Here is a 72,089-nt window from a genome sequence, read left to right as displayed (position 1 = left end):
TCTTCTTCCTTCCTTCCTTCCCCACTAAGAGAGATCACTAACTTGAGCGTTGGAGGGCCTAGCAAGGGATTCCCACCCCGGTCTTAGGTCACTGACAATAGTGTTGGTTGATCTCTTGTGTGCAGGAAGTCTTGGAAGTTCCAGATCTCGGTGTTCTTCATTGGATCCTTCCTTTCATCCTGGGATTTTTACATAAGGAGGGTGTTCAGTGATTGTATTCTTCCGGATCCGCTTTGGTTTTCTCAGATCGGGAGTTCACCGGTATTCTTCTTCATTAGCAGTAAGTTCTCTCCCCAGCTTTCCATTTTGTAAAGCTTCTCAGACAGGATCAATCTGAGATGAGCTTGTGGGGAATTCCGTATCGACATAAGATGTTTTGTCAAAAGAACTTGATGACTATCCGCTCAGTTATCTTCACTAGAACTTTAGGTTTCACCCATTTGGAGAAATAATCCATGGCCACCATTAGGAATCTCTTCTGAGCTGGCTCTTTTAGGAAGGATCCTACAATATTCATTCCCCACTGGCCAAAGGGACATGAGACTATTGAGGTTTTCAAAAGCTCTGTGGGGTGGTGCAGAATGCTTTAGTGCTTTTGACATGATAAAAAAGTAGCTACCAACTTGGCTGAGTGTGCTGGTACAATTTACATAACTATTTAACTCAAGGTTTTGATGAATGATAAGTGAGTTAAGTTAGGTGTTGTCATGGTCTAACCTTATTATCGAGTGTGCAGGGTTGACTAACCCCAGTCGGGATGTTCGATTTCTGATTGGTTGAAGACCGAATGTGTAATTCTGATAAGTCGGAATGTTTGATTCCATGAAAATAGGAAGCATGATAGGATTAAAGAAAAGTATGTATGTAGCTAATCATGCCCAAATTATCGTACATAAGGGTAGGAAGGTAGATAATAAATTAGTCACTAACTCTAAGGATTTTAAATATATGCCTAAGAAAAAGAAAACTCAAAGTTTTAATAAAAAATTAAAATTTGAAGATTTAAGAACTGAAAATCAAGTCTTGAGATCAAAACTTAAGAAATTAAAAAAGACTTTAAGAAATTGACGATTGAAGTCAAAGGATCAAAGGTACAAAACCTAAGTTTAGGAATAGATAGACAAGAGTCATCCAATGACCATAGAGGTTTGGGATCACTACAAGAAAAACCCTCATAGACATCGGTTTTCGACCGCTGTCTATTACAAAATCGACCGATGTCTATGAAGGCGATGTAAAAGGTTTGCCATTTTAGACATCGGGTTATAACCGATGTAGTATCACTTAACGACACCGGTTTTCGAATCGGTTATGAACCGATGTAATGACACCGGTTTTGACAGCGGTGGAAAACCGATGTAATATCAGTATTGTTTAACGACACCGATTCGATTTCCGAAACAGTGAAAAACCGATATTATACAACATTTTAATAGTACAAAATTTAGTTAATATTATTCTTTTTATATCCATAAAATACACAAATATTCTTTTTACAACATCAAAAGGTAATTGATATTGTACACATCAAGGTAGTATCCATAATTTACATTCTATGCAAATGCATGCATCATCCAAAGTTTTCAAAAATCAAATACTTTTCTTACTCAAATGTAATTAGCATGCATTCAGCCCACTCGAATCGCACTTTATCAATTTCAACTCTGGAGTACTTGAGATTTGTAAACTGTAAAAACACATAAATAATATATTAGTAAATCAAGATAAAAAATCATAGTTAAAAAAGTAATAAGAACACCAGGTAACAAGATGACTAATTGAAATACTTAAAAAGAGAAACGTTCATCAATTATCTCAACCACATCATATAGTGATAGATTTATCATTCCTTATCCACTTCATGAAAAGGCAGTGGAACTGTCTTAACAACCCTAAATTTTCCAGCATTGTTCAGGTGCTCATTCTCCAACCTGAAACATCGATCAGTAGAGATTAACATTTAACAAAGAAAACAACAATAGAAAAGAAAAGTTTTTTTTCTCCTAAAAAATCTACCTATAAAAATTCCAATGCCCTCGCCGAATCACCTCGAGGGCTACTAAGAAGAATGAAGTCACTCTGTAATCCATACTCGCAAAGTTGTAGTGCAGAACTGTTTGCAACCAAGCGAGCCGTAGAACAAAGTTCAAAGTCTGCAAATTTATTGTGGAACATCTTCGTTGATCTAATGAGTAAAATTATGGTGTGGTAGTTTTGTGTCTGAGATAAACAAACCGATATCTTACTTAAGACTTCATTAGATGTGATTAGTGTATATGATCTCATGACATACCATCGATAAGTAGTAAACAAACTTGCACCGGAGGATCAATTCATTCCGGAAGCCATCGGTTCTTGGAGTTGAGTTGGAGCAATCCCCAATCCTTAACAAAATCCCAGTACAGTTAGTACACAGTGGCAGCACTTGAGATTACTACAAGAAGTGCAAGCCAGCCTGCACTCTTCTCCTTTTCATAAGCTACTTTGGCACCAGCAGCGAGCATGGCTGAAACATACTTTCCCAGGTTGATCAAGTGGCTTGTTTCTCCTTCATCAAACCATCTTCTAGCACACTGTACGCCCAGATCATATCAGAATCCAGATGCATAGAAAGGAGGAGAGTGTGCGAAACTAATTAAACCTGCATGGCTCGCCAGTAGTAAGGAAGAAAGGAGACAGCATACGCTAAGTCCCTGTAATGCTTGGATCTCATGCAAAGCCCGTAGTCTTGTGTTCTATAACTCCCAGTTATGTAGTAGCATGCCACATACTTCATGTTTCTGAGCATTGGGACCTAATTTTCCGCAAATGATATGGTTAATGGATAGAAATTTGATAATGTCATTTTTTAATGATTGATTAATATACTATTATACCTGGCTGCAAAGTTGATCAGCCATGAAGAAATCCACCATGAGCACCTGAAATTTGCAAGTGAAAACTGGGTTAGACAGAGAAATGAATACTTGGAAGGGAACTATTGTTTAATAATTAAGTAGAGATATATACCTTGGCATGAGGTTGACATGGTGTTACTGAGGGTATTAACTGAGTCAACAATGAGCTAGTAAAATATCCCATTAACTTGAGAAATTTTATTTTGTCAAGACTCTTCCATAACACACCAATAAGCTTTCTTTAAATCCTTCCCGTTTCAACTATCTAATTAATTAAAATTAACACAACAGTTCAAGATAACTAACTAACCAACTAGAATATTTCATCTCATAAGGAAAAGTTAAATGTCATCATTTCATCTTGTTGATGGGTATAGCACCCTTTCTGCATCTAATTAAATGAACTAAATCTGCCGGATTTTCTTTGTTCATGTGATTTTGGTGGAAGTGTCATTTTCACAGGTAGCCTCGTAGCCGCACCTTGAGCTGCATCACAACAACAACAACCACAAAAACTACTATTGGCATATGAAATTGTGTTAGGGGCAAACTAGAATTGATACCACAAGTGACAGTAACTAGCATTTATCACTCAAGAGAATCATGCAAACAAAAATGATAAAATCAACTCAGGATAGTGTTTGAGGAAATTCATCAAACACATTGCATGCATCAATCAATTAATACTTGCAATCAAGAGATCAAGAAGATGAAACTGTCGAAGATGAGGAAGGACTTCAGTACCCTGTGATCATTTACCAAGAGCTAAATCACTTTAGTTTAATTGTTTAATTTTTTTTCTACTTAAATTTGCATAGGCATCACAAACACTAAGGCACGTTCTATGTTTGCTACTATTCCTTGAAAACACTTGTCACTCTGACAAAAGGAGCATGAAAATAGAGTGAGCACTGCAGAAGAACACATAATTTCAAACAATAAGAAAGCTATAACTTTGCTGAGAAATTGGAAGATCATTTTCTACTTACAGAATGCCAAGTCTTCTAGAGTCGGCAATGAAGAGATGGCCATGAAACAGATCATATCAGCTAAGGTTAACATTCAAACCCACAGAAGGTCCCCTCTCAGCAATAAGTTCGAACAAAAATGCAAAATATGCATTTAACTCCTGATCAAGCTCAAATTGGTCAAGTATGGAAGCATTGGTACTTTCATTTCGGATGAAAGAAAAAAATACTTGACATTTGTTACCCAGTTCACAAATCGATAACCATAAGGAGTACTTGGGGAATACTTGACATTTGGTGCTCGGCATCGCAGAGCACAGAGAGCTCAAAGGCCTTCTGCAGAAGGCCTCTCCGGTGCTTGGAAAAGGTCACCTGCCGACTGGCCAAGTTCTCTATCCTCCTCATCTGCGTCTTCCCCCTCAGCATGTCAACCGATAAGTTGATAACACACTCGGAGGCAGCGCCGAATCCTACCGCAAGCAGCAAAATCAGCGAGCAAGGAGCTTCGATCAGTCTTGGCCATGCAAGGATCAACAAGGAGAGATCAGGTCGGAAGGAGATGAGGAATCAAGGTTACCAGATAAGTAATTACCCTTTTGAGAATCCAAACTCTCCTAACTCGGGCATAATCATGGATCGAGTTAATATATCCTCTGGTCTTGGACCAACGACGCCCATCAGCAATTATCCTTTTTAGGGTTCAATCTCTCCCAAGTAAAACATAGTCGTGAATCGAGCTCATATATCCCTTGGTCTCAAACCAGTGGCGTCCACCAACAATTGTCTTTTTCATGATCTAATCTTTCTCGACTCGGACATAGTCATGGATCGAACTCATATATTCCCATGATCTTGGATCAGGGGTGTTCATCAGCAATTATCATTTTCAGGATCCAATCTCTCCCGAATCGGACATAGTCGCAGATTGAGCTCATATATCCCTTTAGTTTCGAACTAGCGACGCCCATCAGCAATTATCCTTTTCAGGATCCAATTTTTACCGACTCGTCCATAGTTATGGATTGAGCTCATATATCCTCTGGTCACAAAGCAGTGGTACACATTAGCAATTGTCTTTTTTAAATTCTATCTAACCCGACTCGGATATAGTCGTAGATTAAGCTCATATATCCCCTGATCTTGGACCAGTGACACCTATCAGCAATTATCCTTTTTATGGTTCAATCTCTCCCGACTTGGACATATTCTTGAATTGAACTCATATATCCCCTCGTCCCGAACGACCTACACCCATTAGCAATTACTCTTTTTAGGGTTTAATTTTTTCCAACTAGGACATAGTTGTGGATCGAGCTCATATTATATCCATTGGTCTCGGATCAACAACATCCATCAGCAATTGTCCTTTTCAAGATCCAATCTCTCCCAATTCGGACATATTCGCGAATCGAGCTATTCTCTCTCTGACTCTATGGGTATTCAGGATTGTAAGATTGAGTCTACTATTCTCTTCCGACTCGGACATAATTGAGGATCAAACATTTGTTCCCCCTATTCAGATGGTCATTGGCATTTCATCTCCTCTGTCCCAAGCAGAGTCACCATGCTCAGGTCTAATATGTCCATTTCATTTCTAACAAAGTCATACTTTCATTAATAGTGGAAGACTTCCCCGATCTTCAACACTAATAGTCTAGTCAGTCGGATTCCCGCCTTCTTCGTCTAGGCTTGAGGAGATGCTTGTGATGCTGAGGTAAATAAGGGTTCACGTGGCAGATCCTTAACTTGGTCAATATAGATTCCAAAGGACGTGTCGACTACCGAGCCAACTCAACCGACCAAGTTGTTGACCTCTCTTAAGGAGTCTTCCCAACAAAGGCCAACTCCTCCAAGAGTCTTCCCGACAAAGGTCAACCCTCCCGAGGAGTGTTCCCAACGAATGTCAGTTCCTTCAACTCAATCACTCAGTTCAACCAAGTGAGATTTTAGGATGGTGAACAAAACTTAAGATGTTTATTTAGTGCATCTTTTTGAGTTTTAATTTCATCAAAACACATAGTTATGTGTTATCCAATCACGTGGAAAGAAAATGTACAAGTCATGTGCATTTATCCCAAAGATCATGGTTGAAAATTTGGTTTTGAAAATGATTTCAAATATACTTTAGAAAACCTTGATGAAGGCTATCTTTTGATAGGAATCACCATTGTATAGTTAGACACAAACTTGGAAGAAACATTGAAGTTTTCAAGAGTTTCTAACTTTATGTTAATCCTTGAAAATAAGATGTATTTTCTTATAAAATATTTTTTCATGATAGTATATGCCTTAAATAATGTCTACAAGAATTTTCATGATTTTTAGAATTTTATAGAAATTTTGGGATATTTCTGAAATTCGACTAAAATCAATTTCAGAAATCAGAAATGGTAATCAACTAGGCCAGTCGATTACCACATCCTAATCAATCAGGTCAATCGATTAGACAAATTCCCGTGAGTACAGTGGCTCACGAAATCGATTATAGCATTCGATTAAGATGTTTAATCGACTATGTCAATCGATTAACACTCGGGAATTGATTAAAACTCAACTTTAATCGATTACAATTGATCTTAAGCGACTAAGGGCTTGTTTAAGTGCTTAAGATCCTATTTTCAACTTAAATAAGTTTATTTAAGTTGAATAAGCCATGTTTAGTCATGTTAACCGTCCTTAACCCTAAGAAATTCATTTGTGAATATTTAAGTTAGGGGGAGAATGCAGGATTTAAGTTAGGAAACCTTCATTACCCAAAGGGGGGAAATGAAGGAAACCCTCATTCATACTTTAGCACGAAGAAGAAGTTGAGGCTATGTGATTAGCATAACTTAAATGTATTATCAAATATAAAAAAGGTGGAGATTCTTAGTGCAATTTCCTAGATCAAGGTTGACTAATTTGACTAAACTTGAGTTTTGATGTTTGACAATATATAGAGATTGTTGGTGCAATTGTTCATTATGGGGAGACTGGTCAAGGTTTGATCAGTTTGATGTGAAGAAGAGTTAAGTAGGTCAAGGTTGACTAGATACTTGATAGGGAAGTCCTAACTAGAAGTTAGGCAAAGGCAAGTCCAACAGAAAGATTGGCAGAAGAAGAAAATCCAAGTGGTTCAGTGCTGACCGGACACCTAGTGTGGAAAGTTCAGGTGAGTGAAGCTAGGTGAAAAGCCCTAGTGAGTGAAGCTAGGCAGATGAGAAATCCTGGTGAGTGAAGCTAGACAGTAAGAAAATCTTGGTGAGTGAAGTCAGGTGAAAAGACCTAGTGAGTAAAACTAAGAAGAAGGAAAATTTTGGCAAGTGAAGCCAGGTGAAAGTCCTAGTGAGTGAATTTAGGAAGTGAGAAACTCCTGGTGAGTCAAACTAGACATGTGAAAATCTAAGTGGGTTAAAGGATTGATTGGACACTTAGTGAAGAAGTCCCAGCAGGTCAAGGTTGACCTGACACTAGGTAAAGCGGATTTCCAACATGTCAAGGTTGACCTGATGTTGGGTAAAGGAACCTTAGACTTCAGTTGGGAAGTTAGGGGTTAGTAATTGACTAGGTTAGTCGATTACCATAGCTTAAGTGACTAAGGTAATCACTTAAGCTTGAAATCATGAGAAAGGCCTCCTAATCGATTGGTGTAATTGTAACGACCCGCCTTCTACTAACTAAGCTGTAAGGCCGATCGCCACATTATGCTGTACTAACTTTTCCATGACCATCATTAAATCTAGGTGCGGAAGCTGTACTAATTAAAACTTTGCTAATCTATTACCTTTTCTTGATTCTATAGGTGCTAAGGGGTGTAATCTAACCATTCCTAACATATATTACATCCCCCAATGGTCAAGGAACTTAACTAAGAGTTTCCCAGCTATTATCAGACCTCCCAATCGATCCACGGATCGATTGGAGTGGCTTGATCGATCCAGGTGGCTACTGTACTCGGGTAAAACTCTGGATCGATCGACTGATCGATCCAAGCTAATCAATCGATCCAAGGATCGATTCGGGAGCTCTCTGTACGCGAGGCCAATTCCCGATCGATCCAGCGATCGACTCAGCATGCTACTGTGCACGAAGGTCCCGTCTGGATCGATCGGCTGATCGATCCAACTGGTGGATCAATCCAGTGATCGATTCCAGGGCTTTCTGTTCGCGACAGAATGCATCCGGATTGATCGGCTGATCGATCCAGGAGCTTACTGTTCGCGGTACGAACGTCTCAATCGATCGTCTGATCGATTGAGAAGCCTCCAATCGATCGACCGATCGATTGGGGTTTCTGATTTCGTACACAGGTATGATTTCAGCACTGTTTCATGCCAAAATTGCTTATATCAATTCTAAATTAAACCAAATGCCTCCTAACATCAATTATCTAGCATTCTAAACATGGCATGGAGCATAATCCACTAATTCATAACATTTAAGCAAACTGAACTGCAAAACTACAAATGACAAAGTTCTAATTGTTAAACTTGCTAAAATCCCTAGGATCTTTATTCCAAACTCCAGCTCACACACATCTCCTTCGTTGCATTGACCTCCAGCCTCCACTAGTCCATTTTTCCTTTACCTTTATCTGCAGTATAAGGAAAAAGTATCTGTAAGCTTGAGAGCTTAGTAAGAAACCATCTACTTCACTAAAACATGCATACGATGCGATTCATGATTTGAAAACATGCTATTTGAAACATATGAATACTGAACATGTAAGAGCATGGCATGATATACAAACAAACTAGTCATGGCAACAAGTGCTAATATAAGCTATCATAATGTATCAATAGAAAACTGAACTGATACAAACACTGGACTGAGCTAATTCTAAACTAATGCTAAGGCTGTACTGAATTTGCATAACTATTTTGTGAAGTTTGAAAACTATATTCATAATAGGTGAAAATAATAATCAAGCTGCTGTTTAGGCCCGGCAACAGTACTTGCTATGCGCGCATCCCTACTAGACCCGGGTTTGCAAGTCCCGAATCTAGTAGAGTTACTAGGTTATCTAAACCTAGGGACAACTGTGGGAGTCCAACCCAATGGATATCTAATCCAGTACAGTGCCACTGGAAATTAAAATACTGAACATAGCTAATTATTGCTTGTCTTGCTCTTTCTAGGTTATCTGAACCTAGAGGTAGGTTGTCTGAACCTAGAGGCGACTGTGGGAGCCCACCCATTGGACATCTAGTCCTGTAAGAGCTGAAGCAAGACTAAATAGGTTGTGTAAATGCTTCTAGTGCATTTATCCAAGCTAATAAGATGCCTAATTTGCATTTGACTGTGCTAAACATTCTATCGAGCACTTGGTGTACGCTAGTGCACACCTTATGTGACAACATTTGCATACGACTAAACTAATGCATAAAAATCACACGAATAGCTACTTATACTGTAGGTGAGGGGTTTCTTACCTCCTGTTCAGATTTTCTTACGATTCTAATCGCTAGATTTCCGGTGGAGACGATCTTCTCGACGATTCTCTCGCGTCTACGTGTTCTTCTCGCGGAGGGGAACGTTCTCGTGCTGGAGTCATCGCCGAAAGGTGTCCTTGAAGCCCTAGGAAGGAACCCTAGGTTGGTTCTTGTGGTTGGCGCCGAGAGAAGGAGAGGGAAAGGGGCGGCGTGGCTAGGGTGAGGAGGAGAAAAGTCACGATAAAAAATAATAACTCTTCACTTAATTCCTCCCTATTTATATTATGTGGTAATCTCGACCCAACTTGAATATAAATTTAATTGCTTCCCTTTCCTTTCAGCACGGCCCTGCTGGGTTCACCTGGTTACTAAAACTATCTATAAGTCACAGGACCCAACAGGTCTCGGGTTAAATCCCCGCTTAGGCCATTTCGTTTTCTATTTATTTTTGCTACTTCCGCTACTCTAAAAAATTCCATAAAAATATTCTAAAATTCTAGAAAAATCATAGAATACTTCTAAAATAGTTTTGAGAATTTTTGGGCATTACAATCTCCCATACCTTATAAAAAGTTCATCCTCGAACTTAGAATAACTCTGGGTACTTCTGTCTCATACTAGCTTCTGTCTCCCAAGTTGCCTCTTCTGCTGTGTGATTTTGCCAAATGACCTTTACTAATGATACTTCCTTATGCCACAATTTCTTAACTGCTCAATCTACTATCTGAGTAGGTCGACTGTCATAGCTGAGGTCTTCGCGGACTTGTACCTACTGGGGCTCAATCACCTGGGTGGCATCTGGGATATGCTTCTTCAGCATAGAGACATGAAATACATTGTGGACAGCTGACATTTCCTGAGGTAACTCTAGCTCATATGCTACCTTGCCTACTCTTCTGTTGATAAGATATGGTCCCATGTATCTGGGACTTAGCTTGCCCTTCTTCCCAAAACGCATTACTCCCCTCATGGGAGCCACTCTGAGGAACACTGAATCCCCAACTGAAAACTCTAAAGGTCTGCGCCGTGTATCAGCATAGCTTTTCTGGCGGCTCTGAGCTGTCTCTATCCTCTGGCGGATCTGCTGTATAGCTGCTATGGTATCTGCCACTAGATCTGTCTGAAGTTCTAATTCTTTCTGTTCACCACTCTCATACCAGCAGATTGGAGATCTACACCTCCACCTATAAAGAGCCTCATAAGGTGCCATACCGATAGTGGCTTGAAAGCTATTGTTGTATGCAAACTCTGCTAGACTCAGATATTTGCACCAACTTCCTTTGAAATCTAGGGCACATGCTCGGAGCATATCTTCGAGTACCTGATTTACTCGCTCCGTCTAACCATCCGTCTGAGGATGGAAGGCTGTGCTGAACTTTAACTTCGTGCCCAAAGCTGACTGTACACACTCCCAGAAGTGTGATGTGAACCTACCATCTCTGTCTGAAATAATGGTTCGGGGAACTCCATGTAATCTAACGATCTCCTTGAGATACAACTGAGCTAGCTGTTCCATGGAGTAAGATATCCTGATGGCTAAGAAGTGGGCTGATTTAGTCAATCTGTCGACTATCACCCAGATGGTATCAAAACCATTCGTGGTTCTGGGTAATTCCACTATGAAATCCATAGAAATGTCTTCCCACTTCCATTCTGGAATCTGAATGGGCTGCAGAACTCCTCCTGGTCTCTGATGTTCTGCCTTAACCCTCTGACAGGTTAGGCAGGTGCTGACATATCGAGCGATGTCTCTCTTCATCCCAGGCCACCAAAAATGCTTCTTCAAGTCCTGGTACATTTTGGTGGAGCCAGGATGCATCGCATAAGGAGTTCTGTGAGCCTTATCTAAAATCTTCCTCTTTAGCTCCTCCTGATCTGGAATACATAATTTGTCACCAAAGTATAATACCCCGCTATCTGATATTCTGAACTCTCCACCTTCTGATTCTGCTATCCCTTGCTTGATTTTCTGAATTTCAGGATCCTGTCCCTGAGCTGTCTGAATGTCACCAAGGAAGGTAGACTCTAATGTCATAGTAGAGAGCTATCCAACTATGAGTTCGAGACCGAAATCTGTGATCTCTTTCCGTAGGGGCGGTGACATGGTGGCTAAAGATAATAGGGTAGCACTGGACTTTCTGCTAAGTGCGTCTGCTACCCTATTGGCTTTTCCTGGGTGGTAGAGGATGTCTATGTCGTAGTCTTTGACCAGCTCTAGCCATCTGCGCTGTCGCATATTCAGATCCTTCTCAGTGAAGAAGTACTTCAGACTCTGATGATCTGTATACACTCTGCACTGAGCTCCATACAAGTAATGTCTCCAAATTTTGAGAGCGAACACCACTGCTGCAAGCTCAAGGTAATGAGTAGGATAGTTCTTCTCATAATCCTTGAGTTGTCTGGAGGCGTAGGCGATTACCTTGCCGTCTTGCATCAGCACTGCTCCTAGTCCCAACTTAGAGGCATCACTATAAATGTCAAAGTTGTCTGCGCTCTCTGGTAGAGTCAGAATAGGTGCACTGGTCAATCTCCTTTTCAGCTCGTTGAAACTGTTCTCACAGTCCTCTGTCCACTGAAATTTTTTGTTCTTCCTGGTGAGAGCTGTCAGTGGGGAGGCTATCCTGGAGAAGTCCTCTACGAATTTTCTGTAATAGCCTGCTAATCCCAGAAAGCTTCTGATCTCACTAGCGTTCTTGGGTCTTTTCCAATTACTCACCGCTTCTATCTTACTGGGGTCTACCATGATACCATCCTTTGAGATGATGTGACGCAGGAAGGACACCTGATCTAACCAAAATTCACATTTTGTGAACTTGGCGTACAGCTGATTCTGCTGAAGGGTCTGCAACACTATTTCCAGGTGCTCTGCGTGTTCTTCCTGAGTTCGTGAATAGATAAGAATGTCATCGATGAACACGATAACGAACTTATCTAAGTATTCTCTGAACACCCTGTTCATGAGGTCCATGAAAGTAGCTGGAGCATTTGTCACGTCAAAGGGCATGACTACGAACTCGTAATGTCCGTATCTAGTCCTGAATGCTGTCTTGGGTATATCCCCTTCCTTGACTTTCACCTGATGATAACCTGATCTGAGGTCTATCTTAGAGAACACTGCTGCTCCCTTTAGCTGGTCGAATAGGTCATCTATTCTGGGAAGAGGATACCTGTTCTTGATCGTGACTTGGTTCAGTGTCCGGTAATCTATACACAGGCGCATGCTCCCGTCCTTCTTCTTCATGAACAATACAGGCACTCCCTATGGTGAGTGACTAGGGCGTATGAAACCTTTGTCAAGCAGCTCCTGTAATTGCTCATGAAGTTCTTTCAGTTCTGCTGGGGCCATGCGGTAAGGCGCTTTGGAAATAGGATTTGTACCGGGAATGAGCTCTATCTCAAATTCTATCTCCCTGTCTGGTGCTAAGCCTGGTAACTCTTCAGGGAAGACTACTGGGTAGTCACATACGACTCGGACCTCTGCTAGCTATCGGTCCTTGTCCTGACTGGTACTGACTACGTGTGCTAAAAATCCCGTACATCCTGAATCCATTAATCTCTGTGCCTTCATAGCCGAGAGAAACTTTTTGGCCTTTCTCTTGGGTTCACCGATGAACTCGAACTGTGCTTCTGCTTCAGGTTGGAATACGACTTTCTGTTTACGGCACTCGATGGAAGCACCGTATCTGATCAAGAAGTCCATTCCGAAGATGACATCGTAGTCAGTCATATTTAGCACTATCAGATCACAAAAGAGTTCTCTGTCTGCTATAATGACTGGCACTGTTCTGAGCCAGTGTGAGGATGCCATAATTTCTCCTGAAGGTAGCGTTGTCAGAAACTGACTACTGAGTACCTCTGGAGGTATTGCTAACTTCTCAGTAAATGCCCTGGATACATATGAATGGGTTGCCCCAGTATCGAATAAGACAGTTGTACTTTGTTGTAAAATACTAATCTGACCTGAAACAACTGTCGAGGCATTCGCTACGTCCTCTCTGGTTAGTGAGTAGATCCGTGCATTTGTCGTAGCTGGAGGGGCTTCTAATCTGCCCTGACTGATGTGGGGACCATCTAAAGCGGCCTGCATCTGATGCAACTGTGCTGGCTTGGCTTCGTACTGGATCGACTGTGGTGGAGGGAAGCTGGCCTTATTCGGACACTGCTTGGCCATATGCCCTTCCTGTCCGCATTCGAAGCATCCTCGTGTGCCCTTACGACAAACTCCAGGATGGAATTTCCCCAAAGTAGCACACTTTGGGTAACTGGGCTGTTTGCTGGTTGGTCCTCCTTTCGGGTAACTCCCTGGTTTGCGCTTGTTGCCGGAGTTCCCTTTCCAGTTAGAGCTGTGGCCCTGTTGTTTCTGAGTACCTGAGCCTCCTTGACCTTTAGATTCTGAGAGAACTTGCTTCTGCTGCTTGATGCTATTCTGGTAATGCTCAGTGGTCAGGGCGTTGCTAACTAGTTCTTCAGTGGTTTGCGGCCTATGAATGCCGCCAGCCACGTTCATCGCCATTTCCGGCCTCAGCATCTTGAGCATCAACCGAACTCGTTCTTTTTCTGTGCTGACTAGTTCAGGGCATAGACGAGCCAACCTGTTGAATTTCTTCACGGCTTCCTCAACTGATAGGTTGCCCTGACGAAACTCAGTGAACTCGTCGTAGTGGCAGTTTGTGACCCGCATGTGAAAGAATTCCTCAAAGAACTCCTTCTCAAAGTCTGCCCATGTCATCTGGTTTACTGGGCGCTTCGCTCTAATTCTCTCCCACCACATGCGTGCATCTCCTGTCAGACAGAAGGAGGCGCACTTCACCTTCTCATGTTCTGGCCAGTCCAGAAGCTCCATCGTACAACCAGGCTTGAGCATCCCATGGTTCACTGGTGCCTGAGAAGTTCTCGGGCTTGACTCTCTGCCACTGGATCAGATAGGCTTCTCTCTTTGCCTCTGCTGCTGGGGCTACTGGTGGTGTAGGTTGGACTGGGGGAACTTCTAAGACTACTGGCGTTGCTAAATTTGGTTCCGGGGTGACTGTGGGAGTGTTATGCTGATTAGCCTTTAAGGTGGCTATCTCCTGTTGTTGTTCAGCTAGCTGCTGCTATAACTGAGCCACTAATGCTGTAAGGTCTGGGGGAGGCACTGAACTGCCTGCCTCATGCTGGGGCTCAGTAGCTGGTGCCCTTCTAGCTGGGCGTCCTCGTGCCATTCTAGAGACATAGAGGACATACATAACTAATACAATCATAATTGCATATCTATGGTTATCAGGTTAGGTACTATCATAAATAAACATGCTTCATTTACTTCTAACATGAAAACAGGAAACATAGATAAGGTGAGAGATGCTCTTACTTGGAAGTTGCAGGTTCAATGCTGATGTGTGTGTAGGAAGTATGGAAACTGCTCTGATATCACTCTGTAACGACCCGCCTTCTACTAACTAAGCTGTAAGGCCGATCGTCACATTATGCTGTGCTAACTTTTCCATGACCATCATTAAATCTAGGTGCGGAAGTTGTACTAATTAAAACTTTGCTAATCTATTACCTTTTCTTGATTCTATAGGTGCTAAGGGGTGTAATCTAACCATTCCTAACATATATTACATCCCCCAATGGTCAAGGAACTTAACTAAGAGTTTCCCAGCTATTATCAGGCCTCCCAATCGATCCACGGATCGATTGGAGTGGCTTGATCGATCCAGGTGGCTACTGTACTCGGGTAAAACTCTGGATCGATCGACTGATCGATCCAAGCTAATCAATCGATCCAAGGATCGATTCGGGAGCTCTCTGTTCGCGAGGCCAATTCCCGATCGATCCAGCGATCGACTCAGCACGCTACTGTGCACGAAGGTCCCGTCTGGATCGATCGGCTGATCGATCCAAACTGGTGGATCGATCTAGTGATCGATTCCAGGGCTTTCTGTTCGCGACAGAATGCATCCGGATTGATCGGCTGATCGATCCAGGAGCTTACTGTTCACGGTACGAACGTCTCAATCGATCGTCTGATCGATTGAGAAGCCTCCAATCGATCGACCGATCGATTGGGGTTTCTAATTTCGTACACAGGTCTGATTTCAGCACTGTTTCATGCCAAAATTGCTTATATCAATTCTAAATTAAACCAAATGCCTCCTAGCATCAATTATCTAGCATTCTAAACATGGCATGGAGCATAATCCACTAATTCATAACATTTAAGCAAACTGAACTGCAAAACTACAAATGACAAAGTTCTAATTGTTAAACTTGCTAAAATCCCTAGGATCTTTATTCCAAACTCCAGCTCACACACATCTCCTTCGTTGCATTGACCTCCAGCCTCCACTAGTCAATTTTTCCTTTACCTTTATCTGCAGTATAAGGAAAAAGTATCTGTAAGCTTGAGAGCTTAGTAAGAAACCATCTACCTCACTAAAACATGCATACGATGCGATTCATGATTTGAAAACATGCTATTTGAAACATATGAATACTGAACATGTAAGAGCATGGCATGGTATACAAACAAACTAGTCATGACAACAAGTGCTAACATAAGCTATCATAATGTATCAATAGAAAACTGAACTGATACAAACACTGGACTGAGCTAATTCTAAACTAATGCTAAGGCTGTACTGAATTTGCATAACTATTTTGTGAAGTTTGAAAACTATATTCATAATAGGTGAAAATAATAATCAAGCTGCTGTTTGGGCCCGGCAACAGTACTTGCTATGCGCGCATCCCTACTAGACCCGGGTTTACAAGTCCCGAATCTAGTAGAGTTACTAGGTTATCTAAACCTAGGGATGACTGTGGGAGTCCAACCCAATGGATATCTAATCCAGTACAGTGCCACTGGAAAGTAAAATACTGAACATATCTAATTATTGCTTGTCTTGCTCTTTCTAGGTTATCTAAACCTAGAGCTAGGTTGTCTGAACCTAGAGGCGACTGTGGGAGCCCACCCATTGGACATCTAGTCCTGTAAGAGCTGAAGCAAGACTAAATAGGCTGTGTAAATGCTTCTAGTGCATTTATCCAAGCTAATAAGATGCCTAATTTGCATTTGACTGTGCTAAATATTCTATCGAGCACTTGGTGTACGCTAGTGCACACCTTATGTGACAACATTTGCATACGACTAAACTAATGCATAAAAATCACACGAATAGCTACTTATACTGCAGGTGAGGGGTTTCTTTCCTCCTGTTCAGATTTTCTTATGATTCTAATCGCTAGATTTCCGGTGGAGACGATCTTCTCGACGATCCTCTCGCGTCTACGTGTTCTTCTCGCGGAGGGGAACGTTCTCGTGCTGGAGTCGTCGCCGAAAGGTGTCCTTGAAGCCCTAGGAAAGGAACCCTAGGTTGGTTCTTGTGGTTGGCGCCGAGAGAAGGAGAGGGAAAGGGGCGGCGTGGCTAGGGTGAGGAGGAGAAAAGTCACGATAAAAAATAATAACTCTTCACTTAATTCCTCCCTATTTATATTAAGTGGTAATCTCGGCCCAACTTGAATATAAATTTAATTGCTTCCCTTTCCTTTCAGCATGACCCTGCTGGGTTCACCTGGTTACTAAAACTATCTATAAGTCGCAGGACCCAACAGGTCTCGGGTTCAATCCCCGCTTAGGCCATTTCGTTTTCTATTTATTTTTGCTACTTCCGCTACTCTAAAAAATTTCATAAAAATATTCTAAAATTCCAGAAAAATCATAGAATACTTCTAGAATAGTTTTGAGAATTTTCGGGCATTACAGTAATCGATTAGGATACCGTAAGCGATTAGGGTAATTGCTTACGATGCCTTCTATTGGAGCAATCCCAATGGTCCGTACGACCATGTGTTTTAGTGTTTGGGCAAAGAGTTTAAGTTAGGTTCACCCTTATATTTGATATATGTATTTGAGTTGTGCAGGTTTGCAGGATACACATTTAACGCAGGTTGATGGCTTCGGGTCCAGTGAAGGATGGAGCATCCGAGGGATCGTGGACAAGGCAGTGAGGACAAGGGCCGAGGGAAGAGACTTCGAGGCATACGCGAAGGATGGCATTGGGGATGAGCCGCGGGATTGAATGCATCCGAGGGATGAGAGCCAAAGGAAGTAGGCTCGAAGGCAAGAGGTCTAGGATGCAAAGAAGCGTCAAATGAGTCGTAAGGGTGAGGGTTCGAGTGCTGAGAGAGTGTACTCGGGTACCAGTCGACTGATGGTTTCATCAGTCGACCGGTATAGTTAACTAGGCAGTCGACTGGGAGCGAATAGAATACTTTTGTTTGCTCGGTCAGTGTGGAGCAGCCGACTGGTACTTTTACCAGTCGACTGGTACTTTTACCAGTCGACTGGTATCTAGCCGTTGGGATGTAACGATCGAATCTCCACAAGAGGGCAGTCGACTGATGGTTTTGGTAGTCAACTGGTAGGAGGGGTTTCCAAACCGTGACCTATATAACCAAGGCTTGGAAGCTTGGTTAAGGCCGACGAAATTAGTGGTGGTAAATCCTAATTAGTAGTCTACTAGTTCTCAAGTGCTTGTGAGTGTTGTAGTGAGGTTTCTCCACCCATACGGAGCAACTTGAGATAACCGGATTTTGTCAGGGGCTAATCCACCGACGGATCAGGATCATCCACCTTACGTATAGCCGTGGAGTAGGAGCAAGCTATCTCCGAACCACGTTACATTGACATGTTAACGGTTTTCTTATTCTTTCTTAGTGTTTGTATTTCCTTTAGTGTTTAGCTTGTTTGTTTTGTATTATTCCACTGCGCAAGCTAACATACATAGGAAGCAATAAAAAAGGGGGCGCGGTCTATCCAACCCCCCTTCTAGGCGGCCGTAAGATCCCCAACACCTTCTACATAAAACAAAAGGATCTGCTCAAAGTTTAAGTGATCAGGGTGATCACTTAAGCTGGATTTCAGGAAAGGCACAAAGAGTTTGGTAAGCGATTAAGTAGGAAGGTTTATACCTCGATCCCGGGCCGGGTCTGGCCCAGACCCGTAACTGGGTCAATGGCCTGGTTGCCCATTGACCCGGTTTGGCGGGTCAAACTGGAATTGACCCGACAACTTGCCGGGCCGATTTTGGTTCTTTTGGTGTAAAATCGGCGGACTGCCGGTTAATCGCTGGTTCGGCCCGCCTGTTCAACCTTTTTTTTTAAACGGCTTGAATCGTCGGTTAACTGGCGGTTCTTAGACGTTGGGGGAGGGTGGGGGGATTTTGTGGGTATTTTTTTTCAACGGTTAGGATCATTTGACCATTTTTTGATCAATGACTATGATTTAGTGTCTGTTACTATCAAAACTCTATAAATAGAGAGCTCATTTCATTATTTTCACACGCATCTTCTCTACTCTTAATCTCAGTTTCGTATTCTCTACACGCTTTTATTTTCAATTTTCAATTACAATGGAAGGAGACCGTGGAGGTGCATCATCTCGAGTTCGGAAGGGAAAGAAAATAATGAATCTGCGGGAGGAGGACCCCCAACATTCAATCCATCGATGATGAGATCGAGCATCTTCTGAATCCGACACCCAAAACACAAGGAAGTACCGATGCAATTACTTCTGAGGTTCGGGAACTTCCTCCTCTAAAGTCTTCTATTTTCACTAAACATTTTGAGAAGGTCACTCTTCCATTGGGAGAAATACGTGCAAAATGTAAGCGTTGCAATGTTTCCTACAAATTCTAAGCCGGCGACGGCTATGGGTCGTTGAAATGATATGTAGAAATGAAGTACCCAACGGAATATGAACTCGACCGTTCTTCAACACAATTATCAAGATTTTCTTCAACTAGCGGTAGTACCAATTCCAGTTTATTTTTATATTCAGATAATAAATTAAGAGAATTATTAGCTAAATTTGTTTCCATAGAACATCTTTCTTTTAGTTTTGGATCTAAATGCACATTTGAAGATTTTTGTAAAGAATATCTTAATCCATGTGCTAAACGTGTTCCTAGAACTACACTTACTCGTACAATTAAAAAATTAGTAAAACAAGGAAAAAAGAATTTAATTGATGAATTTAGTAAATTAGATAATAAAGTTTTTTTATATTTCGATATTTGGAGTGATCATTGGCAAATACATTCGTATATGGGTGTGACTTGTTATTGGATCGATAACTCTTGGAACTTCCAAAAAACATTGTTAGCTTATAGAGTTTTTGATGAATCATATAATGCTCATAACATCACACAATTATTATGTTTAATTTTAGAAGAATATGGTTTAACTTATAAAATATTTTCAATATCATTAGATAATGCTAGTTCCAATACCACTTGTATAGATGATCTAAAATTTGTTTGCCAACCTATTATTGATGGTTTATTTTTTCATATTCATTGTGTATGCCATATTTTAAATTTATGTATTCAAGTTGGATTAAAATTTTTAGAAATTTATATTAAACCAATTAGAATTGCAATTTCTTTTTTATGGTCAATCCATCTATAATGAAACAATGGAGTATGCTTTGTAAAACTAATGGAATGAGACCTAAAAACTTTCCACGTGATGTACCAACACATTGGAATTCAACATAACAATTATTACAAGAATTATTTGAATATAAAGAATTATTATGTTCATTTTTTACACAAAATACTAATACTAATATATATTTATTTTCACAACAATGAAATATTTGTAGTAGTATTTGTGAAATTTTAAAAGTATTTAATGATGCAACCGAACAACTCTTCGATGTTTATTATTCCACTGCTCAATTAGTTTTAAATTTTTTTCCAATATAGTATTAGTTTTAAACGAACATATTAATAATGAATCTTTATCTCCTTGCATCTTAGCTATGAAAACTAAATGGGAAAAATATTTTTATTTTATTCCTGAAATTTATTTAATTGCATTTGCTTTAGATCTTCGATTGAAATTAGAAGTTTTACAAGAAATGTTAACTTTATATTATGACACTTTAATTTCAATTAAAGATTCTTCTTCTCCTGATCCAGTTAATATTATATATAATGTTAGAATTTATTTATATGATATTTATAATCAATATTATGCAAAATATGGAATATAAATTAATATTTCTAAAATACAACAAACTACTAGTTGTAATTTAAAATTTACAAAAGTACAACTTTTATTAAAAGAACGAATAAAACGTCCACGAGTATCTTTAAGTTCCACACAGGAACTTGAGAATTATTTTACGACTTCTTTTGATTTTAATGAAGCAGATAGCGAAAATTTTGATATCTTAAAGTGATGGTCACAAAAGGCTCAAAGCTTTCCCATTCTCTCCGTGATCGCCAAAGAAATTTTAGCTTGTCCGATGTCAACTGTTGCTGTGGAGTAGACGTTTAGTGCCAGCGACAACATATTAGATGAATGACGATCAACTTTGTCTCCCGACTCATTATAAGACCAAGCATTACTGGATGATTGGACTAGAGCGGAGAAAAAAATCCAAGGAATGCAACTTTCAGATGACGAAGTTGAAGATTTTGATACTGAAGGAACAAATATGACAGGAACGGGAAATGGAAGTAAGGACAATGTAAAAAAATAAAAATGTAAAAGAACTACGTGGGATTTGATTCCTCTAAGGGGATACGTAGGTAGCTTAAATAAGTGCAAACCTTTTTTCAATAAATTTTAATTTGTAATTTGTAATTTATAATTTATAATTTATAATTTATAATTTATAATTTATAATTTATAATTTATAATTTATAATTTATAATTTTTAATGTTTAATTTTTAATTTGTAATTTTAATTTTTTTAATATAATAATTTTGAACCGTGGCGAATCGTGAAACGATGGTTCCAAACCGTGAACCTGTAACGACCACCCTTCTTACTACTACTAAGGATGACCGTTACTTAACTACTAACTCTACTTAACCGGTATGATTGAAACCACGAAAAGTCTCTACCGAAAAAATTTCGGTAGAATCTCCCTTGTACCGGTGACCATAAACCGAGATACAAACATAGTATATATCAGCCACAGGCGGCTGGAACATTTATCAAACACCCACGCAGTTAAATAAGTATCAAACACACAAATATCTACTTACTAAACCGAACTCATCCTACATACAACCTAGAACAAGAATAAACTCGAATGACACGGAGTGTAAAGTACAGTCTCAAATGTTTACAATAACTAAAATGCGGAAACTAAAAAAAATAAGGAAAGAAGACTAAAGGAACTCCTTTCTAGTCCCAAGACTTCCATAGTCCTGACATCACACATCATCTGCGCCACCTTGTCGCCTTTCTTTTTCTGCAGTAAGAGGAAATGCAATCTATAAGCAAAATGCTTAGTAAGCGCTATCTAACTCACAAAAACTCGATATGCATGTGAATATACTGAAAACTAAAACTCAATGCTCAAAAGGAAAACTACTCATGCTCATCTACTAGTAAATAAACAAACATACTGAAGTGCTAAACATGTAAAGCTACTCATGCTCTTCTAATAGCAAAGAACAGTAAGCTAATCTAAATAACATGCTAGCATAAAAGGAAACTAAACTTGCTGATTTTAAAACAAAGTGAAACTTAATTCATTTGTTCTAAACTTATTCTTTCATACTTTTATATTTATGTGAAACTTATTTTGTTTGTTCAAAAACTTATACTTATAATACTTCAAAATAATAATCAACTTTCTTCTTGGGCCCAGCAACTGTACTTGCTATGCGCGCATCCCTAACTAGACCCGAGATAGCTGGTCCCGAATCTAGTAGGGTTTACTATGTTATCTAAACCTAGGGACGACTATGGGAGCCTAGCCCAAGGACAACTGAGAGTCCTGCATACTAGGTTATCTAAACCTAGGGACGACTATGGGAGCCCAACCCAAGGACAACTGAGAGTCCAGTACAGTGCCACTGATAAAAGTAAAATACTTATTATCTCTTAATACTTCTAATATATAATGCCTCGGCATTTTAATAAGCACATTGTGTGCCAAAATCCCTAAAGTCTTGACTTTGGGATTTACTTAAGGCGTTGGCCTTTTTCTTTCTTTTCTTTATCTTTCTTATACTTGTTAATACCTCTAAAACAATGTATCATACAAATTCTAACTTTGAAATGCTTAGATAAACTGAAATTTACACTTGAACATACTAAGAGTGAATACTTAAACAAATAATTTTGCATACTATAACTAACAAAAATCTGCATGCTACATAACAAAAATCTGCTCTACTACCCATTGAAAAATCTGCACTACTACAAACTAATTTCTGCTATATGATTTAAACTTAGCTTAAGCACAACTAATCATGCATAGTTCTTCTCTTAAATCCTTTACGTGATCTATTCGGACTCACTAACAGTGCATGCACAATTTAATCATCCTAAGGAGACAATGGAAAATAAAGATTTTCTTAAATAATCCAGATTCTAACTCTCACAATTCTTCTCAAGTTGATGTCAAATGAACGGTAAGCACAGTGCCATTGACACCCAGAAATCCTAGCAACATTTCACTAATCCAACTCCGGAACAAATACAAAGCCATCAAAACTTAAGCTAGCACACATCGAAAGCTTCAACTACAGATCATAGAATCAAATCCGGGTTTGCTACAAGCTCCAAGAGGGGCTGTTCTAAGCTTCAACGAGGCTGTTCCTATCTCATACATAGCACAAAACCAGCCAAATTAAGCTTGCTAAAAACTTAAAACAAAAACCTATATGAACTAATTCATTGCTTCAGCAGAATTGCAAGGAAGATAAAAAACAGAAGCTTGGATCTATTCTAACAATCAAGAAAATTGCTACTGTAAACTTAAAATCTTAATAGTTTCTCATGCTCATTGCCTAGAATTAGCTATAACCTTGTAGTTGATCCATTCACAGCACATCACAAACATTCACAAACAAAAACCGAACATCACTTGGAGTTAACACATCAAAACAGAATACAAGAAATTCGTCTCTGCTTCAATGGAAACTCGAATCTATCCCTAGCTTATGAACCATCTCAACAGGAACTCGGAACTTTGCTTACCCATTACTATCCGGAAGCCAAACCATTCGAAAACCAATCGAAGGAACTACTCTTACTGCAGGTGAGAGCACTTACCTTGCTGTTCTTGAACTCACAGCCGAAAAAATCGCTTCTAGGGTTCGGAGGAGCCCACGATCTCGGCGTTCTCCTCGTGTCCGCGCGCCCTCCTTGACAAGACGATCACGACGGTGTGAAAGACCCTCGGATTTGGTCCTTGACCGTCCGCCGGAGATGAAACCTAGCTTTGGTTTCGTTTCCGCCCGAGAGAAATCGCCAACACCGTGCACGCGTGAGGGAGAAGAGAGGAATTAGGGGTTCTCGGGCAAAAAGGGAAAACCTAAGTTCCTTTCATATAACTAGGGTATTCTGTTATTGCTTAAGAATATTTTGCACCTTATCTTTCCACAAAATATTCGCGGAATAGTTGGTTGGCTGCGTTGTGCTTAAGGCGCGGCTCGTGGGTTCGAATCTTGGCTGCAACCATTTTTCTTCCTATTTATTTCCTATTCATTAACTACTGCTTAAATAGAATATTTCTCCTTCTTTAATAAGAAACGCCCGCTGGAACAGTTGGTCAGCCGAATTTGCTTAAGGCTTGGTTCGGCCGGAGGTCACGGGTTCGAAACTCGGCTTGGACATTTTTTTGTCAAAACTTCTTTCGTTTAGTAAAAATACCAAACGACCTCCAAAAATTGCATAAAAATACTCTAAAAATTTCTAAAAATCTCTAGAATTTTTCTAAAGTATTTCTAAATATTTTTAAGAACTTTTAGAACTCCTAATGAGGAAAATTGGGTCGTTACAGAACCGTAATCGTCTTGGGTGCTTATGGTTAAGGGTCGACCTGTCTGAAACCGTCGAACCGTAGATTCCGAACCGTGGTCAGTCTAGAAAGGTTTATCGCTTACGGGGTTTCTCACGATTGAACAGAGGGTTGCTGAATCGATTTGGCTAATTGATTCAGCAATGCCTAATCGACTAGGGTAGTGAATTAAGGTTGAAAATATAGCCATTTATGTAGGTTGCTAACGTGATAATCAATTAAGGGGATTCTTAATAGATTAAGGTGCCAACGGTAACCTTATAAAAGGATTTTTTCGAGCATTGTTCTCGGGAGCGCATATACAATTCTTCTCCACACATTTCACTGGATCTTGAGCTTTGGAAGACAAGTGTTGTAGCACTTTCCAACTGGTCTAGAGGCATTCACAAATAACAAGAGATCAAGCAAGAAGAGGTTTTGAGTTGTATTTTTACATTTACTTCTTGTTTAGAGTTGTATTCTTGTTCTTGTGTTGTATGATGCTTCTCCGCCTCCAGTTGTTCCAAGAAGGAGTTGTTTTCATAGTGGAGAGTGCGTAGTGTGTGGATCCTTGGATTAGTCACCTCTTCTTGAGGTGGAAACCAAGTAAATCCTATTGTTAGCATTGGAGGAGTTTTGCGTCGAGTTTATCCGCTGCACATCATCATCGACAAAGCGCGAGAAGCTATTCAACCCCCCTCCTAGCTCCGAAGTGTCCCAACACCACTTAGTATCAATTATAGATTTATTTGTGGGTTTAGACACTAGTTCCCAAACTTGGTTTCTTTTAAATTGAGTTAGTTCCTCTTGCATCGCAATTATCTAATCTGGGTTAGGTAGGACTTCTTCTATAGTTTTAGGTTCAATTTTAGAAATAAGAGCTATTTGATTTAGGTTTCTATAAAATGATCGAGTTTGGACTCCTAGGATTGGATCATCCAAAATTTGGTCAGATGGGTGATTAGATCTTATCCTTGATAGTCTTATGTTAGGGTAAACAATTGGTTCTTTGGGATTCACTTGATTTTTGTCTAATCTTATTATCTTCATCATCTTCTTTATTTCTTATAATTTGATTATTATTTTCATTGAATAATTAGGTAGGTTATTTTCTTCATAAAAAATTATGTTGGTTGTTTCTTCAACTTTTAAGGTATTCTTATTATAGACTCTATAGGTTCTACTAGTTGTTGAATACTCAGAAAGATGCCAGTTGAAGATTTTGAAGTAAATTTACCTAAATAATCCTTAGTGTTTAATATATGTACTTTACATCTAAAAACTTATAGATAATTTAAATTAAATATTTTATTATAATATATTTCACAGGGAGTTTTATTGTAAAATTTATTAATTAATATTCTATTTTTAATATAGCATGATGTATTTATTGCTTCAACCCAAAATTAGTTACTTAGGTTATATTCGTTTAACATGGTTCTAGCGGCTTCTTGTAATGTTCTATTTTTTCGTTCTACTAGACCATTTTGTTAGGGAGTTCTAGGGCATGAAAATCCATGATTATATCCATTAGTTTGACAAAATTTGGTAAACTTATGATTTTCAAATTCCCACCATGATCACTTCTAATTCTTTTAATTTTAGTATCTTTTTTATTTTTTTATTAATTTGTAAAAATTATTAAAGATTTCAAAAGTTTCATCTTTGATTTTTAGAAATTTTACCTAAGTGAATCTTGAGTAATCATCAATTATGACTAAACAGTGTTGGTCCCCGTGGGTATTTTGATGTGATCAACCAAGTTGGTTAGGTCCTGCTTTGTGTTTGATCCCTGTGTCTGAGTGTGCAGGAGCTTAGGAGCGCAGGAAGTCGAGTGGAAGACGCAGCTAGCGAGAAGGATAGTACGGGAAGGGAGCCGACGGGCTCGGTGCGTCCGAAGGACGAGAGAGCTGCGGAAGAGTACTCCGGTGGGCGAGAAGAACGTGCACGGTGTTCGAGGGACGAGAAGCCAGACGGAAGCCTGCTCGAGGAGAATACCGGAAATTGGGTTCGGGTGAGCCCTATTTCGGTTGGCCGGAATCACCCAAAAGAATAGAACTTCGGAAGACGAAGCAAAGAAGCAAGCAAGCTGGAAAAAGCTACTAGCCAGCTTGAAGGCGCCTCCATCAGGCTTAGAGGTGCCTCCAGCTTGAAGGCGCCTTTAATGCATGTTGGAGGCGCCTTGGGCCTAGTAGAAGTGACCGTTTGTGCTGCGGATAAAGTTTTATCCGCAGACCGAGCTGGAGGCGCCTTGAACCTTGTTGGAGGCGCCTTGGACCCTTGGGATAGACTTTCCAGGAGCTATATAAAGACCCCTGGAGCTAGGAAATATTCAACAACTCAAGCAATCAACTGTGTAGTCTTTCCTAGCAATAGTTCTAAGCTTCCAAAGTGTAAAAGGCTTCTCCGCCTTCAGAGAAGGAGATTTTTCTAGTGCGCGCTTTTCATCACCCTGAATTAACAACCTTCTTGGTTGTAACCAGGTTAACTCCCGAGTCTCTAGTGTTATTATTTTAGTTCTTTTATTATTATTGCTATTGCTTTTCTTTTGAGTTGAAAAGAACCGAGGAGGGTAGTTTTTAATTTGTGCAGGCAATTCACCCCCCCTCTTGCCGGCCTCTACTGCACCTACAATTGGTATAAGAGCCAGACCACCTCAGAAGGACTAACCGCTGATTGAAGCACAACGATCAAGATGATGGCCGGAGCGAATATTCATCCCCCGAAATTTGACGGAGACTTCGCGACGTGGAAACGCTGGATGGAGGTATTTTTTAAAACCGACTTCGATATTTTACAAACTATGAAATATGGTTTTGAAGTTCCGAAAGATAAAGAAGAGCATCAGTGGAACAAGAAGGAGCAAGCTGAGTTTGTCGCCAACGGAAAGGCAGAATTCCACCTGCTTAGCGTGCTGCCACCACAAGAAGTAAGTCGAATCGGAAGCTATGACTCCGCGAAAGACCTCTGGGAAAAATTTTTGGAGCTTCATGAAGGTACATCGGAAGCTAAGCTAGCGAGGCGCGACATCCTCCGGACCCAGTTAACGAACCTTCGGATGAACCAAGGTGAGAAGATAGCGCAACTCCAAGCAAGGATCAAAGAGCTGATCACACAACTAACCAATCTTGGAGAAGAAGTAACGAACAGAGACTCTATCCGGTACACGCTCAACACCTTCCCCAGAACTCCAGAGTGAGCCTCCTTAGTAGATGCGTACTACATCTCTAAGGACTTCGATGTAAGTACTTTAGAAAATTTGTTTTCTACATTTGAACTTCACGAATCTCGGATTGCAGAGCCCATTAAAGTGGAGAAAGCAAGTCAGAACATTGCCTTGAAGGCAAGAACAAACGATTCTGATTCCGAAGCCTCGATCGACGAATCCAAAGCTGCAATAATGGTAAGACGATTTAATAAGTTTTTTAAATCTAACAAATTTAGATCGCAGAAGCATGAGCGAAAAAGGAGAACGGTTCGTTGCTACAACTGCAACGAAGAAGGGAACATCAAGGATGACTGCCCGAAATTAAAGAGCAAGCAGAAAGAAAAGGAAAGGGTCAAGTACAAGAAGCCAGAATCCTCCAAGTACAAGAACCCTGAAGGCCACTTGGTCAGACTTGTCGTCTTCTGAATCAGACATCGAAGCCTTCTTGGGGTTAGCGCTAATGGCTAACCATCAGATGGAAGAAGAGTCAAGCTCAAATATGAGCATAGATGAAGGGGGAGGAACATCAGAAGAGGAAAGCTGCAGTGAAGGGGGAGCCTTACCAAGTCAGGTAAGTAAGGTATGTAATCTAACCCCGACTCAGTCTTTTCACTTTATTAAGTCTCTTTCTAAAGACTTATTCAAATTAGAAAAAGAAAATGCTGAATTAAAATTGAACCTAGCAAAAGCATGTCCACTAGAAATGTATAATAATCTAAAATTAGAAAATGAAAAATTAAAAATTGAAATTGAGAAATTGAAAGGTAATGATGCATGCTTAAATAAATTTCCAAAATCAAAATTAAGAATTTATGGAAAATTGAACTGGTATATAAGAAAACATCAGGGTCAACTTAGAAGAATACCTAAAGGGTATGTACCCCCTAAGTTTTTGACCAACCCTGTAGGAAGGAACCTTTATTGGGTTCCAAAATCTTTGATAGTTTAAATTTCTCTTTAAAAGCTTACAGTGAGAAAATTAAACATTGAGTTCCTTTATGGAAGCTTTGTCTAAGGAAGTGGTTGTTGCTTCAATAACCAAGAAGGCCTAGTGCCTCGCCACGACCTAGAAGCCGAAATATCGAAATAAAAATGTTTAATTAACTTTCCAATAAAAGCATTAAAATTAGAATTAAATAATGCTTTGAAAAGTTTTTAAACATTTCCTTAAAAATTCATTTTTTTAATTATCTAGAAAAATGTCTCTTGAAAGTTTTACTTAGAATTTTTTTTTAAAAAAAAGAAATTCTAAAAATAAATTTTTTGACTTAGAAATTATTTTAAAAAATCCAAACAAATCATTTTAGTTAGAATTCTTTTGTCACTTAGAAATTTTACTTAGTATTTTTTTTTTTAAATTCCAAAAACAAAAAAAAAATCATTTTACTTAGAATTTTTTTTAGAAATTTTTATTTTTGAAAATTCTATAAATTCAGTTTACTTAGACATTTTTTTCATCTTAAATTAGAAATTTTTCTAACTTAAAAATTTGTTAATTTTTTTTTTCTGTTACCCCGTTTTTGTTGTGATCAAAGGGGGAGAGAAAGGTATCATTTGGGGGAGTTTAGGGGGAGATAATTTTTTTTAAAATATTTTTTAAAATTCTTATTGCATATTTATGCTTAACGTACTAGTTTAGTAATTTCCTTTAAAATTACTTTTTGTGTCTATTTTTATCCTAACTTGAACTTGGGCTGATGCACATCAAAAAGGGGGAGATTGTTGGTCCTCGTGGGTGTTTTGATGTGATCATCCAAGTTGGTTAGGTCCTGCTTTGTGTTTGATCCCTGTGTCTGAGTCTGCAGGAGCTTAGGAGCACAGGAAGTCGAGCGGAAGACGCAGCTAGCGAGAAGGACGGCACGGGAAGGGAGCCGACGGGCTCGGTGCGTCCGAAGGACGAGAGAGCTGTGGAAGAGTACTCCGGTAGACGAGAAGAACGTGCACGGTGTTTGAGGGAGGAGAAGTCGGACGGAAGCCTGCTCGAGGAGAAGGCCAGAAATAGGGTTTGGGTGAGCCCTATTTCAGTTGGCCCGAATCACCCAAAAGAACGGAACTTCGGAAAATGAAGCAAAGAAGCAAGCAAGCTGGAAAAAGCTGCCAGCCAGCTTGGAGGCGCCTCCATCAGGCTTGGAGGCGCCTCTAGCTAGTGGCAAGGCGCCTTCAATGTCTATTGGAGGTGCCTCTAGCTAGAGGCAAGGCGCCTTCAATGTCTATTGGAGGCGCCTCTATCTAGAGGCAAGGCGCCTTCAATGTCTATTGGAGGCGCCTCGGACCTGGCAGAAGTGACCGTTTGTGCTGCGAATAAAGTTTTATCCACAGACCGAGCTGGAGGTGCCTTGGACTCTCGGGATAGACTTTCTAGGAGCTATATAAAGGCCCCTGGAGCTAGGAAATATTCAACAACTCAAGCAATCAACTGTGCAGTCTTTCCTAGCAATGGTTCTAAGCTTCCAAAGTATAAAAGGCTTCTCCGCCTTCAGAGAAGGAGATTTTTCTAGTGCGCACTTTTCATCGTCCTGAATTAACAACCTTCTTGGTTGTAAACAGGTTAATTCCCGAGTCTCTAGCTTTATTATTTTAGTTCTTTTATTATTATTGCTATTGCTTTTATTTTGAGTTGAAAAGAACCAAGGAGGGTAGTTTTTAATTTGTACAGGCAATTCACCCCCCCCTCTTGCCAGCCTCCGCTGCACCTACAAACAGTATTGGTTTTTTATTTAGTGACTTGGCTCCGTGTGAATCAAATAAGTCTAAGTGTAGTAGCTCAAGTATTTGATTGGTTCGATTTAGGTTTGTTAATTTGTGAGTTGACTTAGTTTGTTTACCTTGTTGAAAAGTATTACAGATTATATTTTCTAAATTTTTTAATTTAGATAAACCTCTAACTAAGCCATTTTGACTCATTTTTGAAATGAGTTTGTTTGAGTGTGACCCAGTCTTCTGTGCACAATTTAGTTTCCTCTTGTTGTAACAAAACACCCTTTAGTGAGGAGGTTGGTAGGTCAATTGTGTAAATATTATTTTTCCTAATTCACTTAAGTGTAATATCAAGGTTTTCAATATTCTTAATCAAATGTTCAGAGTTAGAAAAAGTAACTAAGTATCCATAGTCACACAATTGACTTATGCTAAGTAAGTTAAAATTGAATTTATCGACTAATAATACTTTTTGAATAATGAAATCGGAACTCAGTTCGATATTACCTGTTCTGATTACTCTAAGTTTTTCGTCACTACCAAATGCAACTGATCCTAAGTTCTTGACTTTTAGCTTGGTGAACTTCAATCGGTCTCCAGTCATGTGTCTAGAGTATTCACTATCTAACATCCATTGGTCCAAATCATTATGTTCCTACACATAAAGTATTTGATTTGGATCTAATTTTAACGAATTATAAGATAGATTTATTGAATTCAAACTCTTAATTTTTCATCTCACCCGGTCTAGGTTATCAATCATGTTATGCCTATGAGTGATTGTGAGATGATTAATTAAGTTTAACTTAAGTTTGGTTAGATTAGATTTAAGTTATTATTTGATTTTGATTAATTGAGTTTAATTTTATTTAAATTTAAGTTAAATTTGATTTAAGTTTTATTAAAGTTAGATTTAAGTTAAATTTGATTTTAAGTTAAGTTGAATTTGATTTAAGTTAGATTTAAGTTTTATTAAAGTTAGATTTAAGTTAAATTTGATTTTAAGTTTAGTTAACTTTGATTTAAGTTTTATTAAAGTTAGATTTAAGTTAAGTTCAATTTGATTTAAGTTAGATTTAATTTAAATTTTATTTAAGTTATATTTAAGTTAAATTTTATTTAAGTTAGGTTAATTTTGATTTACTAATCTTTATTTTAATCTAAATCTATTTTACCTTTTTTTATATTATCAATTAGGAAACTTTATGTGTTTTGTGAGATGGTAAATTTTAATCTTTAATTTAGATTAATATCTAAGGATTGATTTATATTTGAGTTAGATTAAAGTTTAACAGTTAGTTAATTAAATATTCATTTTAATAATTGGCTTCCAGGGTGTGGTGAGGAACTAGACCTTCTTAGATATTGGAACAACAATCACTTCTAGACAAAGCCTTTAAAGATATTAAATATTTAATTTTTTTCTGAAAATCCTTGGTCTAACTAAACAAGTGTAGATCAAGCCTAAGTCCTTATCTATCCTAATCTAAGCATGTATAAGGAAAGCTGCAAATCAAATATCAAACAAATTTATTTAATAATAAAGATAGTTTTTCTATTGATTTTCCCTAGATCATAGCCTTGATAAGGTCTATCAAGGCAGTGGATTTGATCCTTGGAGATCCAATATTGATTAAGTCTAACTTGATTAACTAAGTTAGACTTGGGGACCCATGCTTGGACCACTTTTCTATTTGTTCGAATAACAAGAGACAGATAAGGTTTGAATTTATGTTTAGCCTTATACCCAAGTCTAGATCGGTTGTAGACGACCCTTTATTTTCCAAGAATTAGGTCAAGGTTTTTGGAACCCAATGTAAACTATTCCAGCGAATCCCTAAGTTCCTTGACTTAACTTTTCAAGTTAGAATTTTCTTTCTTAAGTTGTTAGACTTGAGTTGAAGTTTCAGCTTGAACAGATTCAATCAAGGAGGTTAGGTTAGTCACTTCCTTAAGGGCTTTGACCTCTTCTTGGAGTGACCTAATCCAGAGGTTGGATTTGGCTGGTTTTCTATACAAATATTAAGTTAAATTATGTGATCTAATCAGATAGATTCTTATAGTGGGTTGGGAACCTTCTGAGCCAGATATAGATTCGTGGCTCTTCTCGGACTCAACTTCTGATTCTATCTCGAACTTGGATTCGATGACTTGTTCTCGGACCGGAAGTATGAGGAAGCTTTGGTTGGAGATCTTTTATCATAATCTTCTAATGAAGATTCATCCCATGTTGCTTGCAACACCTTCTTCTTCCATTGCTTTTTCGTTTCCTTTTGGTTAGATAGTTCTCTTTGATGTGTCCCTTCTTATTGCAGTCATAGCAGATAACTTCAGACTTGGCCTTAACATTTGGACTTGGTTGTGTTGTTTTTTTACTAGAGCACCTTTTTGATCTCATGTCTTGTGAAGCCCTTCCTTTTCTTGCACAGTTTTCATACGAGGTTAATGAGCTCGACAGTGATTTCATCGTCGTCTTTTGAGTTCGATTCATCTTCAGACTCGGGTTTAATCTGGAGCTTATTCCTAATTAAACTCCTTGATCTTGCTTGTACTTGCAACCAAAGTATAACCTTTGTCAACCAGATGTGCATTAATCTGTTTGTGAAGTTCAAATTCTAAAAATAGCTCATCTAGTTTAATTAAAGAAAGGTCCTTAGTTGCCTTGTAAGCATCTACCATTGATGCCCATAAGGTATTTCTCGAAAAAGCATAAAGAGCATACCTGATGACGTTGTGATTTTCTACTTTTTGTCCGATCTCATGGAGCCTGTTAAGCAAGTCTTGGATCCGAACGTGGAGTTGACTTGCTGACTCACCATCCTGCATTTTAATATATTACTTATTCAATATTAGGTCTCATTTGCTTACCTTAGTGTCGGAGGTGCCCGCATGTAGCTCGATCAATTTTTTCCATAATTCCTTGGCGTTGTTGAAGGGTTTGACTCGGTTAAATTTCTCTTTGGTTAAGCCACATTGAAGAGTTTGGATTGCTTTTGCTTTTGCTTTTGCTTCGATCTTCTTCATAATGCGTTGGTCTCAATTTTCGTAGGATACTAGTTTTCTAGTGTCATCGAGTGGACGTACGAAGCCAGTTTGGATGATGATCCACATCTCAACTTATGTTTTGAGGTGATACTCCATTCAGCTTTTTCAGTAGCCAAAATCTTCCCAATAGAAAAGTGGTGGGCGTGCGGTGCTATAGCCTTCTTGGTAAGCTATTTATGAAACAAATCTTGCACACAATAAAATAAGGAAATTTGTCCCAAGACTTAGTCTTGATTTAGTAGTGCGTTATAAAGAATTTATGAAAAATAAAAGAACTCGAGTGGTGTTGCACCAACTTCGAGAAACAAAGAAAATCGATTGTGAGAAAAATGATCGGAAGGGGTAATTATACCGATTCTGATCGACTTTGGTAAATTTGAAAACTAAACCACAAAGAAATTGCTTGAATGGTGGTTTCATTGATACAAAGCAACCCGACTCTAATACCAATTGTAGAATCGTTGTGCTAGAGGGGGTGAATAGCGCTCGTGGCTTTCATGTTCATTTAAAAACTTTCGAGAGATAAGCAGCGGAATAAAGAGAGGAAGATAGACAAGCAATCGCTAACACATTGATTTACTTGGTTCGGAGCCTGTGACAACTTCTACTCTAAGGCCGGCACGTGAGAGTGCTTGATGGGCAATCCACTAGTAGTTCAAAAAAGATTACAAATATTATGTATAAGAACTACAATTATAAAACTTTAAACAAAACTATACCGACAATTTGTAAAGATATTAAGTCGAGAGCCTTCGATTGTCAGAGTAGAGTTTGGGCATCGTGGAAGTGTTTTCTAAGCAACGCATAAGAGTGGAAGATGCTTGGAAGCGTTTTCTAATCCTCCTTTTATAGCACACTCCAGGCACCTAGAACCTCCCTCGGGCGTCCCTACAGGGCTGACATGGCGTGCTCTCATCGAAACTTGATCTGCAAAAATTATCCATCTCCGGACACTCGGACCACCCTCGGGTACTCGAACTATGATGTAGGTTCGCCAACCATCGCAGTCCAACTCACTGTGAAGATCAATTTTTGGTTGTCTGGGCGCTCGGACCACTAGGGCGCTTGACCAGGCCCCTTGTTCCGAGCGAAGGCATCTCAGGCGCTCGGACCACCATTTTTTGCCAACTTCTTTTTCTGCAAAACAAGGTTAATTTAGGCAAATAATATTTAAAAAACGACAAGGTTTGACAGCCTTCAGACTGTCCAGTTCTGATTTTGAGTTTCACTGAAACTCTAGGTCGGACCGACGCCTACTATTCCCTCTTCAGGAAACACATCTTCACCTACTCCTATCAGGAGAAATTACCTTTTGCCAGATCAGTCCTCCAGACCATCTGGACTTTTGCTCAGTATCCGAGGCTTCAGGACTTTTCCGTTGGACGTCCGATCCCCGAGTCGTCCAGTCTTCCGCCTGGAGTCTGCGACCCCCAGGACTTCCACCTAGAATCCGTGACCATAGGATTTCGCTTGATGTCCTCGACCTTCTAAGGCTTTGCCCAGTCTCCTGGACCAGAACTTCATTGCCTAACCGCACCTAGGACTTTCCTTTGCTTAAGATCACTTAGGACTTTTCTGCACACTTAGTTCAACTTGTTAGATCACAAGACAACTTAACTTTAACCCTTTTCCATAATCAAAATTTAGGTTCGATCCTCTGGTGTTTTGTGCACCAACAAGCTTGTGTCTCAAAGAGAGACAAGAAAAAAAACGTCAGTAGGCTAGCTAGGGAAGGGCCCCGGTACAGGTACTTCGACTCTCAAGTTAAATGAGTGGTGAGGAAGAAGATGGAGAGTACTGAGCAACAATGATGAATAGTAAAATATGGTTTGCTAAGCGTAGCTGCGCTTTCAGGAGGAGACTCCATATATATAGTGCAACTTTCTGTCTATGCACAATTATCAATGCATTGCCAAAATGAGACCAAACATTCTGATATTCTGTCACCTTTCTTAAATTGGACCCACAACGTTTGTATTTTGTAAGGTGAAATCTTCTGTCATACGACCCGCTCAAGGAATATTCCTTTGATTTTCTGGCAGCGCACGGTTATACAAAACCCCAAAAAGAAATATCAAGCCCTTCGGTTATTGATCTTAATGCTCCAACGATGGGCAGATTGAGTCTAGTCTGCTAATCGATCGAACATTGCTCTTGAACAGGTATGCTCGTCTATCGAAAGTTAGGTATCTCGATGACTCGACATCCGGTAGGACAAAGAGCCTGTTCTAGTAGTTTGTCTATAAGATCCTCTCGGTCCAAAAGGACTCAGATTCCAACCGAACCAAGGGGACTCAAGTTCAAAATTCACTCGGGCCAACAGGACTTGGGATCCGATTGCAAAGGAGGTCCGATCGGCTGGAGTGCTATGAGCCAATCAAACAAAAGGTCCGATCGACTGGAACACTTGGTCGAGCTTGGTGGCAGTGACCCGATTATTAACCCTTTCTTGACTCTAACTGCCACATCAGCTAACATTTTTTAACTTCGACCCCAGCCTTTTTTAACTTCGACCCCAACCTTGAAGGTCTTATCTTATTCGCCGTATTATTTTTCATAATTTATTTAAATCTTTGTCATTTCATATGGTAAAGTGATACCCTTCACTTAATTTGGTTATCTCGAGCAAAAATAGTCGAATGCCATCGTTACTCTCGCATATTTCTGATAAGACCACAAGATATGTGATCGTCCTTTATTCTACATCGATAGATCATCGATTCATCTATAACATATTTGGAACTATCATAAGATAGATTCGATAATGATCAACAACTAGGATCACATATTTTTGGACACTTTGCCTGGCACTGTTCCCAGGTGTAGTAGCATGGGGTACCCGGTAAATTCCTGCAACAGTAACATTTATCGCCATCGCAATGTTGGTTGTCGCAGAAAATGAGTACTAGCTTGCTACTGTTCTTGCCCTCCACATCCAGTAGATTCTCGCTGCCGCCCATCATTTGAATTTGCCGAGCTACAGAATTAACATTAGTCATAATTAAGCTGTCAGCTCTAACTATTTAGATTGCCGGAACTAGTCGATACCTGAATAGTGATATTTTTTGATATATTTTAACGAAGAAAACAAGCCTAGATATAATATTGATTCATCAAGTAGGATTCACTTACATTGAATTAGTGTGAAAATGCTGAGGAGGACCAGGAGGGTGATTATGGAACGCATGGTGGCCATCTCTTGACTTGGATATGTTTGAATTGATAGATATGATCGAGGCCCATTTATAGTGTTTTCTTTTTTGTTTTTCAGTTTGAAATCCTCATAAAATTATGCATTGTATTGAAATATTTTCTTAGCATTTTTGAGATTTTTGCCAAAAATGCAATGTGTTAATACTTTCTTGACTTAATTTGTAGATATAGATGACCTTTCCTTCTTTAGAAAGATTATTGAATACAAATGATCAGCATTTTTCAAATTTATTTCTTAAAATATTTGAAAGATTTGCTAGGGTGAGAGAAGGAAGATTTTTCTTAATGATTTATTTATTATTAGCATTAAAGGCAGGTGGGCGGCTAGCTTTAATTTATTTAAAATGAATAATGCATTATTAACGAACCAATTAATCATGTTTGATGTTTAATTCTCTTAAAATTTATCTGGAAAAACAATGTTTCTCAAAAAGATTTTCTATATGAAAAATTTTAACATATGGAGGGGAAAATTTTAACATAAGTTGGACTAGCTGAATTTAGAAGAAATGTTTGGTTGAATAAATTTAAGTTTGTAGTCATTGTATTATAGCTAGTTTGCGTGTAACACCCCATCCTCCTCCCTACTAGTCTGTGAGGGTGGAGCGCTACTGGACTACTAACTTATCTTAACTAATGTTGCTCACATGAAAATATCTATGCTTAAAACTCTCAAAAATGAGAAGCATACAATATGTAACAGCGGAAAACATAAATAACTCATCTATACATACTACTCAGGCTTATATTCACAACTAATACTATACATCAATCTGAACATACTAAAACAAAATATATATTAATCTAATCATGCATGCAACAATAATACAACTCAAATAATGGAATTAATGTTCATAGCAATTAAAAAGAAGAGTTCTAATACATAAAATATTCAATACAAAATCTTAATGAACTTTAAGCTAATTCCCAAGGCTTCCATAGTCCAAACATCACACATCCATCCGCACTTCTTTGTCGCCTTCCTTCGCTATAGCTTTTCCTTTCCTTTATCTGTAGTAAGAGGAAATGCGATTATAAGCAAAATTACTTAGTAAGCGCTATCTAACTCACAAAACTCGAATATGCATGTGAATAAGAATAAATCTAAAATTGAATGCTTTAAAGGAAATACTACACATGCTCATATGATAATAGAGGGATCAAAACGTACTGAAATGCTAAACATGTATAACTGCTCATCTAATAATAGATAACAGTAAGCAAAACTAAACATCATGCTAGCATAAAAGAAACTAAACTTGCTGAATTTTAAACTTATGTGAAGCTTATTTCACTTGTTTAAAATCTTATACTTTTATACTTCAAAATAATAATCTTTTGGGCACAGGCATAGTACCATTGCGCGCTCCCTAATAGAAACTGAGGTAGCGAGCCACCAGTCCTACGAGGGTAAAGACCTTGGTCTTACCAGGGCCGAGACCTCAGAAATGGTTACCTGGATTTATTTAACGACAACCTCGGAAGTCGGGTACTAGCCTCTTCAAGTAAAATACTTATTCTTGTTAATACTTCTAATAAAAGAATGTTTCTTACAAAACTGAAATGTTTAAACAACTTCTAACATTGTAATGCTTAAACAAAAATCTGCATACTAGCTCAACAAAAATCTGCATATTATGCTAATCAAAATTTTGCACACTATGCTAATCAAAATTTTGCACACTATGCTAATCAAAATTCTGGATACTATGCTAACAAAATTCTGCATATTATGATAACAAAATTCTGCATACTATGCTAATTAAAATTCTACATACTAGGATAATAAAATTCTGCACTGAAACACTGAATCTAAAACTGCATGTATAACAAGATTTACTACACGACTGAATTGTTAAACCACATACCAATCTAAAACTGCATGTATAAAAACTAATAATAAAAGATCTAATAACAAAAAGGGGTCAAACAACATGTTAATCAACTGATATCAAAATGATTTAATGCAGCCACGGAAATCCAACAGAAACACCCAAACTAAGGTTATTCATACTCAATGCATGGCACAAACCAAATCTGTACAGCAAGCTTCAAAGGAATTGTACATGCCCTTTTTTCCTAGCACAAATCCGAATACACAGCAAACTTCAAAGGGATGTTCATATTCAATGGATACACAAGCCGAAAACAAGCAGTAAGGCTGTTCGTGTCTCTCTCATAGCACAATTCAACTTGTTGAAATTTTACAAAACAAATCTATGTAACTTATTCAAAGCTTATACCTTCACAGAACCACAGGAATCTTTAGGCATATTACAACCGAAATGCAAGGGAAAATCAAAATCTCAGATCTACTCTAAATCCCCTAGCAACCAGAACTCTACAACAAAATCCGAAAGCCAAAGCAGACCAAATCAAAGCATGAAACTACCCTTACTGTAGGTGAGTAGCACTTACTTTTGGTTCTTGGACTCACAACCGAATTCGACCTCTAGGGTTTCGGATAGCTCGAATCTCCGGTGACTCCTCACGCCTACGCGTTCTCCTTGCAGAGAGGATTGTGAAGGTGTGAAGAAACCTTCGGATGAGTCCTTGGCGGGCCACCGGAGACGAAGCCCTAGCCCCCGACTTCGTTTCCGCCCGAGCAGAGACGACGCCGCGCGCGAGAGGGAGAAGAGAAAGGGTTTTCGGTCACGGGAAAAACCTAAGTTCCCTCTTTATAACTAGGGTATTCTGTTATTTAACTATTGCTTAAGTTATTTCTGCCCTTTCTTTAATCAGCACGGCCCTACTGGGTTCTTGGTCATCACACTTCGCTTAATACTCAGGTTGGGTTGGAGGTCACGGGTTCGAACCTCGGCCGAACCTCTTTATTTTTTGAAACTTCTTTCTTTTGGTGAAAATACCAAAAGAACTCCGAAAATTACATAAAAATACTCTAAAAATTCCTAAAAATCTCTAGAATATTTCTAAAAAATTTCTAAATATTTTTAAGCACTATTTGGACTCGTAATGAGGAAATTTGGGTTATTAGAATTCCCCATACCTTATAAAAAGTTCGTACTCGAACTTAGAATAACTCTGGATATTTCTGTCTCATGCTATCCTCACGCTCCCAAGTAACTTCCTCGTGCTTCTGATTCTGTCAGATGACCTTCACTAGTGGTACTTCTTTGTTCCTTAGCCTCTTAACTTCTCTGTCTACTATCTGTGTAGGTCTGCTCTCATAGCTCAGATCCTCCTGGATCTGCACTGACTGAGGCTGAATCACTTGGCTAGGGTCGTGGAGATACTTCTTTAGCATGGAGACATGAAATACATTATGTATTGCTGACATGTCTTGAGGTAAGTCCAGCTTGTAAGCTACTTTCCCAATCCTTTCTGTGATCAGGTAGGGTCCTACGTAGCGGGGACTTAACTTGCCATTCTTGCCAAATCTCATCACTCCCTTCATCGGAGCAACTTTGAGACAGACTGAATCCCCTACTTGGAATTTAAGTGGCCTATGGTGAGTGTCAGTATAACTTTTCTGTCTACTTTGGGTAGTCTCAATCCTCTGTCTGATCTTCTGAATAGCCTGAGTGGTTTCATCTATCATTTCAGTTTGCCTGCCCAATTCTGATTCCATCTCTTTTCTTTCTCCAGTCTCCAACCAGCATATAGGTGATCTACACTTTCGGCCATACAGTGCCTTGTAAGGTGCCATCTTGATAGTGGCCTGGTAGCTATTGTTGTAGGCGAATTTAGCTAAGTATAGATATTTGCACCAACTACCTTTAAAATCTAATGCACAAGCCCTGAGCATGTCTTCTAAAATCTGATTTACTCGTTCTGTCTGTCCATCAGTCTGGGGATGGAAGGCTGTGCTGAACTTGAGTTTGGTGCCAAATGCATTCTGAACACACTCCCAAATATGAGAGGTGAAACGCCCATCCCTATCGAAAACAATCAATTTCGGAACTCCATGAAGTCTGATCACTTCCTTAACATATAGTTGTGCCAACTGCTCTATAGAGTGGGACACCTTGATGGCTATAAAATGGGCAGACTTGGTTAATCTGTCCACTATCACCCATATCGCATCATCTTCATTGGTGTTCTTGGAAGACCGGTTATGAAGTCCATGGATATTTCTTCTCACTTCCACTCTGGTATTGGGAGTGGTTGTAGAACTCCTCCTGGTCTCTGGTGCTCTGCTTTGACCCTTTGACATGTCAGGCAAGTTGTAACGACCACCCTTCTTACTACTACTACACTCTAAGGATGACCGTTACTTAACTACTAACTCTACTTAACCGGTATGATCGAAACCACGAGGAGTCTCTACCGAAAAATTTCGACAGAATCTCCCCAGTACCGGTGACCTTAAAATGAGATACAAACATAATATACATCAGCCACAGGCGGCTGGAATATATATCAATCACTCACGCAGTTAAATAAGTGGCAAACATCAAAATAACTACTTATTAAACAGAACTCATCTCCATGCAATCTAAATAAAAATAATATCAAATGACATAAACATAAAATACAACTTCAAATGTTTATTAATTACTAAAATGCGGAAAACTTAATAACGTCCCAAGTCTCTTCCATAGTCCTGGCATCACACATCCATCCGCACCTCCTTGTTGTTGGGGTTGCAAGGTTGCAAACATAGTCCCATATTGAAAACACATGGAAAAGATCATATGTTTATAAGAGAAAGATATCTCCATTGGCATGAGGCCTTTTGGGGAGAGCCCAAGAGCAAAGCCATGAGGGTCTAGGCCCAAAGTGGACAATATCATGCTATTGTGGAGATATCTAAATTCTTTTCGATCCTACAATTGGTATCAGAGCGGGGTTATTTTGAATCGGTGCAACCACCATTCAAAATATTTTTGTCGTGGTATTTTTTTTTGGATTCGATTAGAATTTAGCCTCATAGCTATATTCTAATTATTTTTCCCTCGAATCGGTTTTTCTCGGAATTGGTGCAATACCACCCGAGTTCGTGATTCATTTTTTTTCTTCCGCACTACTAAGCCAGGACCAAGTCCTGGGACATTTTTTTGTTGTTTTTCACTTTAGGTAAAACTGAAATGGCCCTTCAAGAAGACTATAGTACTGCCCGCCCTCCGCTATTCACCGGAGACGACTTCGGGTACTGGAAAAGTCGGATGGAGGCATATCTCCAGACTCACTTTGAAGTCTGGATGATTGTCAAAACCGGATTCGAACTACCATTTGACAGCGCCAGCAAACCACTACCGTACGAGGACTGGGATGCATCTTCGATCAAGAAAGTGGAAGCTAATGCCAAGGCAACCTGCACCCTCCAGTGTGGCCTATCAAAAGAAGAACTCAACCGCGTCGGCCCCTTCAACAGCGCCAAAGAATTGTGGGAGAAGCTAATTGAACTTCACGAAGGGACATCCGACACCAAAGTAAGTAAAAGAGACTTAATTTTTAATAAATTATTTAACATCAAATTGCAGGAAGGTGAAACAGCCGCCCAACTCCATGCCCAGATTCAAGATCTGCTCAATGGTCTTCATGCGATTGGACAAAAGGTAGACAACCGGGACATCATAAGGTATTCTCTAAATGCCTTTCCAAGGAACACCTTGTGGGCATCCATGGTAGATGCCTACAAGGTCTCCAAGGACTTGTCTACCATTAAATTAGATGAACTGTTTGCAGAATTCGAACTTCACGAACAAACTAATGCACGCCCGACCGAGAAAGGGTTGGCTTTGGTTGCAGGAACAGGGAGATCGCGTGAGTCAAAGGTCAAGCGAAGAACCGAACCTGAGTCAGAAGACGAACCAGACTCAGAAGACGACGATGAACTCACAATCGAAATAGTCAGCTTAGTAAAGAAGCTCTGCAAAAAGAAGGGCTTCAACAAAAAGGAACTCAGAAAGGCCATTCAGTCTAAAGAAGCCCAACCAAGCTCGAAGGTCAAATTCGAAGTGACCTGCTACGGGTGCAATCAGAAGGGTCACATCAAGGCGAATTGCCCGAACCAGAAGGATCCAAAGAAACCCAAAAGAAAGAAGGCATTGAAGGCAACATGGGACGAGTCTTCTTCCGAAGAATCCGACGACGAAGAACAAGAACAGACGAACTTTCTTGCCTTGACAGCCCGAGACTTCACCAACGGATCCGGAAGTGAGGACGAATCGGAAGCCGAGTCCGAGAGAAGCCACGGATCCGCATCCGTTTCCGAAGGGCCGAACCCCTCTGAATTGGATCAATGGATGTTGGACAGTGGATGTTCTAGACATATGACTGGAGATCAGTTGAAGTTTACTAAGTTAAAACTAAAGAACCTAGGATCAGTTGCATTCGGCAACGATGGAAAACTGAAAGTAATCGGAAAAGGTAATATCGAACTTAATTTTGATTTTATTATTCGATAAGTACTCTTAGTTGAAAATTTTAATTTCAATTTACTAAGTATAAGTCAACTATGCGATACTGGTTATTCAGTCAATTTTACCAAGTCTGAATGTATAGTCAAACATGTCGATAATCCAAAAATCATACTTAAGGGCACTAGAAAAGATAATGTCTACACCGTCTATCTACCATCATCCTCAATAAAGTGTTTTCTAACACAACAAGAGGAAACTTAGTTATGGCACAGAAGACTCGGTCACACGCACACAAGACTCATTTCAAAAATGAGTCAAAATGGACTGGTTAGAGGGTTGCCCAAATTAAAAGTTATTGAAAACTCAATCTGTAATGCATGTCAACAAGGAAAACAAACCAAGTCCACCCACAAGTCAACCAATACGGTTAGAACTACTCATCTACTTGAGCTCCTTCACCTAGATCTATTTGATTCACATGGAGCCAAGTCACTAAGCAAGAACCAATATTGCTTAGTTATAATTGATGACTACTCCAGGTTCACCTGGGTAAAATTTCTAAAAACAAAAGATGAAACCTTTGAAATATTTAGTAATTTCTGCAAATTAACCGAAAATGAAAAAGATACTAAAATTAAAAGGATAAGGAGTGATCATGGAGGAGAATTTGAGAATCACAACTTCACTGAATTTTGTGAAATAAATGGGTACAAACATGAATACTCCGCCCTAGAACCCCCACAAAATGGTTTAGTAGAACGTAAAAACAGAACCTTACAAGAAGCTGCCAGATCCATGTTAAACGAATATAATCTGTCTAATCAATTCTGGGCTGAAGCAGTTAGTACAGCTTGCTACATTCAAAATAGGATCTTAATTAATAAATTTCAAAATAAAACCCCCTATGAAATTTATTATAATAAAATTCCTAACTTAAATTATTTAAAAGTATTTGGGTGTAAAGTCTTTATTTTAAACACTAAAGATTACTTAGGAAAATTTACATCAAAAACAACCCCAGGAATATTTTTAGGGTACTCAACCACTAGTAGAGCATATAGAGTATATAACAAGAATACCCTAAAAGTAAAAGAAACAACAAACATAAAATTTGATGAAGACACTATAGTTGAAGCTGAGGATATACAAAGTGCTAATCCAATAAACAGAGAAGATGACGAAACTCAACCTGAACCAATTGAATCTGAAGAACAAATAACTAATTCAAATGACATACAACCAACCAGAACAAGCACAAATTGCCTATCTGACCAAATCCTGGGTGATCCAACTGTAGGCGTAAGAACTAGGTCATCCTATAGAAACCAGAGTCAAATAGCTTTAATCTCAAAAATTGAACCCAAAACCATAGAAGAAGCCCTACCAGACCCAGATTGGACTATAGCAATGCAAGAAGAATTGGCCCAATTTGAAAGAAATTAGGTATGGGAATTAATGCCTAAACCCATTAACAAAACCATAATTGAGACTAAATGGGTCTTTAGAAACAAATTAAATGATCAAGGTGAAATAGTAAGAAATAAAGCCAGGTTAGTAGCCAAAGGGTTCAGTCAAGTAGAAGGGCTAGACTATGATGAAACATATGCTCCTGTAGCAAGACTTGAATCCATTAGGATGCTGCTGGCCTATGCAACACACAAAGGATTCAAGCTATTTCAAATGGATGTAAAATCCGCGTTCTTAAACGGATTTATTAAAGAAGAAATATACGTAGGTCAACCTTCAGGATTTGAGGACATGGAACATCCAAATTATGTCTTCAAATTAAAAAAGGCCCTGTACGGACTAAAACAAGCACCTAGGGCTTGGTATGAACGACTGTCCAACTATCTAATATCAAAAGAGTTCAACCAAGGTCAATTAGACCCAACCCTTTTTGTAAAAACTTTTGAAAACGACATCTTTATAGCACAAATTTACGTCGACGATATCATTTTTGGATCAACCAACTCAAAATTTTTAAAAGAGTTTACCAAACTAATGGAAAATGAGTTCGAAATGAGTCTAGTGGGTGAACTTAATTTCTTTTTAGGGTTACAAATTAAGCAAACCAAAGATGGAATTTATATTTATCAAACCAAATATGCTAAAGAATTAATTAGTAAATTTGGAATGGAAAACTCAAAAATCATTAATACACCAATGACTACTAATGTTAAAATTGACTCAGACTTAGAAGGTAAACCAGTAAACTTGAAATACTATCGAAGTGCGATAGGAAGTCTACTGTACCTAACTGCAAGTCGACCAGACATCATCTTTGCAGTAGGTATGTGCGCAAGATACCAATCTTGTGCAAAAGAGTCTCACTTAACCCTAGTAAAAAGAATCCTTAGGTATGTTAAGGGAACCCTAAACGTAGGACTTTGGTACCCTAGATCTTGCACCCTTGATCTAACCGGCTACTCTGATTCTGACTATGCCGGGTGCAAGCTAGATAGAAAAAGCACAAGCGGCAGTTGTCAATTTTTAGGGCACTGCCTAGTAAGTTGGTCAAGTAGAAAGCAACACTGTGTTGCCTTATCTACCACTGAAGCTGAATATATAGCACTAGGTGAATGCACATCTCAATTACTATGGATGATGCATACCCTTAAAGACTATCAACTTGAATATCAAAAAACAAAAATTTCAATCGATAACATAAGTACAATAAATCTAACAAAAAACCCAATTCATCACTCAAGGACTAAACATATAGAAGTAAAACACCACTTTGTAAGGGATCATGTAGCTAAGGGTGACATTGTACTCAACTATGTTGAGTCAAAATCAAACTTAGCTGACATCTTTACAAAACCCTTACCTGAACTTGAGTTCAGTACACTTAGAAGACAAATAGGAATGTGCTGGGTAGAATAGATACTTTCAATTTAGTCCTTTTAATGTTTTTGTTTTATAACTTCTAGGCAAAACTTGGTTTTTCAAAATCCCTACTTTACTAGACTTTCAAAAGTTGGATTTAGCGTAGGATTTCCCCCTAGAAATCATGTTCCCCCAGGACTCAGCCATAGCATCTCACAAACACCTAGGTTTACCTTGATTGTGTTTGTAAAACATAGAACGGTGTGAGATGCATAGGGTACAGCCTGGACTCGAGAATGCTTATTTCTGTGCATCAATATGAGTCTGGGCGTTAAATTCATGATTAAAAGTAATCGAATCAAGTATTCCAGCCTTAGTCAAATCTAACTGGATCTATTGACTTGACTTGACTAACCAAGTGAACACTGTTGCCCTCTAGGCAATCAGCAAGTAGCTAAACGGTTAGACAGTTGGTAAAGGAAATAATAAGTTTAAGCATGTTTGTACTTAAAAGATCTGATACCTGTTCAAAACAAATCTTGACTCATGCTTGGACTTTAGGGCTCTGATACCTTACTAAAACAAACGGCAAGCTATTTAAAAAATAAGGTCATCGCTTCTCCTTTGCCTTAAGTATTCTTAAACATGCCTTAAGCAGCTTTCTCAAAAACTTTCTCCAAATTTAAAAACTTTCAAGTATTCTCTACTTTAAAACTTTAAGACTTTTTTAAAGTACTATTCTCTTTAAAACTTTTAAAAACTTTTAAGTTAAAGCAGTATTATTTAAAACTTTGAAATTTTAAGTTAAAATCTTTTTTCCTTGGAAATTTTCTTTAAACATCTGAATATTTGAGAAGTTGAAAATCTTGTTTGAAAATTTCTGAAGTTGAAAATCTTGTTTGAAAATTTCTAGAGTTGAAAATTTTGTTAGAAAATTTCTGGAGTTGAAAATTTTGTTTGAAAATTTTTGAAGTTGAAAATCTTGTTTGAAAAATTCTGAAGTTGAAAATTTTTGTTTGACAATTTCTAAAGTTGAAATTTGTGCTTTGAAAATTTTTCAAAAACTAGCTCATTTTTGATATATGGCAAAGGGGGAGAGTAGAGAAATTCGATTCAAAGAAAGAGTAGAGAAATTCAAAGAAAATATGTTAAAAGGGAGCTTGTATTAAGGGGGAGCGATGTTTATCTTGCTATCACGCTTATCCTGTTTCTTGTGCTTATACATATCTTTTACTTAACATTGAATTTCGGTTGCCATTATCAAAAAGGGGGAGATTGTTGGTGCCAGAAGCATCCGACGATCGAACCTTGGTTTTGATAATGACAAAGGATTCAAAGTTAAGTTAGTGTGTGATCTAACATGTTTGAATGAGTGTTTCAGGAAAGTCCTAGCTGCGGTTAGGCAGGTGAAAAATCCTAAGGAGTGGTAACCTTAGGTCCTAGGGGGCGGTAACCCTAGGTGGAGGAAAACCCTAAGGGGCAGTAACCTTAGGTCCTAGGGGGTGGTAACCCTAGGTGGAGGAAAACCCTAAGGGGCGGTAACCTTAGGTCCTAGGGGGTGGTAACCCTAGGTGGAGAAAAACCCTAAGGGGCGGTAACCTTAGGTCCTAGGGGGTGGTAACCCTAGGCTGAAAGTCCAGTCGGTCTGGAGGACCGGACTGGCATCAGGTAATCTCTCCTGAGGGGAGTAGGTGAGGACGCGTTCCCCGTAGAGGGAACAGTAGGCGTCGGGTCGACCTAGGGTTTCCGGTTGGAAATCCGAAGTCAAACTCGGACTGTCTGAAGACTGTCAGTTATTCCTTACTTTGTTTTATCAGATTCTAACACTGTCTTATAGGGTATTTTGCTCAGACTAACCTTTGTTTGCAGGTGAGGAACCTGCTGGAAAAAGGTGGTCCGGGCGCCCGGACCCCGGAATGGATCCGGGCGCCCGGGATCAAATTTTATCCCTGCCGCGACTTCGCCACGTGGAACATCCTGGTTGGTTGGCCACGTCACACTCCAGGCGCCCGGAAAGGATCCAGGCGCCCTGAACGTCATATAAAAAGAGGGTTGAGGTGCAGCTTCAAAACAACAATCAATTGCTAAGCTGTCTTCTGTGATGTGCTACCAACGAGACGATTTTGAAGTGCGACTACTCGACGTCGACAACCCAAAGCTCAGATTCTTCAATCTTGTGTTGTCGGTATTAATTCTTTTATTACACTGATTGTAATTCAAATTGTAATCTTTTCGGATATATAGTTGTTGCCCACCGAAAGCGGTCAAGGACCGTGGGCCTTCGAGTAGGAGTCGCCATAGGCTCCGAACGAAGTAAAACACCTGCGTCTCTGTGTGTTTTATTTTACTTTCCGCTGCGTTTCCATTTTGTGTTTTATATCGTTAAAAATAGCCACGAGCGCTATTCACCCGCCCCCCCCTCTAGCGCGTTTCGATCCATCAAGAATTTAGATATCTCCACAATAGCATGATATTGTCCACTTTGGGCCTAGACCCTCATGGCTTTGCTCTTGGGCTCTCCCCAAAAGGCCTCATGCCAATGGAGATATCTTTCTCTTATAAACCTATGATCTTTTCCATGTGTTTTCAATATGGGACTATGTTTGTGACCTTGCAACCCCAACAATCCCCCCCTCGAACAAAGGACCATGGGCTTCCCACGTCCGATCCTTGACCCACCAGGTCTTCCTGCCCCTCGGTCTACCCGACCTACTAGGACTTCCTGCCCCTCAGTCTACCCGACCTACTAGGACTTCCTTGCCTAGCCGCAACTAGGACTTCCTGCCCCTCGGTCCACCCGACCTACTAGGACTTCCTGCCTGGAGTCTGGTCCTCTTGATCCGAACATAGGAGCCCCCACTTTCTTTGTTCGTGGTCAATATTGTACTCACATCGTTCAATCAGACCATAGCTCTTGTGCACAGTCGGCGGTTAATCCTTCTGGCAGACCAGACTCTGATACCAATTGTAGGATCGAAAAGAATTTAGATATCTTCACAATAGCATGATATTGTCCACTTTGGACCTAGACCCTCATGGCTTTGCTCTTGGGCTCTCCCCAAAAGGCCTCATTCCAATGGAGATATCTTTCTCTAAACCTATGATCTTTTCCATGTGTTTTCAATATGGGACTATGTTTGCAACATTGCAACCCCAACACTTGTCACCTTCCTTTGCTAAAACTTTTCTTTTCTTGTATCTGCAGTAAGAGGAAATGCAAACTATAAGCAAAATGCTTAGTAAGCGCTATCTAAGTCACAAAATCTCGATATGCATGTACATATATCTATAACATGATCTAACTGCTTACTTACTAAAGATTACTCATGCTCATCTAATAATAAAGAAATCAAACAAGCTGAAATGCTAAACATGTAAAGCTACTCATGCTCAGGAAATAGCAAAGAATAGTAAGCTAATCTAAATAACATGCTAGCATAAAAGAAAACTCAACTTGCTGTTTTTAAAAAAAAATGAAACTTATTTCATTTGTTCTAAACTTATTCTTTTATTTCACTTGTTTAAAAACTTCTTCTTTAATACTTTTATACTTATGTAAAACTTACTTTACTTGTTCAAAACTTATACTTATAATACTTCAAAATAATAATCAACTTTCTTCTTGAGCCCGACAACTGTACTTGCTATGCGCGCATCCCTAATTAGACCCGAGATAGCTGGTCCCGAATCTAGTAGGGTTTACTTTTGTAACGACCCGACCCATTTGGAGGCCCATTTGGCGGCTCATTTGGCGACCCTCGGGTCGTCGGCCATGCCGCTACTATTAGGTTATCTAAACCTAGGGATGACTATGGGAGCCCAACCCAAGGACAACTGAGAGTCCAGTACAGTGCCACTGATAAAAGTAAAATACTGATTTATAAGCTAATTTATCTTATCTTGTTCTTACTAGGTTATCTGAACCTAAAGCTAGGTTATCCAAACCTAGGGGCGACTATGGGAGCCCACCCATTGCATTGGACCGTAGTCCCATATGAACTGAAGTAAGACTAAGCATGCCATATAAAAGAATTGTAGAATGAAATGCTAACTAATTAATTAAAATACTGCATACTAAAATTCTACACTTGCAAGCTTAGTAAAATCTGCATACCTACCTAACCGAAAATCTGGAATTCATAGTGAGCTGCCCTAATTAACATAACAACAACTAATACAAGGTAATACCATAATTCAACTCATGCATAATTTATCAAGGACTATAGCTCTAGTTATTCCATAGTCGTACACCTCCTAAGCAATGGAAGAGCAACTACAATAAGCTACAGCAGAGTCTTATCATTTAAATTTCATACAATTTATAAAACTCAAGCAACAACTACTACAATCAATTATAACTTGACAACCGAAAATCATCATAGAACTTTGTTGACAGTAGTAAGAAGCACAAAGAAAAGTAAGTATATTGTACACTACAAATCAATCCACTACAATTTCGTCAAACAAATCCCATACTAAAGAAAACCCAGAGCATCTGATCAATTCGTAAAGCCTCAGTGATCAACAACCCGACCAAAACCATCCAAGCATCAAGGAAAAATAGCCACCATTGAAACTAGTCGGAACCCCAAGAAATCGATTCAGAAAGCTCAATCTATCGAGGAAATTACCCTACTAAGCCATCTTACTACACAATCCTCTCTCCCTTAACTGAAATCAGAAGAAATCGAAGAACAGATTAGGAATCCCACAGAAACCTCAAAAACACAACTCATTAAGCCAAATCTTGCCTAAGCTCCTGTCCTTTACCCTATGGATCTCACGTTACCATATGAATGTGTACTTGCTCAACTATGTAATCATCCTCTTTCTCGTTCTTTCTTTGAACCTCACGGCAACAAGCCCTAAACGGAAAATCCCCACAGCAAAATTCGAAAACAAGGAAGAAACGAGAACCCGGATCTACTCTACTGCAGGTGAGGAAGCACTTACCCTTCGTGTTCTTGGAATTATAGCCAGGAAGAAGGCAGCTAGGGCTTCGGGGAAAAATTTAAACTCTTGACCTCTCCTTGCACCCTCTTGCTCTTCTCGACGAGGGGATCACGAAGGTGTAGATGGCTCTCGGAGAACCCCCTCGACCGGCCGCCGGAGTGATGCCCTAATCCCGTTGCGTTTTCGCCCGAGGCGAGAAGCGCCGATGCCGTCGCGAGAAGAGGAGAGGAGAGAATTTAGGTCACGGGAAATTAACACCTAAGTTCTCCTTTTATAACTAGGTGTTCTGTTAACTTGTTAAATAATTTTGCTACCTATTCTAAACAGAACCGACCGCGTGAACAATTGGTCAGCCGCTGCTTGGCTCGTGGTTGGAGTCGCGAGTTTGAATCCTGCCGAACCTCCTTTTTATTTTCTGTTTTAAATCATTGCTTAAATAAATTTCACTTCCTATTTTACCAGTAACAACTGCTAGCACACTTGGTCAGCCGGACTCGCTTAAAGCTTGGTTCAGCCGGAGGTCTCGGGTTCGAAACTCGGCTTGGATATTTTTTTTCGAAACTTCTTTCGTATAGTAAAAATACCAAACGACTTCCAAAAATTGCATAAAAATACTCTAAAAATTTCTAAAAATCTCTAGAATATTTCTATAGTATTTCTAAATATTTTTAACCACTATTAGAACTCCAAATGAGGAAATTTGGGTCGTTACAATTCCCAATACCTTATAAAAAGTTCGTTCTCGAACTTAGAATAATTCTATAGCATGTTCTCTACCTTGTACATGCATTAGTTAGCGTCCATAATCTAATGTACTAAGGAAAACCACATCAAAGGTATCTTAGGACCTCCTAACCTACATACAATGAACATAAGCATAAGTAGTGACATAAGCATGACAACATAAATATAAGCATGGTAGATGAACTAAACATAATGATAGACTCGATCACAAGCATGTCCATATGCATAGGCAAGAACATAACATGAACATAACGTAGACCTAAACATAAACGTAAATATAAACATAACATGACTTGAACATACTTGCATGCATACTTATAAACATACTATTGTGGGGGCCTAGTTGCACTTAGTAGTATCGTAACATAAGTTGTTGATCAGACAACTACTCTAGCGCTAGGTTGGTAGGGGTCCAAACTTAGGATCGGAGTTCCCCTTTATTCTGGCGCGCTCACCGGGCTTAGGTCCCCGGATCATACCACCATCCCAGAACATATCTTGTTTGATTCTGGCGCGCTCACTGGGCTTAGGTCCCCAGATCATACCACCATCCCAGAACATATCTTGTTTGATTCTAGCGCGCTCACCGGGCTTAGGTCCCCGGATCATACCACCATCCCAGAACACATCTTGTTTAATTCTGGCGCACTCACTGGGCTTAGGTCCCCGGATCATACCACCATCCCAGAACACATCTTGTTTAATTCTGGTGCACTCACCAGGCTTAGGTCCCCGGATCATACCACCATCCCAGAACACATCTTGTTATGTAAAAAGAAACTAAGCAGAATTCTTAACTTTATAAGCACTTCTAAACATCTCCTTATTCTGTACATATAATCTAATACTTCTAAGGATTTCTCTTTACTGTAAAGAATAAAGAAAGCATACAAAAAAATTTAAATACTTTCTTACTTTAAGACGACAAGGATGGTGCTGATGTGTGATGCTGGAGAATGGAAACTGCTCTGATATCAACTGTAACGACCACCCTTCTTACTACTACTGCACTCTAAGGATGACCGTTACTTAACTACTAACTCTACTTAACCGGTATGATTGAAACCACGAGGAGTCTCTACCGAAAAATTTCGACAGAATCTCCCCTGTACCGGTGACCTTAAACTGAGATACAAACATAATATACATCAGCCACAGGCGGTTGGAATATATATCAATCACTCATGCAGTTAAATAAGTGACAAACATCAAAATAACTACTTATTAAACAGAACTCATCTCCATGCAATCTAAACAAAAATAATCTCAAATGACATGAACATAAAATACAACTTCAAATGTTTATTAATTACTAAAATGCGAAAAACTTAATAACGTCCCAAGTCTCTTCCATAGTCCTGGCATCACACATCCATCCGCACCTCCTTGTCGCCTTCCTTTGCTAAAACTTTTCTTTTCCTGTATCTGCAGTAAGAGGAAATGCAAACTATAAGTAAAATGCTTAGTAAGCGTTATCTAACTCACAAAATCTCGATATGCATGTACATATATCTATAACATGATCTAACTGCTTACTTACTGAAGATTACTCATGCTCATCTAAAATCAAATAGGCTGAAATGCTAAATATGTAAAGCTACTCATTCTCAGGAAATAGCAAAGAACAGTAAGCTAATCTAAATAACATGCTAGCATAAAATAAAACTCAACTTGCTGCTTTTAAAACAAAATGAAACTTATTTCATTTGTTCTAAACTTATTCTTTTATTTCACTTGTTTAAAAACTTCTTCTTTAATACTTTTATACTTATGTAAATTTACTTTACTTGTTCAAAACTTATACTTATAATACTTCAAAATAATAATCAACTTTCTTCTTAGGCCCGACAACTGTACATGCTATGCGCGCATCCCTAACTAGACCCAAGATAGCTGGTCCCGAATCTAGTAGGGTTTACTATTGTAACGACCCGACCCATTTGGCGGCTCATTTGGCGACCCTCGGGTCGTCGACCGTCGACCGTCGGCCGTGCCGCTACTACTAGGTTATCTAAACCTAGGGACGACTATGGGAGCCCAACCCAAGGACAACTGAGAGTCCAGTACAGTGCCACTGATAAAAGTAAAATACTGATTTATAAGTTAATTTATCTTATCTTGTTCTTACTAGGTTATCTGAACCTAGAGCTAGGTTATCCAAACCTAGGGGCGACTATGGGAGCCCACCCATTGCATTGGACTGTAGTCCCATATGAACTGAAGTAAGACCAAGCATACCATATATAAGAATTGTAGAATGAAATGCTAATTAATTGAAATACTGCATACTAAAATTCTGCACTTGCAAGCTTAGTAAAATCTGCATACCAACCTAACCGAAAATCTGGAATTCATAGTGAGCTGCCCTAATTAACATAACAACAACTAATACAAGGTAATACCATAATTCAACTCATGCATAATTTATCAAGGACTATAGCTCTAGTTATTCCATAGTCGTACACCTCCTAAGCAATGGAAGAGCAACTACAATAAGCTACAGCAGAGTCTTATCATTTAAATTTCATACAATTTATAAAACTCAAGCAACAACTACTACAATCGATTATAACTTGACAACTGAAAATCATCACAGAACTTTGTTGACAGTAGTAAGAAGCACAAAGAAAAGTAAGTATATTGTACACTACAAATCAATCCACTACAATTCCGTCAAACAAATCCCATACTAAAGAAAACCCAGAGCATCTGATCAATTCGTAAAGCCTCAGTGATCAACAACCCGACCAAAACCATCCAAGCATCAAGGAATAATAGCCACCATTGAAACCAGTCGGAACCCCAAGAAATCGATTCAGAAAGCTCGATCTATCGAGGAAATTACCCTACTGAGCCATCTTACTACACAATCCTCTCTCCCTTAACAGAAATCAGAAGAAATCGAAGAACAGATTAGGAATCCAACGGAAACCTCAAAAACACAACTCATTAAGCCAAATCTCGCCTAAGCTCCTATCCTCTACCCTGTGGATCTCACGTTACCATATGAATGTGTACTTGCTCAACTATGTAATCATTCTCTTTCTCGTTCTTTCTTTGAACCTCATGGCAACAAGCCCTAAACGAAAAATCCCCACAGCAAAATTCAAAAACAAGGAAGAAACGAGAACCCGGAGCTACTCTACTGCAGGTGAGGAAGCACTTACCCTTCGTGTTCTTGGACTCACAGCCGGGAAGAAGGCAGCTAGGGCTTCGGGGAAAAACTCGAGCTCTAGACCTCTCCTTGCGCCCTCTTGCTCTTCTCGACGAGGGGATCACGAAGGTGTAGATGGCTCTCGGAGAAACCCCTCGACCGGCCGCCGGAGTGATACCCTAATCCCATTGCGTTTTTGCCCGAGATGAGATGCGCCGATGCTGTCGCGAGAAGAGGAGAGGAGAGAATTTAGGTCACGGGAAATTAACACCTAAGTTCTCCTTTTATAACTAGGTGTTCTGTTAACTTGTTAAATAATTTTGCTACCTATTCTAAACAGAACCGGCCGTGTGAACAATTGGTCAACCGCTGCTTGGCTTGTGGTTGGAGTCGTGGGTTCGAATCTTGCCGAACCTCCTTTTTATTTTCTATTTTAAATCATTGCTTAAATAAATTTCACTTCCTATTTTACCAGCAACGACCGCCAGCACACTTTTCACCAGCAACGACCGCCAGTGAAGGGGGAGCCTCACCAAGTCAGGTAAGTAAGGTACGTAATCTAACCCCGACTCAGTCTTTTCACTTTATTAAGTCTCTTTCTAAAGACTTATTCAAATTAGAAAAAGAAAATGCTGAATTAAAATTGAACCTAGCAAAAGCATGTCCACTAGAAATGTATGATAATCTAAAATTAGAAAATGAAAAATTAAAAGTTGAAATTGAGAAATTGAAAGGTAATGATGCATGCTTAAATAAATTTCCAAAATCAAAATTATGAATTTATGGAAAATTGAACTGGTATATAAGAAAATATCAGGGTCAACTTAGAAGAATACCTAAAGGGTATGTACCCCCTATGTTTTTGACCAACCCTGTAGGAAGGAACCTTTATTGGGTTCCAAAATCTTTGATAGTTTAAATTTCTCTTTAAAAGCTTACAGTGAGAAAATTAAATATTGAGTTCCTTTATGGAAGCTTTGTCTAAGGAAGTGGTTGTTGCTCCAATAACCAAGAAGGCCTCGTGCCTCGCCACGACCTAGAAGCCGAAATATCGAAATAATAATGTTTAATTAACTTTCCAATAAAAGTATTAAAATTAGAATTAAATAATGCTTTGAAAAGTTTTTAAACATTTCCTTAGAAATTAATTTTTTTAATTATCTAGAAAAATGTCTCTTGAAAGTTTTACTTAGAATTTTTTTTTTAAAAAAGAAATTCTAAAAATCAAGTTTTTTACTTAGAAATTATTTTGAAAAATTCAAACAAATCATTTTAGTTAGAATTCTTTTGTCACTTAGAAATTTTACTTAGTATTTTTTTTAAAATTCCAAAAACAAAAAAAAATCATTTTACTTAGAATTTTTTTTTAGAAATTTTTATTTTTGAAAATTCTATAAATTCAGTTTACTTAGACATTTTTTTCATCTTAAATTAGAAATTTTTCTAACTTAAAAATTTGTTAATTTTTTTTTTCTGTTACCCCGTTTTTGTTGTGATTAAAGGGGGAGAGAAAGGTACCATTTAGGGGAGTTTAGGGGGAGAGAATTTTTTTTAAAATATTTTTTAAAATTCTTATTGCATATTTATGCTTAACGTACTAGTTTAGTAATTTCCTTTAAAATTACTTTTTGTTTCTATTTTTACCCTAACTTGAACTTGGGCTGATGCACATAAAAAAGGGGGAGATTGTTGGTCCTCGTGGGTGTTTTGATGTGATCATCCAAGTTGGTTAGGTCCTGCTTTGTGTTTGATCCCTGTGTCTGAGTCTGCAGGAGCTTAGGAGCGCAGGAAGTCGAGCGGAAGACGCAGCTAGCGAGAAGGACGGCACGGGAAGGGAGCCGACGGGCTCGGTGCGTCCGAAGGACGAGAGAGCTGCGGAAGAGTACTCCGGTGGACGAGAAGAACGTGCACGCCGTTTGAGGGACGAGAAGTCGGATGGAAGCCTGCTCGAGGAGAAGGCCAGAAATTGGGTTTGGGTGAGCCCTATTTTGGTTGGCCCGAATCACCCAAAAAAAGGGAACTTCGGAAGACGAAGCAAAGAAGCAAGCAAGCTGGAAAAAGCTGCCAGCCAGCTTGGAGGCGCCTCCATCAGGCTTGGAGGCGCCTCTAGCTAGAGGCAAGGCGCCTCTAGCTAGAAGCAAGGCGCCTTCAATGTCTATTGGAGGCTCCTCGGACCTGGCAGAAGTGACCGTTTGTGCTGCGGATAAAGTTTTATCTACAGACCGAGCTGGAGGCACCTTGGACCCTCGGGATAGACTTTCTAGGAGCTATATAAAGGCCCCTGGAGCTAGGAAATATTCAACAACTCAAGCAATCAACTGTGTAGTCTTTCCTAGCAATGGTTCTAAGCTTTCAAAGTGTAAAAGGCTTCTCCGCCTTCAGAGAAGGAGATTTTTCTAGTGCGCACTTTTCATCGCCCTGGATTAACAATCTTCTTGGTTGTAACCAGGTTAATTCCTGAGTCTCTAGCTTTATTATTTTAGTTCTTTTATTATTATTGCTATTGCTTTTATTTTGAGTTGAAAAGAACCGAGGAGGGTAGTTTTTAATTTGTGCAGGCAATTCACCCCCCCCCCCCCTCTTGGCAGCCTCAGCTGCACCAACAAACAGTATTGGTTTTTTTATTTAGTGACTTGGCTCCGTGTGAATCAAATAAGTCTAAGTGTAGTAGCTCAAGTATTTGATTGGTTCGATTTAGGTTTGTTAATTTGTGAGTTGACTTAGTTTGTTTACCTTGTTGAAAAGTATTACAGATTATATTTTCTAAATTTTTTAATTTAGATAAATCTCTAACTAAGTCATTTTGACTCATTTTTGAAATGAGTTTGATGTGAGTGTGACCCAGTCTTCTGTGCACAATTTAGTTTCCTCTTGTTGTAACAAAACACCCTTTAGTGAGGAGGTTGGTAGGTCAATTGTGTAAATATTATTTTTCCTAATTCACTAAAGTGTAATATCAAGGTTTTCAATATTCTTAATCAAATATTCAGAGTTAGAAAAAGTAACTAAGTATCCATAGTCACACAATTGACTTATGCTAAGTAAGTTAAAATTGAATTTATCGACTAATAATACTTTTTGAATAATGAAATCGGAACTCAGTTCGATATTACCTGTTCTGATTACTTTAAGTTTTTCGTCGCTACCAAATGCAACTGATCCTAAGTTCTTGACTTTTAGCTTGGTGAACTTCAATCGGTCTTCAGTCATATGTCTAGAGTATTCACTATCTAACATCCATTGGTCCAAATCATTATGTTCCTACACATAAAGTATTTGATTTGGATCTAATTTTAACGAATTATAAGATAGATTTATTGAATTCAAACTCTTAATTTTTCATCTCACCCAGTCTAGGTTGTCAATCATGTTATGCCTATAAGTGATTGTGAGATGATTAATTAAGTTTAACTTAAGTTTGGTTAGATTAGATTTAAGTTATTATTTCATTTTGATTAATTGAGTTTAATTTTATTTAAATTTAAGTTAAATTTGATTTAAGTTAGATTTAAGTTTGATTAAAGTTAGATTTAAGTTAAATTTGATTTTAAGTTAAGTTGAATTTGATTTAAGTTAGATTTAAGTTTTATTAAAGTTAGATTTAAGTTAAATTTGATTTTAAGTTAAGTTAACTTTGATTTAAGTTTTATTAAAGTTAGATTTAAGTTAAGTTAAATTTGATTTAAGTTAAATTTAAGTTAGATTTAAGTTAAATTTTATTTAAGTTAGGTTAATTTTGATTTACTAATCTTTATTTTAATCTAAATCTATTTTACCCTTTTTTATATTATCAATTAGGAAACTTTATGTGTTTTGTGAGATGGTAAATTTTAATCTTTAGTTTAGATTAACATCTAAGGATTGATTTATATTTGAGTTAGATTAAAGTTTAACAGTTAGTTAATTAAATATTCATTTTAATAATTGGCTTCCAGGGTGTGGTGAGGAACTAGACCTTCTTAGATATTGGAACAATAATCACTTCTAGACAAAGCCTTTAAAGATATTAAATATTTAATTTTTTTCTGAAAATCCTTGGTCTAACTAAACAAGTGTAGATCAAGCCTAAGTCCTTATCTATCCTAATCTAAGCATGTATAAGGAAAGCTGTAAATCAAATATCAAACAAATTTATTTAATAATAAAGATAGTCTTTCTATTGATTTTTCCTAGATCATAGCCTTGATAAGGTCTATCAAGGTAGTGGATTTGATCCTTGGAGATCCAATATTGATTAAGTCTAACTTGATTAACTAAGTTAGACTTGGGGACCCATGCTTGGACCACTTTTCTATTTGTTCGAATAACAAGAGACAGATAAGGTTTGAATTTATGTTTAGCCTTATACCCAAGTCTAGATCGGTTGTAGACGACCCTTTATTTTCCAAGAATTAGGTCAAGGTTCTTGGAACCCAAAGTAAACTATTCCAGCGAATCCCTAAGTTCCTTGACTTAACTTTTCAAGTTAGAATTTTCTTTCTTAAGTTGTTAGACTTGAGTTGAAGTTCTAGCTTGAACAGATTCAATCAAGGAGGTTAGGTTAGTCACTTCCTTAAGGGCTTTGACCTCTTCTTGGAGTGACCTATTCCAGAGGTTGGATTTGGCTAGTTTTCTATACAAATATGAAGTTAAATTATGTGATCTAATCAGATAGATTCTTATAGTGGGTTGGGAACCTTCTGAGCCAGATATAGATTCGTGGCTGTTCTCGGACTCAACTTCTGATTCTATCTCGAACTTGGATTCGATGACTTGTTCTCGGGCCGGAAGTATGAGGAAGCTTTGGTTGGAGATCTTTTATCATAATCTTCTAATGAAGATTCATCCCATGTTGCTTGCAACACCTTCTTCTTCCGTTGCTTTTTCGTTTCCTTTTGGTTAGATAGTTCTCTTTGATGTGTCCCTTCTTATTGCAGTCATAGCAGATAACTTCAGACTTGGCCTTAACATTTGGACTTGGTTGTGTTGTTTTTTTACTAGAGCACCTTTTTGATCTCATGTCTTGTGAAGCCCTTCCTTTTCTTGCACAGTTTTCATACGAGGTTAATGAGCTCGGCGGTGATTTCGTCGTCGTCTTCTGAGTTCGATTCATCTTCAGACTCGGGTTTAATCTGGAGCTTATTCCTAATTAAACTCCTTGATCTTGCTTGTACTTGCAACCAAAGTATAACCTTTGTCAACCCGATGTGCATTAGTCTGTTTGTGAAGTTCAAATTCTAAAAATAGCTCATCTAGTTTAATTAAAGAAAGGTCCTTAGTTACCTTGTAAGCATCTACCATTGATGCCCACAAGGTATTTCTCGAAAAAGCATTAAGAATATACCTAATGACGTTGTGATTTTCTACTTTTTGTCCAATCTCATGGAGCCTGTTAAGCAAGTCTTGGATCCGAACGTGAAGTTGACTTGCTGACTCACCATCCTGCATTTTAATATTATATAACTTATTCAATATTAGGTCTCATTTGTTGGTGCGGGAAGCATCCGACGATCGAACCTTGGTTTTGATAATGGCAAAGGATTCAAAGTTAAGTTAGTGTGTGATCTAACATGTTTGAATGAGTGTTTCAGGAAAGTCCTAGCTGCGGTTAGGCAGGTGAAAAACCCTAAGGAGTGGTAACCTTAGGTCCTAGGGGGCGGTAACCCTAGGTGGAGGAAAACCCTAAGGGGCAGTAACCTTAGGTCCTAGGGGGTGGTAACCCTAGGTGGAGGAAAACCCTAAGGGGCGGTAACCTTAGGTCCTAGGGGGTGGTAACCCTAGGTGGAGAAAAACCCTAAGGGGCGGTAACCTTAGGTCCTAGGGGGTGGTAACCCTAAGCTGAAAGTCCAGTCGGTCTGGAGGACCGGACTGGCATCAGGTAATCTCTCCTGAGGGGAGTAGGTGAGGACGCGTTCCCCGTAGAGGGAACAGTAGGCGTCGGGTCGACCTAGGGTTTCCGGTTGGAAATCCGAAGTCAGACTCGGACAGTCCGAAGACTGTCAGTTATTCCTTACTTTGTTTTATCAGATTCTAACACTGTCTTGCAGGGTATTTTGCTCGGACTAACCTTTGTTTGCAGGTGAGGAACCTGCTGGAAAAAGGTGGTCCGGGCGCCCGGAACAGGTCCGGGCGCCCGGGATCAAATTTTATCCTTGCCGCGACTTCGCCACGTGGAGCATCCTGGTTGGTTGGCCACGTCACACTCCAGGCGCCCGGAAAGGATCCAGACTCCCTGAACGTCATATAAAAAGACGGTTGAGGTGCAGCTTCAAAACAACAATCAATTGCTAAGCTGTCTTCTGTGAAGTGCTGCCAACGAGACGATTTTGAAGTGCGACTACTCGACGTCGACAACCCAAAGCTCAGATTCTTCAATCTTGTGTTGTCGGTATTAATTCTTTTATTACACTGATTGTAATTCAAATTGTAATCTTTTGGGATATATAGTTGTTGCCCACCGAAAGCGGTCAAGGACCGTGGGCCTTTGAGTAGGAGTCGCCATAGGCTCCGAACGAAGTAAAACACCTGCGTCTCTGTGTGTTTTATTTTACTTTCACTGCGTTTCCATTCTGTGTTTTATATCGTTAAAAATAGCCACGAGCGCTATTCACCCCCCCTCTAGCGCGTTTCGATCCATCAATTGGTATCAGAGCGGGGTTATTTTGAATCGGTGCAACCACCATTCAAAATATTTTTGTCATGGTATTTTTTTTGGAGTCGATTAGAATTTAGCCTCATAGCTATATTCTAATTATTTTTCCCTCGAATCGGTTTTTCTCGGAATTGGTGCAATACCACCCGAGTTCGTGATTCATTTTTTTTCTTCCGCACTACTAAGCCAGGACCAAGTCCTGGGACATTTTTTTGTTGTTTTTTCGCTTTAGGTAAAACTGAAATGGCCCTTCAAGAAGGCTATAGTACTGCCCGCCCTCCGCTATTCACCGGAGACGACTTCGGGTACTGGAAAAGTCGGATGGAGGCATATCTCCAGACTCACTTTGAAGTCTGGATGATTGTCAAAACCGGATTCGAACTACCATTTGACAGCGCCGGCAAGCCACTACCGTACGAGGACTGGGATGCATCTTCAATCAAGAAAGTGGAAGCTAATGCCAAGGCAACCTGCACCCTCCAGTGTGGCCTATCAAAAGAAGAACTCAACCGCGTCGGCCCCTTCAACAGCGCCAAAGAATTGTGGGAGAAGCTAATTGAACTTCACGAAGGGACATCCGACACCAAAGTAAGTAAAAGAGACTTAATTTTTAATAAATTATTTAACATCAAATTGCAGGAAGGTGAAACAGCCGCCCAACTCCATGCCCGGATTCAAGATCTGCTCAATGGTCTTCATGCGATTGGACAAAAGGTAGACAACCGGGACATCATAAGGTATTCTCTAAACGCCTTTCCAAGGAACACCTTGTGGGCATCCATGGTAGATGCCTACAAGGTCTCCAAGGACTTGTCTACCATTAAATTAGATGAACTGTTTGCAGAATTCGAACTTCACAAACAAACTAATGCACGCCCGACCGAGAAAGGGTTGGCTTTGGTTGCAGGAACAGGGAGATCGCGTGAGTCAAAGGTCAAGCGAAGAACCGAACCTGAGTCAGAAGACGAACCAGACTCAGAAGACGACGATGAACTCACAATCGAAATAGTCAGCTTAGTAAAGAAGCTCTGCAAAAAGAAGGGCTTCAACAAAAAGGATCTCAGAAAGGCCATTCAGTCTAAAGAAGCCCAACCAAGCTCGAAGGTCAAATTCGAAGTGACCTGCTACGGGTGCAATCAGAAGGGTCACATCAAGGCGAATTGCCCGAACCAGAAGGATCCAAAGAAACCCAAAAGAAAGAAGGCATTGAAGGCAACATGGGACGAGTCTTCTTCCGAAGAATCCGACGACGAAGAACAAGAACAGACGAACTTTCTTGCCTTGACAGCCCGGGACTTCACCAACGGATCCGGAAGTGAGGACGAATCGGAAGCCGAGTCCGAGAGAAGCCACGGATCCACATTCGTTTCCAAAGGGCCGAACCCCTCTGTAAGTAAAAGTCGGTTATATAGTTTAATTAATTATTTAATGCATAAAGTAGCTAAGTCTAAGATTCGAATTAAAGCGCTTCTAAAGGAGGTAACACTCCTTAAAGAAACGTCTAATAACGAATCCTTAACTGATCAAGTTCAGATTGGAACCTCAACTCAAGTTCAAAAACTTGAGGAAGAGAATTCCAATCTGAAAAGTCAAGTCAAGGATTTGAAAATAACTCTAGAGAGATTTTCCTTGGGATCCAAGAATCTTGACTTAATTCTTGGAACTCAAAGGGCAATCTACAATCGAACTGGACTAGGATATAAAAAGAAGTATAAATCTTACCTATCCTTAATAAAACCAAATAGAAAAATGGTCCAAGCATGGGTTGCCAAGTCCAACATGATCAATCGAGTTGGACTTGGATATTATTGGGTTCCTAACGATCAAATACATTACCTCAATAAACCTTATCGAGGCTATGATCCAGGGGGAGCTAAAACAATAAAAATTCGAACTTAATCTAAAACTCAAATTTAAAAATTCGAAATTAATTATTAAAATTTAAAAATTCAAATTAGAAATTAATTTCAAAATTAAAATTCGAAATTAATTATTAAAATTCAAAATTCAAAATTGAAATTAATTATTAAAACACAAAATTCAAAATTCGAAATTAATTATTAAAATTCAAAATTCAAAATTCAAATTTGAAATTAATTCAAAATTCAAATTCGAAATTAATTATTAAAAAATTCAAAATTCGAAATTAATTATTAAAATTCAAAATTCAAATTTGAAAATTCGAAATTAATCATTCAAAATTCAACATTCGAAATCAATTATTAAAACTCAAAATTCAAAATTCGAAATTAATTATTAAAATTCAAAATACAAATTTGAAAATTCGAAATTAATCATTCAAAATTCAACATTCGAAATCAATTATTAAAATTCAATTTCAAAAATTCAAAATTAAAACTTAAAATTCAAATTCGAAATTAATTACTACACATGCACAATTAATTTAGATACCAATTGTAGGATCGAAAAGAATTTGAAATGGGTAAACAAGAGTAGATTACCCGACAGGGTAAATAAGGATAGATTAAAAAAGGGTTAGATTTAACTTGAAACACAGTAATGGTGAAGTTTTTGGATGATAGTACGTTGGGAAAACTTGGGCATCGCATGTCTAGGAAGATATGGCTTCGACCTGGTGCATTTGGCCAAGTGGAACTAACCGAAGCTACCCTTAAATGGATCATAACTAGTTAGACCAAGGTTTAGTATTAAGCTCAGTGGGTAGGACTATTTGGGAAACCTCAAAGGCATGGTTACATTAATGAGCTCCTTGTGACTCACCATAGCCCAGAAGTTTATCCAAAAAACGCTTACTTGTTGAACCCAAAGCTAAACCCGAATCTAATATAAAGTTAAACAAAACCCTATAAATTGAACTAATTCATCTCACAAAATAATAGGATCCCCTGATTGAAAAACATACATCGGATGAGATGACTAAGCAAATTAAAATTTAAACATTCCTCCAACTTAACTTAAACATTTTTAAAAAATCAAATTGACTTAAAGATTTTCAAAATTGAATTATTTAAACATCAAATCACCAAACAAACCCCCACAGAATTAACTCAGATTAGGTAAGATGCAAAATTAGGAACTTACCTCAATCAAACTGTCTTTTGATCCATCAACTACTTTATGTGTAGGAATTGGATCAATGGATGTTGGACAGTGGATGTTCCAGACATATGACTGGAGATCAGTTGAAGTTCACTAAGTTAAAACTAAAGAACCTAGGATCAGTTGCATTCGGCAACGATGGAAAACTGAAAGTAATCGGAAAAGGTAATATCAAACTTAATTCTGATTTTATTATTCGAAAAGTACTCTTAGTTGAAAATTTTAATTTCAATTTACTAAGTATAAGTCAACTATGCGATACTGGTTATTCAGTCAATTTTACCAAGTCTGAATGTATAGTCAAACATGTCGATAATCCAAAAATCATACTTAAGGGCACTAGAAAAGATAATGTCTACACCGTCTATCTACCATCATCCTCAATAAAGTGTTTTCTAACACAACAAGAGGAAACTGAGTTATGACACAGAAGACTCGGTCACACGCACACAAGACTCATTTCAAAAATGAGTCAAAATGGACTGGTTAGAGGGTTGCCCAAATTAAAAGTTATTGAAAACTCAATCTGTAATGCATGTCAACAAGAAAAACAAACCAAGTCCACCCACAAGTCAACCAATACGGTTAGAACTACTCATCTACTTGAGCTCCTTCACCTAGATCTATTTGATTCACATGGAGCCAAGTCACTAAGCAAGAACCAATATTGCTTAGTTATAATTGATGACTACTCCAGGTTCACCTGGGTAAAATTTCTAAAAATAAAAGATGAAACCTTTGAAATATTTAGTAATTTCTGCAAATTAACCGAAAATGAAAAAGATACTAAAATTAAAAGGATAAGGAGTGATCATGGAGGAGAATTTGAGAATCACAACTTCACTGAATTTTGTGAAATAAATGGGTACAAACATGAATACTCCTGCCCTAGAACCCCCCAACAAAATGGTTTAGTAAAACGTAAAAACAGAACCTTACAAGAAGCTGCCAGAACCATGTTAAACGAATATAATCTGTCTAATCAATTCTGGGCTGAAGCAGTTAGTACAGCTTGCTACATTCAAAATAGGATCTTAATTAATAAATTTCAAAATAAAACCCCCTATGAAATTTATTATAATAAAATTCCTAACTTAAATTATTTAAAAGTATTTGGGTGTAAAGTCTTTATTTTAAACACTAAAGATTACTTAGGAAAATTTACATCAAAAACAACCCCAGGAATATTTTTAGGGTACTCAACCACTAGTAGAGCATATAGAGTATATAACAAGAATACCCTAAAAGTAGAAGAAACAACAAACATAAAATTTGATGAAGACACTATAGTTGAAGCTGAGGATATACAAAGTGCTAATCCAATAAACAGAGAAGATGACGAAACTCAACCTGAACCAATTGAATCTAAAGAACAAATAACTAATTCAAATGACATACGACCAACCAGAACAAGCACAAATCACCCATCTGACCAAATCCTGGGTGATCCAACTGTAGGCGTAAGAACTAGGTCATCCTTACCAGAGTCAAATAGCTTTAATCTCAAAAATTGAACCCAAAACCAAAGAAGAAGCCCTACCAGACCCAGATTGGACTATAACAATGCAAGAAGAATTGGCCCAATTTGAAAGAGATCAGGTATGGGAATTAATGCCTAAACCCATTAACAAAACCATAATTGAGACTAAATGGGTCTTTAGAAACAAATTAAATGATCAAGGTGAAGTAGTAAGAAATAAAGCCAGGTTAGTAGCCAAAGGGTTCAGTCAAGTAGAAGGGCTAGACTATGATGAGACCTATGCTCCTGTAGCAAGACTTGAATCCATTAGGATGTTGCTGGCCTATGCAGCAAACAAAGGATTCAAGCTATTTTAAATGGATGTAAAATCCGCGTTCTTAAACGGATTTATTAAAGAAGAAGTATACGTAGGTCAACCTCCAGGATTTGAGGACATAGAACATCCAAATTATGTCTTCAAATTAAAAAAGGCCCTGTACGGACCAAAACAAGCACCTAGGGCTTGGTATGAACGACTGTCCAACTATCTAATATCAAAAGAGTTCAACCAAGGTCAAATAGACCCAACCCTTTTTGTAAAAACCTTTGAAAACGACATCTTTATAGCACAAATTTACGTCGACGATATCATTTTTGGATCAACTAACTCAAAATTTTTAAAAGAGTTTACCAAACTAATGGAAAATGAGTTCGAAATGAGTCTAGTGGGTGAACTTAATTTCTTTTTAGGGTTACAAATTAAGCAAACCAAAGATGGAATTTATATTTATCAAACCAAATATGCTAAAGAATTAATTAGTAAATTTGGAATGGAAAACTCAAAAATCATTAATACACCAATGGCTACTAATGTTAAAATTGACTCAGACTTAGAAGATAAACCAGTAGACTTGAAATACTATCGAAGTGCGATAGGAAGTCTACTGTACCTAACTGCAAGTCGACCAGACATCATCTTTGCAGTAGGTATGTGCGCAAGATACCAATCTTGTGCAAAAGAGTCTCACTTAACCCTAGTAAAAAGAATCCTTAGGTATGTTAAGGGAACCCTAAACGTAGGACTTTGGTACCCTAGATCTTGCACCCTTGATCTAACCGGCTACTCTGATTTTGACTATGCCGGGTGCAAGCTAGATAGAAAAAGTACAAGCGGCAATTGTCAATTTTTAGGGCACTGCCTAGTAAGTTGGTCAAGTAGAAAGCAACACTGTGTTGCCTTATCTACCACTGAAGCTGAATATATAGCACTAGGTGAATGCACATCTCAATTACTATGGATGATACATACCCTTAAAGACTATCAACTTGAATATCAAAAAACAAAAATTTCAATCGATAACATAAGTACAATAAATCTAACAAAAAACCCAATTCATCACTCAAGGACTAAACATATAGAAGTAAAACACCACTTTGTAAGGGATCATGTAGCTAAGGGTGACATTGTACTCAACTATGTTGAGTCAAAATCAAACTTAGCTGACATCTTTACAAAACCCTTACCTGAACTTGAGTTCAGTACACTTAGAAGACAAATAGGAATGTGCTGGGTAGAATAGATACTTTCAATTTAGTCCTTTTAATGTTTTTGTTTTTATAACTTCTAGGCAAAACTTGGTTTTTCAAAATCCCTACTTTACTAGACTTTCAAAAGTTGGATTTAGCGTAGGATTTCCCCCTAGAAATCATGTTCCCCCAGGACTCAGCCAGAGCATCTCACAAACACCTAGGTTTACCTTGATTATGTTTGTAAAACATAGAACGGTGTGAGATGCATAGGGTACAGCCTGGACTCGAGAATGCTTATTTCTGTGCATCAATATGAGTCTGGGCGTTAAATACATGATTAAAAGTAATCGAAACAAGTCTTCCAGCCTTAGTCAAATCTAACTGGATCTATTGACTTGACTTGACTAACCAAGTGAACACTGTTGCCCTCTAGGCAATCAGCAAGTAGCTAAACGGTTAGACAGTTGGTAAAGCAAATAATAAGTTTAAGCATGTCTGTACTTAAAAGATCGAATACCTGATCAAAACAAATCTTGACTCATGCTTGGACTTTAGGGCTCTGATACCTTACTAAAACAAACGGCAAGCTATTTAAAAAATAAGGTCATCGCTTCTCCTTTGCCTTAAGTATTCTTAAACATGCCTTAAGCAGCTTTCTCAAAAACTTTCTCCAAATTTAAAAACTTTCAAGTATTCTCTACTTTAAAACTTTAAGACTTTTTTAAAGTACTATTCTCTTTAAAACTTTTAAAAACTTTTAAGTTAAAGCAGTATTATTTAAAACTTTGAAAATTTTAAGTTAAAATCTTTTTTCCTTGGAAATTTTCTTTAAACATCTGAATATTTGAGAAGTTGAAAATCTTGTTTGAAAATTTCTGAAGTTGAAAATTTTGTTTGAAAATTTCTAGAGTTGAAAATTTTGTTAAAAAATTTCTGGAGTTGAAAATTTTGTTTGAAAATTTTTGAAGTTGAAAATCTTGTTTGAAAAATTCTGAAGTTGAAAAATTTTGTTTGACAATTTCTAAAGTTGAAAATTGTGCTTTGAAATTTTTTCAAAAACTAGCTCATTTTTGATATATGGCATAGGGGGAGAGTAGAGAAATTCAATTCAAAGAAAGAGTAGAGAAATTCAAAGAAAATATGTTAAAAGGGAGCTTGTATTAAGGGGGAGCGATGTTTATCTTGCTATCACGCTTATCCTGTTTCTTGTGCTTATACATATCTTTTACTTAACATTGAATTTCGGTTGCCATTATCAAAAAGGGGGAGATTGTTGGTGCGGGAAGCATCCGACGATCGAACCTTGGTTTTGATAATGGCAAAGGATTCAAAGTTAAGTTAGTGTGTGATCTAATATGTTTGAATGAGTGTTTCAGGAAAGTCCTAGCTGCGGTTAGGCAGGTGAAAAACCCTAAGGAGTGGTAACCTTAGGTCCTAGGGGGCGGTAACCCTAGGTGGAGGAAAACCCTAAGGGGCAGTAACCTTAGGTCCTACGGGGTGGTAACCCTAGGTGGAGGAAAACCCTAAGGGGCAGTAACCTTAGGTCTTACGGGGTGGTAACCCTAGGTGGAGGAAAACCCTAAGGGGCGGTAACCTTAGGTCCTAGGGGGTGGTAACCCTAGGTGGAGAAAAACCCTAAGGGGCGGTAACCTTAGGTCCTAGGGGGTGGTAACCCTAGGCTGAAAGTCCAGTCGGTCTGGAGGACCGGACTGGCATCAGGTAATCTCTCCTGAGGGGAGTAGGTGAGGACGCGTTCCCCGTAGAGGGAACAGTTGGCGTCGGGTCGACCTAGGGTTTCCGGTTGGAAATCTGAAGTCAGACTCGGACAGTCCGAAGACTGTCAGTTATTCCTTACTTTGTTTTATCAGATTCTAACACTGTCTTGCAGGGTATTTTGCTCGGACTAACCTTTGTTTGCAGGTGAGGAACCTGCTGGAAAAAGGTGGTCCGGGCGCCCGGAATGGATCCGAGCGCCCGGAACAGGTCCGGGCGCCCGGAACAGGTCCGGGCGCCCGGAACAGGTCCGGGCGCCCGGAATCAAATTTTATCCCTGCCGCGACTTCGCCACGTGGAGCATCCTGGTTGGTTGGCCACGTCACACTCCAGGCGCCCGGAAAGGATCCAGGCGCCCTGAACGTCATATAAAAAGAGGGTTGAGGTGCAGCTTCAAAACAACAATCAATTGCTAAGCTGTCTTCTGTGAAGTGCTGCCAACGAGACGATTTTGAAGTGCGACTACTCGACGTCAACAACCCAAAGCTCAGATTATTCAATCTTGTGTTGTCGGTATTAATTCTTTTATTACACTGATTGTAATTCAAATTGTAATCTTTTCGGATATATAGTTGTTGCCCACCGAAAGCGGCCAAGGACCGTGGGCCTTCGAGTAGGAGTCATCATAGGCTCCGAACGAAGTAAAACACCTGCGTCTCTGTGTGTTTTATTTTACTTTCCGCTGCGTTTCCATTCTGTGTTTTATATCGTTAAAAATAGCCACGAGCGCTATTCACCCCCCCCCCCCCCCCCTCTAGCGCGTTTCGATCCATCATCATTTGCTTACCTTAGTGTCGGAGGTGCCCACATGTAGCTCGATCAATTTTTTCCATAATTCCTTTGCGTTGTTGAAGGGTCTGACTCGGTTCAATTCCTCTTTGGTTAAGCCACATTGAAGAGTTTGGATTGCTTTTGCTTTTGCTTTTGCTTTTGCTTTTGCTTTTTCTTCGATCTTCTTCATAATGCTTTGGTCTCAATTTTCGTAGGATACTAGTTTTCTAGTGTCATCGAGTGGACGTATGAAGCCAGTTTGGATGATGATCCACATCTCAACTTATGTTTTGAGGTGATACTCCATTCAGCTTTTCAAGTAGCCAAAATCTTCCCAATAGAAAAGTGGTGGGCGTGCGGTGCTATAGCCTTCTTGGTAAGCTATTTAAGAAACAAATCTTGCACACAATAAAATAAGGAAACTTGTCCCAAGACTTAGTCTTGATTTAGTAGTGCGTTATAAAGAATTTATGAAAAATAAAAGAACTCGAGTGGTGTTGCACCAACTTCGAGAAACAAAGAAAATCGATTGTGAGAAAAATGATCGGAAGGGGTAATTATACCGATTCTGATCGACTTTGGTAAATTTGAAAACTAAACCACAAAGAAATTGCTTGAATGGTGGTTTCATTGATTCAAAGCAACCCGACTCTAATACCAATTGTAGAATCGTTGTGCTAGAGCAATGGATTATATTGCCTCGGCAAAAGGTCTTGCAAGATTTCTTCAGAGAACTGCCGATTTATCCGTTCAGGTGATGCGGTGCCTCAGGGCGCCTTGCCTTTTCATGCGTCCCGAATGGGAGCGTCGTCCGAGGATGACCCCCTCTCTTGATTCGCCTGGGCTATCTCTGAGAGGGTTTGGAATAGGGCGCAATGGAAGGGGATTGGCACGGGCAGCGCTTCCCCTGACGTACCGATTGGCCTTTTATTCTGTTCCCATACAGAAAGCTGTTCCGCTTGGCCTTCTTGCCCCGCTTGTCCTCCGGCTGCTGATGTCGCGGGCTACGATGCTAGTCGATCGGCTTACGCTTGTTGTTATTGCTACTCGATCATCTTAGCTGCTCGGGCTGGCACAAGCATGTCGAACTCTTCTTGGGCGAGCGTCACGGTGGTGAGTCATCCAGTATCCTCCATCTTCTCGGCTCGGATGCAGGCTATTTTCCCACAGACGGCGCCAAATATGCTCCTGTTCGAAAGTCGAATAGACGGATGCTGGGGATGTGACACTCCTGCTGACCGCTAGTGGACTCACGGACATATATATCTGGGGATGTGGCACTCCTGCTAACTGCTAGTGAACTCACGGACATATACGCAGCTTCAAAGACTTCTGGGCTGCCTTCTTACATCAGTTCGTCAGCAGCCGACGCTATCAGAAGACGAGCGTTAGCCGCTTCTCCATGAAGCAAGAGTCGAAGGAGACACTCCGACCCTACATCCAATGCTTCAATAAGGTGGCCATGGACATCCCATCGGTCTCATCCGAGATGATGATGAACGCCTTCACTCAAGGGCTCGTCGAAGGAGAATTCTTCCAATCAGTCATCAGGAAGCCGCCTAAAGACTTCGATCACCTCCTCAGAAAGGCCAACGAGTATATAAATGTGGCAGAAGCCCAAGCGGCAAGAAGAAAGGAAGTGCAATACAATGTTGTTGCTACTGTTCTCGATTCTTTGCTCCGCTTTAATCTTCATCATCGGCGACTAACTTGAGCGTCGGAGGGCCAACGCGGGGGATCCCTTCCTTGGATTGGCACTGACATGGTTTGTGTTGCATGTCCGAGCAGAGTCCACTAGCAGTCAGTAGGAACGTCACATCCCTAGTATCCGTTTATTCGACTTTCGGAGAAAATCAATGATTTTCTTTGAAAATCGAATTGTTAATGATTAAATTTTTTGGAGATTAAATTTTGAAAATTTTGTTTTTTTTATAGATCATTTCAAGTATTCAGAAAAATTATCAAGTGAGTTCATGTTGAAAATCATTTTTAAAATTTATTTTTAAAAAATGCATATTTATGTAATTATCAATTGAGTTTGCCGCTGAGATAGTAGCTCCGAGCTGGCCGTCCATTTAACTCATTTTTTTTCTTTCTTCCTCTGCTACCCGGTCTACAGCCCGGCTAGCCATAAACGTGGCTCCGCCACATTGCTACTGCAAGTAACATTGTTCATAATTTATATAAATCTTTGTCATTTTGTCATTTCATATGGTAAAGTGATACCCTTCACTTAATTTGGTTATCTCGAGCAAAAATAGTCGAATGCCATTGTTACTCTCGCATATTTCTGATAAGACCACAAGATATGTGATCGTCCTTTATTCTACATCGATAGATCATCGATTCATCTATAACATATTTGGAACTATCACAAGATAGATTCGATAATGATCAACAACTAGGATCACATATTTTTGGACACTTTGCCTGGCACTGTTCCCAGGTGTAGTAGCATGGGGTACCCGGTAAATTCCTGCAACAGTAACATTTATCGCCATCGCAATGTTGGTTGTCGCAGAAAATGAGTACTAGCTTGCTACTGTTCTTGCCCTGCACATCCAGTAGATTCTCGCTGCCGCCCATCATTTGAATTTGCCGAGCTACAGA

Source organism: Zingiber officinale, chromosome 4A (assembly GCF_018446385.1).
Source record: "Zingiber officinale cultivar Zhangliang chromosome 4A, Zo_v1.1, whole genome shotgun sequence".
Taxonomy (NCBI): Eukaryota; Viridiplantae; Streptophyta; class Magnoliopsida; order Zingiberales; family Zingiberaceae; genus Zingiber; species Zingiber officinale.
Note: the sequence above shows the minus strand (reverse complement) of the source record.